Source organism: Pyrgilauda ruficollis, unplaced genomic scaffold, assembly GCF_017590135.1.
Source record: "Pyrgilauda ruficollis isolate IOZ18807 unplaced genomic scaffold, ASM1759013v1 scaffold18, whole genome shotgun sequence".
NCBI classification, from domain to species: Eukaryota; Metazoa; Chordata; class Aves; order Passeriformes; family Passeridae; genus Pyrgilauda; species Pyrgilauda ruficollis.
The window spans coordinates 265,908-337,342 of NW_024516984.1; the positions used below are offsets into that span (position 1 = coordinate 265,908).

General features: G+C 41.0%; 2 protein-coding genes across 5 annotated transcripts in view; one reads left to right on the plus strand and one right to left on the minus strand.

Moving 5' to 3' along the window:
- Positions 1–12,880: 12,880 nt before the first annotated feature.
- ESRP1 (epithelial splicing regulatory protein 1) lies at positions 12,881–43,274 on the minus strand. 2 transcript variants are annotated; one of them, XM_041464445.1, is made up of 14 exons: positions 43,143–43,274; positions 42,808–42,936; positions 41,861–41,974; positions 39,268–39,382; positions 32,015–32,113; positions 31,860–31,914; positions 29,917–30,027; positions 29,698–29,830; positions 29,567–29,609; positions 27,858–28,159; positions 26,103–26,321; positions 23,961–24,159; positions 21,926–22,094; positions 12,881–12,971 (listed from the first exon to the last, which is right to left on the minus strand). In XM_041464445.1, exons 1-14 carry the CDS (start codon positions 43,272–43,274, stop codon positions 12,881–12,883), a joined length of 1,911 nt encoding a protein of 636 aa, XP_041320379.1. The 2 variants fall into 2 exon arrangements, with proteins under 2 accessions (XP_041320379.1, XP_041320380.1); XM_041464446.1 differs by lacking the exon at positions 12,881–12,971 and having other exon boundaries at positions 21,922–22,094.
- Positions 43,275–49,748: 6,474 nt separating this feature from the next.
- Positions 49,749–71,435, plus strand: part of VIRMA (vir like m6A methyltransferase associated) — a 25,189-nt gene continuing 3,502 nt past the window's right edge. For all 3 annotated transcript variants that reach the window (XM_041464418.1, XM_041464420.1, XM_041464421.1), the window contains exons 1-20: positions 49,749–49,857; positions 52,485–52,600; positions 52,833–52,919; positions 53,315–53,363; positions 53,866–54,034; positions 55,023–55,145; positions 55,975–56,277; positions 56,940–58,092; positions 59,130–59,621; positions 60,365–60,519; positions 62,456–62,538; positions 62,993–63,086; positions 63,223–63,767; positions 64,343–64,578; positions 65,312–65,564; positions 67,103–67,320; positions 68,508–68,640; positions 69,213–69,365; positions 71,026–71,186; positions 71,431–71,435. The exon at positions 71,431–71,435 is cut by the window's right edge and continues 92 nt beyond it. In XM_041464418.1, the coding sequence (XP_041320352.1) occupies positions 49,795–49,857; positions 52,485–52,600; positions 52,833–52,919; positions 53,315–53,363; positions 53,866–54,034; positions 55,023–55,145; positions 55,975–56,277; positions 56,940–58,092; positions 59,130–59,621; positions 60,365–60,519; positions 62,456–62,538; positions 62,993–63,086; positions 63,223–63,767; positions 64,343–64,578; positions 65,312–65,564; positions 67,103–67,320; positions 68,508–68,640; positions 69,213–69,365; positions 71,026–71,186; positions 71,431–71,435 (4,591 nt within the window). In that variant the 5' untranslated portion in view covers positions 49,749–49,794. The remainder of the gene's footprint in view (positions 49,858–52,484; positions 52,601–52,832; positions 52,920–53,314; positions 53,364–53,865; positions 54,035–55,022; positions 55,146–55,974; positions 56,278–56,939; positions 58,093–59,129; positions 59,622–60,364; positions 60,520–62,455; positions 62,539–62,992; positions 63,087–63,222; positions 63,768–64,342; positions 64,579–65,311; positions 65,565–67,102; positions 67,321–68,507; positions 68,641–69,212; positions 69,366–71,025; positions 71,187–71,430) is intronic.

The window sequence follows — 71,435 nt, forward strand, 5'->3', positions numbered from 1 at the left end:
AAACCTCTTTCCTATAAAGACAACCCGATATTGGAGCAGGTTGCCCAGAGGTTGTAGTCTCTCTCCTTAGTGGGTTTGATTAGATTGGAGAAAACACAGAGTAACATGGTGTGACCTCAGGGCTGTCCCTGCTTCCGACAGGTTTCTGGACTTGAGACCTCTTGAGGGATGTTTCTGACCTGAATTATCCTATGATCCCACAAAGTTGGCACATTTGCTTGCAGTAAAATATTCCTTTCTAATGCAGTACATGGAGTTCACCCAGTGTTTCCCTAAATCTCAGCTAGGAATAAGGAATCCAGTCTATGTGAATGTATGTGTTTAGCAAGCATGCAATTACAAGGCTTTTTCCTGCCATATGTTCATTCACCCTGACTACTACTCTCATTTAGGGTTATATGATTGAAAAGACCATTCTTCTCAGTTTCTTCCATGTCTAGATTCTGATGTTTCTCACTGAAATCTGTGAGGTTTCAAAAGCAATAGCATCCTTTCCCCTGGCACTTAATACTCATCTACAGCAAGCAGGACATCCACTGTTCTGATACTGCTCAGGCAGACACATGCACTTTCTTCTCCAGCTGTAGAAAAGACAGACAAAAAGGACAGAAAGGATGGCAGATGTCATCTCTGTAGTTTGGGCATTCTTACTTTCCTCCAAGGCCCACACCTGGATCATTTGGATCATACCTTTGGACTCAAGAGGAAACAAACCACTGCAATGTTCATGTGTGCCCAAGGGCAAGGGTTATTCCTGAGAGGCCAAGAAAAAAGCCTTTTCCTAGATTTGTAGGACCCCAGTCCTCTGTGTTCTTAGGATTGTGTTCATAGTGGCAGCTCTTGTCTCAGTAAACCCAGTGCCTTGGGACTTGACAAGAGCTGACACCACCTTCTGTATCAGGAAGCAGTTTCCTGTGTACCAGTGATATCTCAGAAATTGTTCTAGGCTGGTGCCTGAGTGGGTGTTTCTGATCACTGTGCCTGGACAACAAAACCACTCCAATTTTGGTTGTTCAAGATGAAAATGAAATGTGAGGTCAAGTTTTTGTTTGGTACGTAATCAAATTCACATCCTTTGCTTCAGATAAGTCATGAGCCTGAGACCACCTTTCAGACATATCTGTGTGCCCTGTACACCTCTCCTACCCAGCATATACCCTCCTGTTCTTCTCTTGGCAAGGGCATTAGGAAATTCAGAAGAAAGCCCATATGTATGATCTTAACAGGGCATGGCCAGCCCAGGCAGTTCAGCTGTCCAGACCTCCTGAAGCTCTCACTGCAATCTCCAACAGCATAGGCAAGTTGTTCAGCTTTTCTGAATGACAGCATCTCTAAATCTCACCTGCAGTATTGGTTGGCTAGCTTCCACAGCAATGGCTTCTTCAAAGTCGAACCAAACTCCCCCAAGGTTTCAGTTAAATAAGGTCAAATATTAAGAAGAAAAAAAAAAGGGGTGTGTGTGTGTGTGTGTGTGTGTGTGTGTGTGTGTGTGTGGAGTTTTCTACAGTGGCAGAACACTTTTATTTCTTAGCAGAGTCAGACATTTGTAACAGATGCATGGATGTTCCCAGAGCAGAATGTATATGCCCAACACATCTCCAAGAGCCAGCTCTGAGGAACCAACCATTATTTCCCAATTAAATATCAGAAATGGGGAATGATGGATGGTTTAATCAGGCCTGCTGCATAATTTACTCTGGGGTAGACCATTCACATTTTTTTCCAAACGTGTCTTGGCACAAGGGCTTTTCTTGATGCTTAATTCTTTTCCTCTCTCTTACCTGAAATGCCATTATTCGCTGCTGTTCTCTGCGGGAGGCGTGACCAGAGGCTCACATGGCAGTGCAGGCAGAAGCACTGCTGCCTGCTCTGAACCACCGCAGTCCTCTCCCTTGTCTCCATCCCTGCCTTTTAGAAGCGAGAAGAGCTTGTTTGGTTTTTAACACCCCATTATCCTATCCGGCTGCAATGCACTGCTTTTTCTTTTTGCCTGGCTGGCTTGCTAGCAAGCCCCTTTTCTTTTGCATGTATCTGTACTGCACTGGCGTGCCGAGAGGCGAGCACAGATACTATGTCTATCCTGCTACGTGTTTGGCAAAAGCCAACCAATCCTTTTAGCACCAAACGAGATGTCATTACAGTCACTCTCTGGCCTCTCCCTCAGCAAAATGACGCTATAAAACCAAAAAGGCAGGTCCAGCCCGTCCTGTTGGAGTTACTGAGGAGCGCTCCTGGCAGTCCGTGGCGGGGCCGGGCCGGGCTGCGCGGTCAGCCCCGCACCGGCTGCGCCGTGCCGCGGCTCGGGATGCGGGATGCCGGGCTGGGGACTTCCTGCCGCTTATCCTCGCACCTCCCTCCAGTGCCGAGTAGAGGGAGAGCGCTTACAAACGCCGTCTTTGAGCGTGGGCGTTCAGGGTCTGCGCCAGCAGCCCGTGTCAGCTCTGAGCCTCCGTGCTCCTGTGCCGCGGGGCTCTGACGGGGCAGAGGAGTGCTTCCCGTTAGATACTCACAAACACCAAAAATAGATGCTCCATTACTGCAGCGTGCTAGCTGACAGTCATGATAGGGCTCTGCTTACCAGTTCAGTTACATACTGGCAATCTAGCCTCTTTGCATGCTTTATTTATCGGGCATTAATTGCAATTTCCACTTACCACCCCCAGCCGAAATCACTGCATTGTCTGTTGCAGCGGTCAGACATTTACTTATTTTTGCTTTTATTATTAGCATAAGAAAACTCAATTACAGCAGGCATGCATACACAAACACACAGTAGTAGGTCTGTGCTGATGTTCTTAAAGATACACATCTGCTGATACTAAAAATAGCTCCTTGTCAGCAGCTTGGTAATTTTAGGCTCAATGAGAATTCATCCCCATGGTAACTGTACAGTTGTTGAATCATTTATTATTTGAGCTTCAAAATCACAACAGTGCAAGCAATTTTCATCCTCCAAACATTTTTAAGGACCTTTTGCAGTGTTGCAATACTCCTTGCTCCACACCATCAATATTTATCAAGCAAACAGCTGTAGCTGACTGCCTGCTTCTCCTTGGACGTAGTGGGGCTGGGATACTCGATAGCAGGATGACAGTTGGAATAGGTTTCACTTTTGTGATAACAGCAGCCCCGTGATGTGGCTCTTTGGCCAGGGATGGTACACACAAAGCCCTGCAAACTCCCAACTGGCAAAATGAAACTTTAAAGTGTCAACCTAAGCCACGGTCTTTGTCTCGAGAGACAGAAAACAAGATATCTCAGGTCTCGGTGTTGCAAGAGGTTTTGTAGATAAGAGGCTGTTAGTTTTTAACTTCTCAGATAGGCGCTGTTGACCCCAAGCCGGTGGGGGACACACTGCCTGGCTTTGTGGAGATAAAAGTTGTTTGCACTTTCCCTTGCTTATAGATAATGCTCGTAGCCGTCTTGTGCTAAACCCAGAGAGGTCAGACCACTAGGCTAGCAAAGAGTAAGGTGAAACTCAGGTTCCCTGAGACCAGCCCTGGCTCAGAGTCTGCTGTCCCGGAGTCTCCAGAGAGCAGGACCAGGGCAAGCTCTGCAGGGTGGGGCAGGAGGTACAGAGTGAGCACTGCCAGGTTTGAAACAACAGAAATCGCTCAGCAGCAGAAACCCTTCCATAGCACCCAAATGGCAGTGAAATGGGGTGCCAGAGGCTGATTTCAGGATGGTCTAAATCACAGACACCAGTGCTCTCACCAGCGGCACACGTGACTTCTGTCGCACTGTTGCTGGCCATTAGATTTACTGGAGTGCACAGTACACAGGGAGCTGTTATGTTCCAGGTAGGAGAGGTTCAGTCCCTTTTAGTCTGACTAACTGGGTTCTGAAAGACTGACCCAGAAACACAGAGGCTATTCCCAGGTGCCAGCAGTTGTAACGTGATACACTTAAAGAGCTGCTTCTCCTGGGTTAAAACATTGTAGGTATTACACACTGTCAAGACTGATACCTTATTTTTAGATCAAATGCACTTTAATTGTGTGAGCTTTTAAGAAGCTCTTGGACAAGGTGTTTTGAAATTGCCTTTGGTCTTATTAGTTCAGTTGAGTTGAACACAACAAAATAAGAACGTGCAGATGGCTTTTACAGCTGCTGTGCAGCTGCCTTCTACCTTAAGCAGCATCCTGTAAATCTGTCGGTACCTGAAGTGTGTTGTGCATCACCCTGGTGGGATTTGTCAGGTGATCCTGGTGTGCACTGCAGGGAGAGCCAGCATCTGCCATCAAGGAAAGCTCAGTTTCCCCTCCAGTGCAAGTGTATGATCATCACTGATGTCAGGTCAAGCCACCTACATGCCAAGACAATACCGTGGTTTTCTCACAGACAGAAGAAGGAGAAAGTGGCCCATCCACAAACCAGCCCCCAGCTCTGAAGTTGTCTCCTGGAGAAGCAGCAGCTATTCTTTATTCTTTATTCTTTATTCTTTATTCTTTATTCTTTATTCTTTATTCATCATTGCACCTGGCTCCTCAGTCTGCTCATTTAATTAAACCAGAAATGGCCTTCCTTCCAGTTGGTTCAGCTGCTGTCAGTTCAGTCATTTATCCCAGAGCACATACAGAGATAGATGTGGAAGACACTGCCTTTCTGTATTTCCACCTCCCAGGCTCCATCTTCTTGGGCTGGGAAGTGCTCTCTGTGGCCACAGCCTCAGCTGGTGGAGGCGATGCCAGGTCTCACTGTGCCACAGACAGACGTGTCAATAGCAGAATTGCTTGTAGCAACAAAAAATCTGGTCACAGCTCATAGGTTTTATAATGAGTTGGGAGGTGAAGGAAATCACCGGCACAATAGACCAGAAGTGGAGTTTATTCTCAAACCCTTTGTGGCCAAGAGCTTGGCTTCAAGCAGCTTTTCCCACTTGCCACACAGTGCTGGGTGGGTGGTTTGATTCTGCCGAGCAGGGTGCTGCCCATGAAGATGGGGTGGCTGTGCCAGAGGCTCCCAGCTTTTCCCAAACATTGTTTTCCTATATTTTTCCTGACAAAGGATGAAGATCTGAGTAATGACCTCAAATATGCTGTTACTGCCCTGATGTGTACAGCTAAGCACAGCACCCAGTTTTACATTGCCACTGTTTATTTACTTTTATCTCATTATACTTTTTTGATCCTGCTTGGAGAGCAGTGGGGGGTGGGAAGAACATCCACATTGATGTTGTGTGATGCTCCAGCAGCATTGCAGACCAAGGGCCCCCAGAGCCCATGAGCTCCCCAGATGGTTGTAAGCCAAGGTTACAGAAGCCTTCACCAGGCACCAGCGAGGGTGTTACTGAACCTGCAGAGCAGCTGCAACTGGTGACCACACAGGGAAAGGAGACCCAGCCTGCCTGAGACTTCGAGATCAGGTTGGGTTTGAGGCTTTGGGTACAGTCTTCTTGAACATAGGCTGCTTTTTAACCTGAAGTCAGAAAGAAATAATGAACATATCATGCCATTCCATACTATTTTTGCAGTCACTATCAGAAAAAGAATCAAGTGTTAAAGCTCATGTCTCAACTCTACTTTACTAGTTTTTACCATCTGGTTGTAACTGTATTTCAGGGATGCCTCACAAGCAGTGGGGTGCTCTAGTAATGTCACTCAGTCACTTTGTGCTTACTTCGTGACAGCTTTTAAGTGACATTTTTTCCATGTAATATCCTTTCCCACTTCACCTGAAGGCAGGCTTGCATGGGCTGAAACTTTTTAATGCATGGGCTGCTTTGTTCTGTATTTGGCCTGAATCTTGCACTCCAAGTTACACATCAGTCTCTTTAAAAAATGCAGGTGAAGTGCTGCTGTGTGCCTTTTCATGTGGAGAGCACATGAGAGACCTCCTGCTGCCTGTGGAAAGCTGGGACTGCTGGGGAGCTTGCAGCAGACGCCTTCCTCTGTAACCTGATGCTGGCTTTGATGTAGGGGCTGAGACTGGAAGCTAAGCAAAGCCATGGGTGATCCTTTGTTTCCTGGAAGCCAGAAGGGCAGGTGGAGGGACAGTATGGACAGCATGGACAAAGCCAGCAGCCTCTGCATTGCAGCAGCCCATGCAACTGCTCCTGTGCATGGAAAGACACAAGACATGGGATTTGGTGTTGGAGATCTCAGAGCAAGCACTCACAAAATCCAATTCTGCTGCTGGTGCTTCTTTATACAATGATGGATAGATTCTCTCTGCAGGCACCAGTGTGTAGCAGCTCTCTGAAAAGCAAACCAGGCTTGCTGATTAATGTAGGCCATCTTTAATTTTCTCTGCACTCATTTCTGTACATTCTCATTTCATTCCTGTGCTGTTATGGTGGGCTCTCCCTGTTAAGTGCACTTAAATGTGTCTGCAGCCTTTGAGAGAGGACTCTCCTCTGTCCCTTTCTCCCTCTGTTCCTCCCCATCAGAGATCTTACTGCAGCTGAGTTCATACAGCCTCAGCTCCTACCCAAACCTCCCAAACACTAGCAGGATATTCACAGCACGGCCTCAGCACTCCCCATCCAGGCTCCCTGACTGTGGTGAGCCCAGGTCCATTCTTTTATCACCAGTCAGGCTCACAAATCAGCATGAAATTAGTCATTAATTGCTTGGGCAGACAAGGCTTGTAGCTTTTGAGGTCCAAACCACTCCTGCATTTGATTTCTCTTCTGTGGTGCAACAAAACTGGGTGGGATATGTTTCTTCCCCCCATTTGCCCATCACAGGAACTCTTGACTGAGTGTGGGATGACTTGTTGTGCTAGTGCTATCGTCAGGGTGAGAGCCTCCAGCTGGCCTGCCCAAATTCCCCTGGGCTCTTCTCAGGCTGTTTCATTGCCTGTGATGCTCTAGTGACAGACCTGTGCTGTTGATGGTGCTCCTTGGTTAGCACTGCTCATTCCTGGCTTGGCACTGGGGCTCCCTTGTGTGTGCAGCCACCATTGTTGATCCAGCTCCAAACTGTGGTCAGTAATAGCCAACTATAGAGTAGTTAAAGGTCTCTGTTGCTTCTCTATGCCCAAGAATACCCTTGGACCCTCAGAGCTAGGCCCAGGACCCAAGGTGGTGTGTGGTGGCTCAGGGCTGAGTGCAAGCATGGCTGGTAAGGGAGAAGGGATTTTCAAAGGGGGTTGCTTTCATACTATGAAGTCATGGCCCCAGGATATGATTAGGGACATATCTTGTAGGCAGAAGTGATGTCTTTCATTAACTGAAGAGATAAATTTGAAAAAACCCCAAAGTTCAGGTGTGAGATGATATGATATTCTGTGTTTCAGACAGTTTGTTGTAGGCAATGAGAGGCAGTCAGGGTAGGGCTTACTGGAGTTCTTGTGGGCTCCTTGCTCAGCTATGGCCACTCAATCAGCCATCTCCCTCGAGCCCAGCCAGGCTGATGTGTGCAGCCACATTTCTCATTTTTACAATGAAGAAATAAAATTGGTATTGAATAACTTTTGTCAGTGCAGTCACAGTCAGTTTCACAGCTGTTTTCCAGCTTGGTTCTGTAGGCAGTGTTTTGGCTGTATATCCTTTCAGTAGGGTTTGCTGCAATTTTGTTACTGGAGTGTCTCATTGCAAACTTGGACCACATTCCCTGGGGAGATGCAGGTAATACACCAAGGAACTGCCACAGGACATACCAGAGCCACAGGAGAATAGTTTTTATCACCACGTTCCGTTTACACCATGAAAACATTTGTTTTTCCTTTGTTTCCTTTAGTACGGTATGACCTGCCATCAGCTTCATAAACCAAGCGGGGCAGAGGTGGCAAAGGGGGTGAAAGCAAACTCCTCTTGCTTACACTCACTCTGACTGCCCAGGTGACCTACAGTGTGTAAAAGGATCGCTTGGCTCCTTTCTGGGTGAGGGCACAAGAGAGCACAGTTGTTTACATCTCCATTCAGGTGATTAACGATTAAACAACAACAAAGCAAGGAGTTGGTGCGGCTCCACGAGCTGACCCTGCCTGTCTGAGCCCGTGCTGAAATAACCAGCTGTGCTGAGGGGCTGGCAAGCCCAGCAAACACAGGCTCCTTCCCCGAGGACAGCACCACAAAGGGACACGGTCTGGAGCGTGGGAGATGCTGGGGAGTGGATAATGCCTGCCCTTGGTCATCCTCTCTCCTGGAGCAGCGCTTTGACATTTGCTCAGGATGGTTGCTTTGGGTGTCCTCTCATCCCCTTCCCTCCAGTGAGGGACACAGCCCAGCTCTATCCTATTCCCAGCTCCAGAGGGGAGCTCCAAGGAGGTGACTCTGGGAAAAGCGCAACAGGCCAGAGGTGGGAGCATAGAAAAAGAGAAGAAAGAAAAACTTACTCCATGTAACACAATAAATTTAAATATAGTCTTTATGAAAGTATAATATATTTTTACCTTTTTTTTTCAGATCAATTCCAGTTACCTTCACATTAGAAATTCTTTACACATTCAAACACATGAGTGATAGATTCCCATCTCAAGTTCAATCAATACTCTTAACCTCAAGAAAGTTACATTGTGGAATTGGACTTTCATTTTTACTGATGGCATCTCAGGCTTTCCTGCTTAAATAAATAAAATTGCCTCTAGCTGAGAACCTGCCTGAGATAATGGAGATATTAAGGGATAGCAGAGCTGTAAGATTCACCAACTAATTTTGCAAAAAGAAAACAGAACATACACATTTCTCCCTTCTCTGGGAAACATTTCTAATTTGTTTTCTAAACCATACACATGTTATAACAGGGAAATAATATTCTATTCAGATTTAGGTTAAATTATATTTAATGTTGTAATGAATTTAAACAGAGACATATTGAAAAGGAATATAAAGAATTCATTTCTGAAAATATAGAACACAAAAATTCCAAAACATAAGAGAGCTTGTGAAAAAGAGCAAAATACATATCATTTGAGTTGGGGGCTAAGATGTACATCTAACTTTATAATATCTGAGGTCAGGGTCCAAAGAAAAAAGCAGTATCATCACAAAGATGAACATCTGAAGGGGACATCTTGTCCACATCTGTGCCTGACAGCGGGACCAGTTATACCAGTGCCATTTTTGATAAGTGCTTGGCCAACCAGTCCCAAAAGATTACCAGGGCAGAGACTGTGCAACCTGCCCAGGCAGTTCAGATCAGTATTTAACTACTGCTGGTAGGAGAAGGTTTGTTCTGAACCCTTAATCCCTGCCTGTAACTCCATCCCTTGCTTCCGGTCCCATGCACAATGGGAAGAATTTATTTCTTCTTTGTTCATAGCCACATTTTTTAATATACAGTTCTCATACCTTTCCCCAACCTCCTTTCACCAAACTAAGCAATGCTAATGCCTTCAGCAGGCCTGGGGGAGCTGTTTTCATGTTGCTTCTCTTCACTGTGTAGTTTTTGAGCAAATTGTTGGTTATAAGTTTTTGCTGAAGTTTGACAGTTACACTGCAGAGAATATTGGAAAAATACAAAGGCATCCCAAACCAGAAGCCCATTTGTGCAACCCAACATGAAATTTGTTTTTGCAAAAGCATTTAACTATTTTTGCATTCAGTTTGTGATTTATATTTCCAAACATTTTCTGGCCTACTGCTTCCCATCCCCTCATTGTCTGTCTATTTGCACACTTGAGATATTCCTGCACAGATAATAGGCAAAAATTATATTCCCCCATCACTTCCCTAGTGGTTTATATAGGCTAATTTTCCTTTTGCATAACTACTAATTTGTAGTTGTGCTACATAATTAAAGGCAGAACATTTTCTCAGAAGGAAAAGTTGGAAATAGCATTTTAAAATATCTTGCATCAATTAATTCATGTTCAATATAGTCATGTTTACAGAACAGGGATTTTTAAAAAAGGCCCTGTCAAATACTTTAGACTGTAACAGTATGAATTTTTCCAGGATAAAATGTAAATCTATATTACTATGGCTGGAGTAATCAGGGGAAGGTTGGACCAAGGAAAGAGAAGGGCAAAAACCAAGGAAGAATTAAAGGGAGGGAAAATTGAGTTTTTTTGATTAAACACTAGAAATGAGATTATCACTTGCCTTGTCTGGAAGACTTTTTTTACTTTGTCACCCCACCACCCTCTTTTGTTCTTTCTTCCCTTTTACTTATTTTCAGGGATACCAAGGCACTGTTGTGGATTTGGGGTCATGGTAACTCCTACAGCACCACCTACCTAAAGTGCCTGTATTCCTCAGTTCTGCAGTATTTATTTTGAACGTGCCAAAGAACCTACCCAATTTGCCAATTTTAGCCTCATACATCTCTGCTCCAGGGTTTCCTTCCCCCTTTCTTCAGCACAAAAGAGGATTTTAATTGCCATGAGAAGGTGCAGTGATCTACTCCTGTGCTTGAAGCCCAGTCCCAGGGCAGGCAGGGGGAGCCAGGGCTGCTAAAAGACAGCAGTTATTTAGGAGCATGAATAGCATCTGATTTTCTGATTTCTCTGGTAAGAGTGACAGTTGTGGTGCTGGGTTACTGGCTCTAGTCCAGAGAGACCAAGCTCAAACTAACCAGCTCTGACTGACCCTCTCTTAGAGCAGGCAAGGCACTGGGTGGTAACTACAGGTCACATTACCTTTCTTGCATAGAAGACAGTCAAACACCAAGAAAGGTGGAGAGAGCATGAAGTGGAAATATGAAAGTAGGACCACAGGAGAGAGGTGAACTGCATTTCTCATTTTCTGAGTACACAGTGTAATCCAAGTTTGAAAATGCCTACTCCTGTAAGCCTTTTAAAATTTAAATACTTGAGTGCATAGGAAAAGCCTACAAGATAAGAATCAGAGACAAAGCATTTAACATCCCACACATATTTTTACAAAGTTACAGCATTTTTTCCCTTAGATAATCCATTTTACATTCCTAATTATTTCTTCACTGTGTAAAATATGCCTGCATACAAAGTTTACAGTGGCTTCTTTCACAGAGATTAGACAAATATATACAAGACAAAAGATTTTTTTTATTAAAATGTCAAATGCAAAATTAGAGGTTGTAAAACACTTTAATTAAAAAGAACTATTTTAAACTGTGTGCAAAATTATGTAAAATAGACTTTTTTGCTATTTCAAAGAACCAAAGAGAACAGACTTTGTAGGTTCAGGCTGAACAATTTTTGTGTTAAGAGCAGCTTAATACTTCATCAAGCAGAAACCCTCAAGGATTTTCACAATTTCAGTGCCTGTGCTCTCAGTGAAGGGCTTAGTGGTCAGTGTGTGCATATCTGAAAATTGTGCATGAACTTCAAAACAGTAACAGATCCATCTGGTCACTTCCAGAGTTCTGGTGGTTTTTCTCTTGAGCACAACTGGCTTGAGAAGCAGTAAAGCTGGAAACAACCAAAATCTCCATCTAGGCTTGCTGTGATTGTTCAAAACATCAGAAAGGGTAGAGGAATCTGCATGAAAGAGTTGTGCAGGTCACTGAACACCATGATAAAAGCAAATATTAATTTCTTGATTTCCTAAATTAAAAATCTTTACAGATGAACCAAAAGCTTTAGTTTTCACCTTACACACACACAGTTTTAATGACATTTTCTACTAAAGTTAAGAGTGCTGCACTAAGAATATATCTGAATTTATTCACTATTACATGACCTTTTACCTTTGGAGGTAAAGCTTTAAAATTAAGTCCAACATGGCAATGCCATTCCTATGTCTCAGTGCCTGCTTCTGCCACTTCTTCTTTCCTGTCTCTGGGCCAACACAGGCAACTAGCACTGCTAAGCTGTAAACTGGCTAAAAACAAAGACAAACCCCATGAGTTTTCCCAGCTGGATGAGGAAGCTTTCTGGTCTAGTCACTGGATGGCAACACAATAAATGGATGGGAAGTGATGTAGCATAGCTTAGGCCAGGAGTCCACTAAGCAGCTAATTATGGCTCTGACCGCCACTGCAGGGACAGGATTTAGCTTCATCAATCCAGCCAAAGGTCAGCTTGTTAGACAACAAGCTGATATGGTCACTTATACACATGCAAAAGTATGCACTTGGAGCAGATGGCAGTGAGGTGATGCTGCAGGGAAAGGTTTTGACCGGAAGTAGATTAGACCCTGAGCTAAGTTGTCTGTGTCAAAAGCAGAAGAATTAGAAAAAACAGACAGTTTTGTTGCTATTTTTCAGAGGGAAAGCAGAAAAAAGGAATAGAGGAAAGAAAGGGGCATTAAAAAAAACCTAAAAACAAATCACTTCTTTGACTGTGTATTTTTTTCAAAGATTAGAGATGACAAAAGCGTTTTTTGCAAATACATTTCTATATCTTCCTCTGAGACTTCAACATAAGTTTCATGGTCCATGAATACACTGCTTTGCAGTTCAACTTGCATTTTTCTGCACAAATGCTTTCTGGGTGACTTCACCCTTTGACTGCTCCTATACAGAAGACCAAGTAAACCAAACTTGAAAGGCTGAAGTGGCCTGATCAGAAAGCTAACAAAAGCAAGAGAGTAGCTGCTATTATACAAACTACTTCATTGCTACAATTTTACATCAGTGTGAAGCTTAGACATTGGATTCTGTAGTTACCTAAGAAAGTGGCTTATTCTGTCTAACCAACACCCCATTTTAGTGCATTGCTAGGAGAGTAACATCATCTCCACACTTTGCTCCACAGAGAAAACTGGCTCCGGGAAGCTTTCTGCAGGCTCTCAGTACTGCTATTAAAGCTTGAAGTAGCATGCATTCGAAGCCCTGGGAAACATGCAAAGCAGCAGCCCTTAAGATGACTGGAGTAGTTAAAATCCTCTAAATTATGGCTTTCATAGGGTTTTACATATTGCAGTGTGACATTCAGGACACAGCAAAGCATAGCCACCTTCTCAGGGCAGCAAATGACAAATTATGTTGAGTATGGTGGTTATCTGAATAAAACACTAGGATACCTACAAACTCTGTCTCCTGGGGTTTATCCTTACCTTCACTAAGGAAGCCTAACTGCTGGGGCTTTTAAATGCAAATCCATTCTTTGGACACTGTCCTGGCCGCATCATTTGTGTGTACAAGTCCATCCTCTGCTGCATACTACAAACACAAGTTAAGATAGAAGCAATCAGAAGCCAAACTAATGCAGCAAAGAGCCAACAGCTGGCTATGCAACCTTAACCTTTCTTAAAGTGCTGGGCAGATGTCAAAGTTCAGGCTCAGAATCAGACACTCATAATGCTCCCACCACCATGGCATTAAGAGCAATTCAACAACAGAAACAACACTGGGGTAATCAGCTTTCCCTAACAGCACAACACATGGGTACACACAGGATCGTGTTGGAGACCACTGTCCCCAGACTCTGGCAGCCCCAACTGACTGACCTCAAGAGACTGTCCCTGGAGACAAACACCTCCTGCACAGCCACACATGCCCAAAGTCTCTGAAGGAAAAGTTAACATGCTCACTACTAAACAGATTTGCACAGACCACTACTTACCCATGAAGTTGTGCTAATACTGAAGGATGTCACTGGCTTCTCTTATTTACTCTATAATTTTATGAAAGTAAAAAATAAATTAATAACTCACTTCTCCAAGAGCTCATACTTGCTCAAAGCTACCTCAATAACTTTGCTTTATCTCCTGAGCATGGCATCAAGAACCTAACCATTTGCATTGCCATTTCAATGCTATTCCTTAGACCTGGGATAACCTTTCCAAACCACTAGAGAGGTAGCTCTCAGATGACCTCCACTTCTGCTCTCCCAGCCCAAGGCTATGACAGTATCATAAAAAAATTTCTGCTGGGCTCTATCAGTCTTCCCTTTGTGTCCTTACTTTGGTGTTTCAATCCTTAGCTAAGCTGGTATTCATGAAGACTAGATTTAGCCCAAAGGCTACTGTCCTAAGATGCCTTGTGGAGGAGTCCTCCCTCCACACAAGTCCTACAGTGTTAGCCTATATTCCACCTCCCTAAATTCAAGCTCATCTTCTTGGAAGCTACAGAGGCACTCAAGTCCAGTAGGCACATTTGCCCCCAAGCATATGTCCTCAGCAGTTTTCAGTCTTGACCTCACCAAGTTCCCATTATTTGCAAAGCCCTGAGTCATCTTTATGCAGCAGAGTATGGAAGGGAATAGTTTCATCACAGCAGGTAACAAGTAAATCAGCAGACAAGACATTCCAGGACACAATATATAGATGTTTATAGCCTCCCTTCAGAGAAACCTCTTCAAGGTGTTTCAGGAAGTGAATGAAATTGACTGTGGTTTAACACTGCAGCTTCTACAGGGAACAGCTGTCCATGTCTAGAAAGAAAGCTGCTTTTCCTTTTTCCACAGGAACTGCTTATAATGCTTGTTTATCCCCACAACTGTGTTCCTAGGTACCTTTCTGACATCATCTTCACTGGTGGTTCCACTAGATAGCAGAGATAGTCAGGTACCAAGGACAACACTTGTAATAATTTTCACCAATTTTGAGCCTATTGTCAGAAAAGACAGCTTTTCTTAGGAAGGTAAGACTTTATGCTGTAGAGAAGCATCTTGATACAAACTTATCACAACACTTCCCACTAATAACTTCCTGCATGCCTTTTCTGTTACATTAATAGTCATACTAATTCCTAAAAAACTACAGTCAATACACCTTTGTACTACTCAGATTCTCAAACATAATACCCAGGGGTCAACTTATGACACTAATGAAGCCAAAAATAAGTCTTCCCCACCAGTGCACCATTCAGCTTTAGAACTTATAGTAATCACATGCTGTCTCCAATCTTTTTATTTTAAATGTAGCTATAGAGTAAGGATATGAATCCATGGCAGATATGCCCATCCCACAGTTTGGATGCAAGCTCCAGGCCAGTATCTGCCAAATACACCCGGGGATGGAGATCCCCACAGCTGCCAGCAAGGCAGTATTTGCTTCCATTTACTTATGTTTCATGGGCTGTTTAGACGCAGCATCTTTTGTGGTCAATGGCAACTGCCAGATTTTAAAGGTTAGTGCCACAAAGGGACAGGCTTGTCTTGTTTTAAAGCAATATTAATGCCACAATAACATAATTTGTTCAGGAGTAATAAAGAAAAGTCTTTTCTTATGCCCAAAATATTTAATCTGTAGATGTTAGAAACTGTGATATTCTTTTTCAGGTCTTCATAGCCTTTCTCAAAGGCTAAGGGTGTTACCTGCTCTGACTCCCTAAGAGAAGATAAAATATGGACTGTTACCACCCAATTCTATGTTCGCCCAGTCTGAGGGGTGACATCCTCTAGGGGAACAACAGCAAGTGACTTAGAGTGGTCATGTCTCCAGATGGAAAAGAAGTCAATAGAAGACACATGAAAATGTAGTGGAAAGTGTCCAGGCAGGCATACAAGGCAAGTATTCCAGGCAACATTGTCTAATCAAACAAGCCTCAGGAACTAATACTTGCATGTTTTACATCAGGCCAGACAGAATTTCTACAGTGGCTCTTAGTAGGTGTGTACCACTATATAATGATGCAGTGCAAGAGCTTGAACTCTTTTTATATTTGTCTAGTACTTGAAATCAAATATGATATGCAGCATTTCCCAATGCAAACCTTTTTTCCTTATGAACTGATCCTTCAACAGGCAGGATTGGAATTTTTCCAATCAGTATTTCTGAGATTGTTGTATTCTCCAAAGAATCTCAAAATAAAACAATTAAGTTTCAGAAATCAGTTTTGGATGCATGAACAAGTTTTTACATGTTCTAAAGGTTGATGTTGGCATTCAAGCAGCATTTCTACACCTCAAGGGATCCCAAATATTCAACACTAAAATATTATGTGAAAATATCGAGGTTCACTGTCTCTTCTGATTTTCTAACAAGTTTTTCCATTATACATTTGCTTAACAGATACCAATATCCAGAAGGAAGCTGTGGTTTATATTACAAGTGGGTGTGAGTTGGGAGCAGTCAGCATACATAACCAAGCAGCTTTTCAGATCTCTGCCAAGTATCTTGCAGGTCCTTCAAGAGAAGCACAAACATACCCAGCACTATTTGCACATAGGAACAAATATGTGCATAGACACCATCTAGAGGTTTCAATTCTCTCCCTGCACATTTTCTATCCCTATTTTTCCTTTGGATTTTTTATCTGTAGTCCTGAAAGTTTTTTTTGTTTGTGAAGTATATTAACTATTGTCTGCTTTGTGACAGATATTGGTACAATATCCTTTCATCAAGGTACTGATTAACAGCTTCTATTAATTTCAGGACTGTAAGACAGGTCCTGATTGCAAGTTAGGGATACAAAGTAAGACTTATTCTAATACTCAGAGGAGCACTAGCAGTGAAAGAGAACCTGTCAGACTCATCCATTAGAGTTTCAAGATTAAGTTATTTCCCCTCTTTTCTAGGCCTAGGAAGACCAGCAGAGCCAGAGCATCTCTGCAGCACCTCAAAGTGAGGTCCTCTGACTGAAGCCAGCAGGAGGAACAGAAAAAATAAAGGACACACATTACCAAGTAGCCTTCAGAAAAACTCAAAAATTGACAGATGGTCCCAGACTTCAGTGAAGAGCAGATCTTTTCAGAAACTGGTAGGGATTTTCAAATACTCCTTGGGCTGGTATGGGACACGATTACAATGTGCACGTATACACAAGCTTACAGCATAATGTCTATAGTGTTCACTACTGGAAAGCTGCCCATGAGGAAATGCAGCTTGAGTATAAAGCTTTTTTAGAAGTGGTTCATACAAAAGTTAATACTAAATTTTGTGGTATAATCACCAAAGTTGAAAGCTTTAACATGGTACTTTGTTCACAAAAACCAACAAGACATGTTACTAGCAAAAGTATTTACACAGCTAGAATAATTTTCCTGTTCAAAGATTGGAATGTTTATCCACATTTAAAGAAAGAAAGGCTATATAATTTGACAAATAGCAGAAGTAGGAGCACTAAACCATCAGGTCAGCTGTTAATCAAACAGAAACATTTAGATCCCTATGACTGTATAATCATGGAGGAATATTACAAATGTATACTCCACAAGGCAGAATTTTAATTAAAGAAAAAAAAAAAAAAAAAGCAAGCTTTCAGATCCAAGAAGTCTTATTCCAAGATCAACCCAGCTCTATCTCTGGAAACATCCTCCTTCAAAAAACCCTCCTTCCACCTATCCCTGGAAATAAAACTCCTTCAATACAGATACCTTCCCCACATTTAACCAGATAACCTGCTGCCCACTCTGCCTACTGAAATCAACTTCCCAGCTGGATAAGGCCATGGTAGCATGACAACAATAAGCAGGGGGAATGGATCCAGAAGCTCTGCCACAGAAGACTGCAATAGCCTGCCCTGGGTAGTGCTGGGACTTCCAAAACACCCCTGTAGAAGGCTGCTTCTGCATAAAGTGAAGCATCCAGCAATGTACCTTGGTGCCATGAATAATTTGAGATCATTGCAAGTATTTTAAAAAGCCACCTGCATGGATGACACACATGCCTTCAGGCACAACAGGCAGATCTTCTCTCCCACCACTGAACTGTGTTGTAAATAGACAAAAGGAAAAACTATAGTCATACTGATCTCTGCAGCAAGCTTACACAATGCTGCTGTAACAATTAATCCCTCATACAAATCCAATTGTTTTACCAGTTAACAGGGGAACAGTCAGAAGATGACAGTAAGAGCTGCTACCTGAAAATCAAGTCATTGAGTATATTAAGGAAACAAAAGGAAGAAGTCCCCACCAATCTCCATGGCAGCATTTTGTATGGTGGGCTGAGTACAAACTTGGACACTGCTACCAGCAACAACATTTTAACAGATGTACCAGCTTTGAAGAATGGTCTGGTTTGTTTGTTTGGTTTTTTAATTTAAATAATTTTGCTGTTCTGATATCCAGATAGCTGTTGATCAGAGCATTACTGTTCTGCTGCTTTCACACATCATGGCAGTTTTACTAATTAAAACCTACAAATGAAGGGATAATGACAGCCTATGGAGGCATGCAACAATTAGTCTTCCCTGCTAATGCACTCCTCCTCCAATGAAATATGGTAGTAGTTAAAGGCATCCCTGCTGTTCTAATCCTTGGCAAGCTACATTTATTTTGAAAGTGAAAAATTAAGTGTCCCCCCAAACAATCATTCTAGTGACAAATTTGTGACATTAACTAAAGAGTTAAGGTTATTTTGACAAATTCGTAATGGAGAGCAGCTCAACAGAACAAGGACAGGTAATGGAGTCCCAAATTCAGACACTTTATTTAAAACATTTGAACTCCATTTACTGGACAGCAACTAAAAGCCACCAATAAGATTTTATATCCAGTGAGCCCATCACTGCAGATGTGATTTCAGCAATCCAAGCTGACATACTTAACATAAAAATAATAATAAAAACAAAATCACAAGAGTTCAAGAGATGTGGTCCAGAGTGTTGATGTGATGCTGTGAGTACAACTAAAAGAGGTTTTGTTTCAGGCTGCTGCTGTTCTCCATCTGTGACAGAGCTCCCAGGCTAAATACACATATGGTTGTTTCCTAACCCAGTTCTGTCAAGTGATGCTGGTTAGCCAGACACTGAGATGTGTAAACAAAGCTGCTGGCAGCAGCTCTGAACAGTATCGCCCACTTGTTCCTAGGTTTGCCAGTTTTAAATTCCCTGTGACTTAATTGTGCTTCAATAAGAAACTGAGCAATAACCAAGGTTAGCAAAGACTCACTTGTTTCCCATGATGATCATTATGGAGAATCTGATTCATCACAGAGCACAAGTAAGACTTTTTTCTAACCTTGATTAGTGCTCTGATTGGTCATTTTACTTTTACACATACATCTGCATGTATGCATACATAAATATTACTGCTATATGTATGTTGCACATGTATATACTTCTACAAGGTTACGATGTATATACTTCTACTAGGTATGATGAGAAAACCCATACCTTATCCAGAGCAGGAAGGGACATAAGCAGACATGAAAACACTAAGACATTACCCTATATTTCCCTGTGCAGCAAGTGCCAGAATTACACCTTTATCACATAAAAAGACCTTTTAACTCAAACCACTCCAATGGAGAGAACTGTACACACTGACCCAACAGAGAGATAACCCCAGATTAGCCACTATTGGACAAACACACTGGAACAGACCCACACTCTCAAGCAGCACCCATCTCTCAAGACAAGTCCCACAAAGGTGTGAACAAACAAGTTTATACCTACCCACCTTGGTTCAACAGCACAAGAATTTACCATAGGGGACAGAACACAAGAATGCTCTTCCACTAATTTTGAGTTCAAGGACTTCCTGAGCCAGGTGTGGTTTCTGTGTATTCACTAACTCACAATGAATTTCCTGTCGTGGAATTTATCCAGTTTGTTTGAACCTACACCAAGTTTCAGTTTCCATATCATGTTTTGGCTACAAGTCCTACAATTAAGAATCTCTTCTTTTCACTATGCTATTTTAAATACTTTTTAAAAAAGCAAAAATGTATTACTACATGTATGGATTTTGACAGATACTTTTGAGGCTTTAAAGGCACTGCTTAAAAGTGATAAAAACAGCATCAGAACTTAATAAACACAGTAAGATTCAACTTTGCTTTAAAACTGTTTACCCTGTAGCAATAGCTTTCAAGTTTGTATACAGTTAAAGTTTCTATTGGATGTGCTAGCAACTGCCAAGTAGAGCAGTTATTTCCAGTGTACACACAGCACCTAGTACACCTAGGATTAGATAAAGGAAACTCCTCCTTCCTATGAATCCTATTGTTCTTTCTTAAAAGCTTGGGACTAGGCAGAGAGCAAGACCACTGATTTGCTGTCAGAACATGTTGCCAGATATAATTACAAGCTGAACAGTGATATCAAAGACTGACAGATCCTGAATAACTTGCTCTCCCTCCTTTTCATTAGGAATTCACTAAAGCTATTTTAATAGCTTAGAAGGCATCCATTTCTTTACACCACTGGTTTCATCACCAAAGCTGTAAGAGCATTAATACAAGTCTGAGAGTTCCAGGATATCTGATAGGTACTGAAAACCAAAACAATATCTCCCTGCTTTTCACCATTTAAGTTGATTTCTGTGTGGAAAATGGAGTTGGACTATTATAAAGCAACTTGACCTTGCAAAACACAAGCTGTAGAAGCTTTTGGCAGCAGCTCAAAGAAGTTTTCCTTATTTCCATAAATATTCACCAGTTAGATTTATGAACCATTGTCTGATCATTACCAACCAGCTCTATATTACTTTTCCTGGATGTGCTTTTAAATGGAACACTTAGTACAGAGGATACCCTATTCTTCCTGCTGCACATAGCTAATTTTTGACTTAAACTTCAGAAAGCTACATTTAGGAGAGTTCTGATTGCTGCTTCAAATGGACTATTTTTTGCATCCTGGATAAAGCACAGGAATTTGCCTGAAAAGCAGTAAGTGTTAAAAAAAAAAAAAAAGAGAAACAAACAAACAAACAAGAGAAACAAACAAATGTGAACCTAAACCAAAACCAAACCAAACCCCAAAAACATCCTCTACAAAGAATCACTACCTCTATTGGAGTACATACAAATTGTCTGCAGATCAAACATTCTGGATGGAAAAGCAATACCTAAACACCAAATCTCACAACAAAGAAGCCAGCTTGGGTCCAGAAATTTTTTCCTTATTTTCTTTAAAAGAGCAGTATTTGTAATTGGCAGAGAAACTATAATGTAATAATGGTTTCCTAAAAACAGTGAACATTGCCAGTTAGACAAGAATATAAAAAGGGTATTTTGGGGCTTGGGATTGATCAGTCTGTGACCAACATATATGCCCACAGCGCAAGCAGCCAGTGATGAAACTCCCATGGGAACTCATTCAGTGGGAAATCACCAGGACATGACATTTAGCCTGCAGTGGCCAGTCTATTCTTAAGAAGTAAAATATATCAGTAACCACAGACTATTACTGCTACTATGTTTTCATGAAATACAGAACTGTTACTGAGAACCTTGTTTTATATTGCCAGTGCAAGTTTGGAATTTTATTTTTCTTAATCTTACATTAACAAGGCTGAGTTTGGTAATATCATAACCATAAAACAGATATTGAAGGCATTATAGAAAGTAACTCATGAGTGAAGGAAACATTTTAATAAAAATCCACAACAGTCATTTCACAGACATATAGATAAAGTAATAAGAAAACCTTTGTTATCTTACAGGTATTGAAGTGCTCATATTGCTTAACAGCTTCCTAAGTAGCTATTTGATCCCTGCTGCAGAGATAAAAAACTTGAATTGTTCAGCAGATTTCCTACCAGAGAAATGGTTTATGGCTTAAAGGGAACATGGCTCCTTCCAAGGCCTCATGACTGCAGAGGGCAACAGGTATCCAGAGATTTTGTTCTGTAGCAGATAGCTAATACATCCAGAAGAACCAAAAGCCCTTTGTGAGAGGTGTTGAGGACAGGAAGAACACATGCCTCTATATGTTTTACATATGCATTCAACACAACATGTAGTCATACAAGTAAACAGTTTTCATCATAAAGGTCAAAAGTTACTTTGTTACAAACACAAAGAGGCAGTATTTCAGAAGTTGCTAAGGCAGAGCCCAGCCCATCCATTCTAAAGAGGGACCAAGGGCTTCTTTATGGACATGGGAAAGAGTACTGCACATGTCAATTCCCACTGAGGGCTTAACAAAGAAAACTAGTAGGTTTGAGAGGAATGATAGGTGAAACAAAAATAATAAAAAATATCCCTAGGACTTAAATGTGTGTCCTAGGTTAAAAAAAAAATAACAACCAAACAAACACACTAACCAGCCTCCCTGTCCCCCAGACATTGCTACCTGCAATACCCTAAAACTTGGAAAATTCCTAGTTATCCTGAAATTGTTTCCCTGAACAAGATACCAAACAAGCTGTTCTTGGTATCACAAGTCCTTAGCAGAGCAGACAATGTTCTTTTGTGAATTTTGTGCATTTGCTGGGGACAAGGAAAAAAAAAAAAAAACCAAAACGACTTCTTCGTTGCTGCTTGGGTTCTCCTCTGCTTTACCTGGGGTAATATGCTGTGTAGTTCATGAAGAGCTGAGCCCCAGCAGGGTAGTAGGCTGTGGAGGGCTGGAGTGCTCGTGGGTTCAGAAGCATGGATGGCTGGTACAGAGCAGCTTCTGTTGGCACGACTGCAGCAGGAGCCGGAAAGGAGTAGGCAGGGGGTGAAAGGCCTACAGGGAGCAAATGGAAAATAGATTAGGACCTCTGAAATTCCAGAGCTAATACATACATACACACAACTCCACAGTACATCAGGAACCTTCTCATCCTCGTTCACCACAGAAAAGAAATGTGAGCCACCAATGTGAGTGTGACTACAAAGTGTTACACCCAGCCTCCAGTCTACAGAAAAGTCAAAAATACACACACACCAAAAAAAAAAAACAAAAAACAAAAAACAAAAAAAACCAAACAAACAAACAAACAAACAAAAAAAAACACTTGCTCTGGGAATAGGGTCCCTTTCTGATACATAGGTCAGTTTTGCTTGTCTAGGCCCAAATTTTAATGAAGTCTGCATTCAAGAACTACAAGACTTCTGCACAGTAAGAAGAAAGTTTCCATGACAAAGATCTGTTTAACATTCAACAAAAGAGAGAAGACTTTCATCCTGTTACTGCTTATCCCTTAATTAATCAACAGCAGAGTGAGAAAAGTCATGGCTTTGCAGCTTGAAGTGTTAGCACTAAATTAAAAAAAACCCAAAAAACAAAAGTGTACTTTGTGCTGTTTCAACAAGATGTTAGGCCCTAAATGAATTCCTACCGATGAGAGTTCACCCTCCTCCTTTGCTTAACTCTTCTCCTCCTCATTGCCATAGGAGTGAACATACAGCTTTAGATAAAGTAAGCCTTTAATTTTACTATTCAGAGTTGCAGCCAGCATCTCACTGTATTGTAAAATGTGGAATGACAGGGCCAAAAGGCCTTATCTGAGGAATACATCACAGGTATTTATAGTTGGAAATGGGAATGTTGACCTGTGTGTTTCCAAAAGTTTGTGACTCTGCCCAAGAATCTGTCCTAGGAGCTCTCAGGTTCCAACCCATCTGGAACAGCCATCACACATAGGACTGTCTACTGCTGACCCCTGCTCAAGATACTTTTGTTGAAAGAAAAAAAAAACTCCCCCAAGGATTAGCTGAAGGCCTTTGCACTCAAAAGGAATCACTCCAAAGGAAGCTTGCTGCTGTATTGGCAGCTCTGACTAGCAGGTAGAGGCCATTTCTTAAGCAATCTACAACCAAAAAAAATACACTTGCATAGAGAGACACAGAGAAAGCTACTACTTGACTACCTTGCCATTTATGATTTTAGAAGCAAAGTATTACTTTTCCCATAGGCTCAGATTTATGTGGCACAGATGCTTAGCAAGTTAGTCCTTAAACTCCTGAACTATTTCCCCCCAAAAGTTTGCCTAGAAGTGTGTTCATCCTAGTAGCTCTGAGAATCAAAACTTAAAAGGAAATACAGATTCTGCAATTCTCTGAGGCAGAAGCCTCACTCCCACAAAGCCAACCTCCATTTCATATGAATAACAAAAAGTAAAGGAAGAGTTCAGTCAGTTGCAGTTCAAAAGGCAGAACACATGAAAAAGTCTCAAAGGGGAGCATTACCTATAGTTTCTCAAATTAAGTTTTGGAAGTGAAAAGGGTAGGTCTTTTACTTGACATGTTCACCATGACAAAAAAAAAAGTACTAATAGATCAGTTAAAATACAAAACAGTTCTTTAAGGTCTAGGCAGGGCTTAGAAATTACTTTTCAGAATCATCACTCACCCCAACCAATTAAAGTTTCAGGGAGGGGAGGGAAAATTTGCCACTGGAAAAGCAAAAGTAGTTCTTCAGTCATAATAATTTACAACCAAAGGGAAAAATAATGATTGCAAGCTAGTGATGATTTAAGACACAAGACCTTATTTTAACACCCCCATCTCACAATGCTATCCAAGAATCAGGACAAGAGTTAGGAAAGCAGCTCCAATACCTACCCGCACACAGTGTAGAGCATAGTGGCAAGACCCAAGCAAAACTTACATGGTAACTTACATGGTGGCGGGGACAAGCCATTTCGATTTAAAGTGCCCCCCATTAATACAAAGTTCATCTCTTCAGCAGAACATTGAAAGACTTCAACATATCTGTCCTTCATAGTCTTCTTATGACACTTCTGTGCAGCCAGGAAAGCTCGATCTGCAGATTTCATCTGAATGAAAGCATCTCCCGATGGACGTCCCTACAAACAAGGCAAACAAAAAGGAAATGTTTCTGTAGGTTCCATGAAGGAGCAGCAATAATTTGAGCTGTTATAAGAAGTCTCTTCAGTCATAAATACATTAAACTCCAAAGTCAAGTACAGTCAGTCATCCTGAGCAGTCATCAGCATGTTTAAGCTCTCCTCTCTAAAGTTATTCCCACTTGTGATAATTTGATTGTATTTATTCACCTGTTTTGATTAAGCTACAATTGTAACTTCTTACCTTTATATCTTAAAAAAAAAAACAAAAAAACCTATGGGAGAGACTCTAATTCAGGGGTGCTTTGGTGCTTTGAGACTTGCTCTTACAAATTTACTATGAATGCAGAATTGGAAGATCTAGTCCCCATTTATTACCCGTGATTTTTAAAATTCAATGATAAATACAGTCAAGTGCTCATTGCTAAACAATATGTTTTAAATTTTATTTCCTGAAGACCAACATGGGCTGGGATGTTTTAGTAGAGTACTAACTAGCCGAACATTTGGTATGAGCTTGCAGAGAAGAAAAAAAAACCTCTTTATATGTGTAAATGAGTGGGATACACCACTGGGAGGAGTTATTTCAGCTACATGCAGTTGCTGATTTGAAGTAGCCAAAAGTAGAGAGATCTGAAGCCGGCTCTAACTCAAGTTCTGGGGCCAGTCCTTCTTGTTTTGGAAGGAACAACAACATTACCAGCATCCTTTACACAGTCTTTTATGATTAGAGGGTTGAAACCTGGGAACTTTGAGAAAGATAAAAATCTAGTAATCAGGCAAAAGCAGTATTTGGGGAGAAAAAAAAGTCTGATAGCTTTGGGCAGGGCAAGGGTAGCAGACAGCCCTTAGGGTTATCTGCACACACCAATTTCTTCATCCAGGTGCTTTCATTAGTGCTGTCAAGGGCTGATACTACTGTAAATCATTACTTGTGCTTTAATATCTGCACTTTTCTCAGTCTCTCCCAGCACTACACATTCATTACAGTTTTTTAGCCTTGTCTAGGTCAAGTTCCCACAGACACAGGAATGTCTTCAGATAGACAGGTACTGAAATAACTACTTTCCCTTCTCCATCCCCATATTCCTGAAACACAGAAATCCTACTTGGGACCAGGAAGTATTTTTTAGTTTTGGTTGACATTCAGCTTAAGCTAAAACAATTTTAGAACCATAATTTTTATACAGTTTTTTAATCAGCTTGTTCCACTGAACCACTCAGAGCATCTCCATGGAGTTGAAGGACTCCTCCCCCTGAAGTCACAAGAATAGAAAGAAATCACACAAGAATGCACAATTCTTTGTCTAAAAGGTTTTGGTAGAAACTGCTTCCAGAAAACAATGGCAAAGATGTGACACTTTACACATCAATGAGCTGTTAATCTTAGTGCTTAGCTGTGACTGTTTAAAGAAAGCAAGAACACAGGAAACCCAAAGCTTCAGTTTCTGACTTTTGACATAGGAATTCCTGTCTCTAGAAGGCTGCAGTCACATTTGTCTTCAAATATACTTGTGGCACATTGTTAAGCAAGGCAGGGACAAACCACTCCTTTGAGAGCTAACATTGCCCACACTTGTGTTTTGATGGCACTTCTCACTAGGTACAAGAGGAATCATGCACACTGTTGAGCAAGACTCTTCACTTCAAGCCTCCTACAGCTCAGGCTGCTGTTTTGGGAGTACCAATGACTCCAAGACTGGCTTAGCCTTCAGTAAAGCTAAGACACAGGTGTCAGTGAAAGAAACCACTCTACAGCAAATGCAGCAGCTGGCACAGCAGGGTTCAAGTAATCTATTGCCAGTACACTTTTAGAGGAGAGCTGGAGGCACATTAATAAAATTACTGCTAGTCCCAAAGGTACTTCCCTATGGATGTCATCAGGACTGTATTCATATACACAAGCACTTGGCAGAGTGGCTAGGAACATGTTTCCTACCTACCTGGTGATTTAGTACCATGTGAACTCCATGGGTCCGAATATCTGTAGAGAACTCTCCCAGGAACTCCAAAATATCCTCTATAGTAGCAGCATAGGGAAGACCACGCAAACGTATGCAGTCTCTGATGTTAGTGGGAGGCACAAATTGTTGAGGTAATACTGGAAGAATTGGAGGTGTTGGGAGAGGAATGAGAGGTGTGGAAGAGTACCTGTTCAGCACCTGTGCAAAACAAAAACAGATTACAGAAGCCTCCTTACTCATTCTTCAACTTAGAAGGAGTAAACATAATCCCAATGCCACCTGTTTTCACTCTGGTCAGTATTTTAAGATACAAATGAGCTAGATACAAATATTAACTGTAAAATACCTGATTTCTAAGCACTGTGTTGTGTTTTAAGCTCAGAATCTAGCAGACTTCTATAGTCACTCTACAATAAATAGTCATGCTATTGTTTTAAAAAAATTTTGGGTTTTTTTTCTTGAAAAACAGTTTGGCTTTGGGAAATTTACTTGAACAGATAATGCAAGTCTCAATAGAGATCTTAGAACATGGAACCTGTATATCTACAGTATTTTTATTGTGAAACTATCCTAAAACAATCCTAAAACATTCTACCACCTACAGAGTCATGATAACACTTTTATCCAAAAATATCTCCTCTACAAAACTTTAGGAGAGTTTGGGAACTAGAAGCACATTTCACTACCACACAACCCTAACTGTGCCTGCCATAGTCCATTCAAGAAACATTAGGAGCATTACCGAGTCACGGTACCTGTGACACTTAACACTCTGAGATTTCTCGTTAATAATTTTAACAGCAAAAACACTGTCTGGTGAAAAGTTGCCTGAATATTCAATCACTACTCTTGAACTCTTTCTGAGAAAGCTGTATAAATGCAAATAAATATTAATCTATCTGAAGGTTTTGCTAAACAAAGAACATATGAGAGTACTTAAGTAAAAATGCAATGACAGTGAGCACTGTGGCTCTGCCTTCTAATCAGTAATGTCACCTTTTAAACAAAGAACTGAAATCTCTACATATTAGGGAGAACAGAGCTGCATAATTTCTTGGATACAATGACATGGCTAGACGTGATTCTAAAAGGTATTTACCTCAATTGAAGCTCTGCAAATATTTTTGGAGACTTAAACAGTCCGCTCAACTCTCCTTCCTTTCCCTGACAGCTTAGCTGCAATTAATGGTCCACCAAGCCCTATTAAGCCAGACTCATCAGTTTCAAACTCCTGCCACCCCTGCTAGGTAGCCTATGCTTGCAGAAGATGGCAGAGATCTGCCCTTAAAAACAATTTGTAGAATTCTTCAGATATGTTACACTGGAGAGGAGAACTACATCAAAAGGCTTTGCTTTTTTGTGTCACTGACTAAAGATAAATCTTTTAGCTCAAGATTTGTGGCTAAACACTCCTGAGTAGATCATCATTGGACTTAGTCAAATTCAGAATATATAGTGTTAAGCACAAGACCCACATCCACATTTTACAAAGCTATTGGAAGCCAAAACCCCAAAGGTTTGTATATGACTGAGAACATCCCTATACCATAAGATCTTACATTTCAAGGGAGCAACGCCTCACAGAAATTCAGACGATACTCATTGCATCAAGAGACAAGAGTGAGAAAAGGTAAAAGAAGCTTTCAAGTCAAGGCCCACCATTATTTGCTTCCTCTACTGCCAGCACAGAAGTTTGGACTGCAAAAAGCCAGTGTTTGAAAGGTTTGCACCTACCTGCTGAACTTCTGCTGCAGTGCTCCGGAAGAGTTCAATGTACCTTTTCCCCAGCAAATCCTTGTGCTTTTTCAGTGCATTTTGTGCATATTCCTCACAAGCAAACAAGACAAAGGCATCCCCTGTTGGCCTGCTATCAGGATAAGTGACAAACAGGACTCCCTCCTTTCCTCCCGTTACAGGGCAGTGCTGGCCAAAGAAAGTCAGCACTTCTTCTGTTGTTACATTGAAAGGAAGACCTCGCATCCTGACAATCACTTGGTTTTCTTTTGACAAGAACTGTGCAACCTCATTGGAAGTACCTTTAACAAGAAAACATACAGAAGCACTTCAGTCTAGTATATAAAAATCATGAGCATAGCTACATCCTCTCCACAGATTTTTTTTTTGAGCAGGTAGAACAATATTTGCCTGTAAAGTCAGTAAAGATAACCCTCTGATAAACTAGATATATTGTATAGGACACCTCCCAGTAAAGTATAATAATGTTACCCATCATTTAGAGGAGATTGATCTTCATTCAAAGGAAAAACAGAAAGTACTTGCAACATTCAAAACTCAAGGAAATCACAATCTCAATCTCTTGTGTGAGCAGGACCTGTGCTATTGTGCCCCTTGTCTAACTGGCATACTCTGGAGCCATAATATATGGCAACCAAGTGCCCAGATCATTGTGCTGGGAAAGAAAGCTGGAAGAGCAGGTTGAGAACAGCTCAGGGATTTCATCCTATCCCAACAGAATTGTCAAAGTCGGATAATTCTACTTTCAGTACCTTCAGAAGACCAGTGATGCTAGTAACACTACCTTATTCAAAGGTAGCTGCTAACCAAATTCATATCTTAATACAGTCCTTTCACTTACAGCTCTCTTATTCTGCAAAGTTTGGTTGTACCAGATGCACCATTCTTCACGCATGCTCACTGTGCAATGTCTTTCCTTTGAATGGCATAACTACTTCCAAACCTATCAGTTTGCTATGCAGTTGATAGCTTAAGAGCATCTGAAGCCTCAGATCTCCAGTTAGTCAATTACAAGCCTCAGCCCAAATCTCAGTCAGGAAGCAATGAGAAACTTAAAGTAGTATTGCAGATAAAACAGCTTATTGGCTCTTAATTCAAATGTTGTATGCTTGCAGACAAAGGGGAAAGAAAAGAGATCAAGAGAGAGTTTGAAGAGCAAATTTTGCAGCCTCTCAATTATCAGCAAATATTTCAAGATTCCCCTTAAATAAGTATTTCCTCTAAATCCTCCCCATTAAGTCTGAGGCAAATATTTGATTTGAAGAAAATCAGTTCAATAAATCCATTGTATTTACACTGTGATATCTGTTTATGTGCAAGCCTCCACAGCAACAGCAGTTACATTGTTTTTAAAACTACTCTGGTTTCATTTTTTCAGCAATCAATAGCATTTAGATTCCCACTATCACGAAGATGACCTAAAAATTAAGTTCATATACAAGATCACTTTGCCCAATCAAATCCTGATTGACAGATTGCTTGAAAATGGCAGGAATGTGGAAGAGAGGCAGACAGATAAATCATGGAACACCTTGGACTGTTGCTAGCAGAATACATAATAATCAATACACCAGCCAACTTCTTGTTCAAAGACAGAAAAAAGGGCCACATTCAACAGGAGCAGTTTGCAGCCAAAAGTTAAAGATGCTGATGGAACAAACCATCCCTTTTCATCCCCTAAAAATTACCTCCTGCAATTTTAAGGAAGTCTTCACCTGTTGCCTTGTATACCTAAAGGAAAAAAAAAAGGATCATGTGATTGGCATGTAATTTGCATTCATTTTGAGAAGAGGATTTCAAAGCCCAGCATGTCACCCACCTCTATGTATCGGTTCCCCATGTGATGCTTGTGCCTTTGTAGTGCTAGATCTCTATGCTCTTCGCTTACGAATCTCACAAGAGCCTCCCCATTCCTCCTGCCCTGGGCATTGAGACAGAGTGCAGCACCTCCTCTGCAAGAGTTAAATGAAGAGATGAAACTCCATGACCTACGCAGCTGAAGAGCTACAAATGTACAAGTGCATTCTTCACTACTAACTTGGCAATATTTAGACCTTTGAAGAATCTCGCTATGTCCTGGTCAGATGACTGCCACGGCAATCCTCTTGCTCGGATAACAGCATTGTCATCCACAAGTTCCATCTTGCTGCTGCAGGCACAGAAAGAAGTAGCAATGCAGAGACATCTGCCACATACCAACCTGTCTGCTTATCATTTATACTCCAGAAACAGGCTTCTGTCCCTGCTCTATGTCTGCTGGATAGCAATGCCAAGGCAGTGAGGCCCAAGTGCCACCAACAATTGAAAGCTACTGTACAAGTCTCTCCAAGAGAGTGTTTGCTTTGTTAAGTTGCCCCTTTCCAAGTTCCCCTTTCCTGCTTTATCACATTTACTCGTTGAGCTGTCATCTCTTGAATCATATTCCCAATTAAGTTCCTTTTCCTGACATCATTCATGCTTCTCCATTATCTGAAGAGGGTGACTGGTATAAAAATCAAGTACCTGCAGTTCTAATCTAGCTACGTAGAAATTTAAGCAGAACAATTAGATGTAACAGAGATTAGTGCTTATTATTTCTACAGTGACAGTGTATAAGAACCAGTCACAAGCCAAGACCAAATCTGTTCAGGGCTGTAGTCAGCACACACAGGACTCTGGCCTGAAGAGTCAAGCCTTAACATTGCTGGTTGAGGCCATCACTGTGCTACTAGAGACTAACATAGCTAAAGGTTACATTGGCTGCTTAGCATGGGAATAGCTTAGCCACAGAAAGCCAGGTTTAATTGGTCATTACTCCAGTTCCTTATGTTCTCTTATTTTTTGAAAGTGTCAAGTTCAACAAAACCTCACAGCTACCCAAGCCTGCCTTTCTGGTTATCGAAGGAACAACTTTTTTTGCACGAAAGAGCTTAAATGATTAAGTAGATGAAGTGTTGCTCAGTAGTAGAGGACTCCCTTGTACAAAAGGGCTGTGGTATGCCTGGTGGGTCATGTTTCTCACTCACATTTTAATTTCTCAGGTGGCCTTTCTGTAGCTGTCTGTCTCAAACTGTTCTCCCTTGCCTCCTAGTTCTGTACTTCTCATTATCTGAAATACAATGTGAATCTTCCACTTCATCCCAGAATTTTGTTAGTGAAAAGAAAAAAGCTTAGAACAAGGCTGAACATAGCCTCTGAGCTAATGTCTCTGGATACTTTCTGCCAATGTTGCATTTTTTCTTACTTTTTTGACTCAAAAGTATAAGCATCATCTACCATTATGACAGATCCTTAATCTGAAAGAGGGAAGTATTTGTGTAAGATGGGAATATAAATAAGGTCAGTTTAACACTAGTATCTTGTGATATTGCAGAGAAATCATTGATAAAACCACTGAGAAAAATCTGTATTTACACATAGAAAAAATGCAGTTACACTAAAAAAACCAAAACCAACTACCCAAGCAACAAAGCAGGCATCAAAGCTTTATGTTTAAAACATATTTGGGAATAAGAATCACCATAGATTAAACAACTGAGTGGTAGCATAGTATTCCTGGCACAATATCTTCATGAAAGTGTTCCTTCCCTATTAAAAAAAAAATTATGTATATGCAGTACCTATGTAGTAAATTGCAGGAAGAGTGCAAGAGTTAGTAACTAATAGGGTTATTTCTGAAACACTGCTTACATTCTTTGTTAATAGCACAACACACTTACTACCCATTATAAGCACTTATTAGCAGAACTCAGAACTCTCAACAGCGAACAGGCAGCACTGAAGTCTAACAAGAAAACAGGCTTGCATCTGATCATAGATTGCCTGCTCCCTTTCCCACTTGAAGGATCTAATCAATTCCCATAGCAGTGGGAAGGTAAATAAATATAATGGTAACAGCTATTGGCAAATTAGGAAGAGAGATGTACAGCTGATCTAAACAGTAATCTTAAACAAAAAGTGGTGGGGTTTGAAACATGTGCAACAAGAAGAGGAAGTACTTACCAAGGCCCACTTTCAAATTTGTAGTTCACCCTTTCTGGATCTGAAAATCGGTGATCTATGAAATACAGCACAAGTTATTTGCTATTTTGTCAACGTACAGGACAGGCAGTAAAACCAAAGGAACAAAAAAAACCTCATTCATCATAATCACTTACTGTATGGTTCAGATATTAATTTTAAAATTATATTCCCCATATCTTCAACTTGAGAGGCTCCATAGGGAAATGCTGGACTGTTCTTGTCAAGATTTAAATCTTTATGCTGGAGTTAAGTCAATCATCACCAAACAGATTTCTAATTGGTTTCCTGCTAGAGCAACACACTTTCATATTGTCCTTGTATGTTGCTTCTCAGGGGAAGATTCAATCCATCTTCCTGCTGGGATACATTAGCTGTTCTGCCTTGGCCTCTAGTTACTGCCACCTGCGGGAGTGTAAGGTCACTGGAGAGTGTCTGGGGACATGAGACCCCATAACAAGGACATGTCTTCAATATGTACAGTTGACAGCTACACTGCTGCATGTTGAAGAGACTGAGCCATGTTCTCTTTAATTAACATCCTCTTTAATCTTCAGGGGAAGATTTAGGGCAGGAGAAGAAGCAAACTATCCACTAAAAGCTCCAGAAATGGAGGGATGTTCCACATGCTTTTTGACCAGCTAAATCCCAAAGCAGACAAGAATCTTACCACTTCAACAAAATTCATAAGTGACACCTTGTCTAAACCTTGCCTATTAGAAGTTACAACTCAAGTTTTGTGTTGTTGCACAGAAGCATTTTGAGACTCTGATGAGAGTCCACCAGTCATGTGTTTTGTCAAGAGGCAAAACAGAGCCCCACAACCCATAGATTCAGACCAAAGGATTTTGGAAATGACTGCAATAGAGAGCAGGAAGCATCCTGTCCCTGGAAGGCCTTAGAAAGACCAATTTTTCAGACAACTGTAAACAGTTCACTATGGTATCTCCTGCTTTTCATCATATTTGCCCCTCTCCAACATCAGGCTACAGGACTGAAAGATTATTTGCAATTCTACTCCATTACTTATGAAGCAAATTTTTTAAAAAGTCTCCCACTCATTTTCTTTGAGGACTGAAGGGTAAAAAAATGTAATCAAGAACAGAACAAAAAATAAGGAAATCTGGGAATAAGTGTTGCACTTTTTACTCACTTTCAGTTAGCATCAAGACTTCAGAGCAAAAGTGAGAGTTTCTTAAACAACATCCATCCTGGCATGGAGGTACAATAATGCAACACATTGAAAACAGCCAAGGGCACCAATTATTTGTCCACATGCCTCCCAGACTACATTAAACACATTTCAAATGCTCCAGAGCCTGCATTATGCTGTTCAAAGGTTGCTTCATAGTCCAAGATAGCAGGTTTCCTCTTAAAAGAGGAATGCTTTCTCCACCTAGAGCTGAGCAACATTTGAGTTGTCAGATGCCTACATGAAGTGCAGGGAACAGAACAGTTTCTGTTAGAAACAAACACCTCATACCAGCTTTGTTGTATCATCTCATCAACAGGTGAGCCACCACAAATTTCTTTGTGAGATAAGGTCTTCCCTATTATTTGTAGGATGACAGCAAGACATCCTACAGAAACAGATTTTTAGAAAGCTGTGTAACAGTTGTCTTGTTACAAGATGAAAAATAACTTGAACTGAATTAATGTATTCCTCTTCCACAGCAAGGAAAGGAAAGCTGCTGTGCCAACAAAATACACTTCAGGCTAATTTGATTTTGAAGCTTTGTTGGTTTTAAGTGTGCATTGGAGTATGGAATGTGAGAGGATGATGCTTAGTCTTAGAAGAAGATTTGAAGCTTAAGTGAATTTTCTTATTTAAAAATCAGAATACTTAAACCAGTGATTCCTACCCTCCAACTGCTTCACTATAAATAGTTTCCTAGTCATTGCCTTTACCCTCCTCCTAGTACCTTCTTTGGGGTAAAGTACTGTGAACAGCAAATAGTTTTCTTAAAAACCAAGGCAAAAAGCCTGAGCAACTCAAAAGCATGGTTTAAGAGATTACAACTATTTATGACAACAAAAAATTTCTTAATCAGTCTTTCTTCCTTAGCTTTAAACAAGCTCAAGCTCACTACCTCCTCTGCCCCCAGAAAGAGGGGGCTGGAAAGAAAAATAACCCACAAACAGACTCTGACAGAGGGTGTGTAAGCAGCACCACACAGATGTTTCTGGGCACCCTGTGTATCAGGGCAGAGTAGTGCTCCTCCTCCCTTTCCTGACACTGTTCCCCCTGTAGCACCTAACAGGTCCACACTGGGCTTGTGCAGAGCCTCTGAGGGAACCAGAGGCTGCTGATGGTGCAGGTGTTGGAACCCTGGTCTTTCCTGACCAAGTTTTATGAAGATTTTGGAAATGTGTTTCCTCTGTCAAAAATCAAGAGAAATGGGGAAGGAGTTTCAATAGCTATTCCATCAGGGGACATGCATACACATGTGCTTGGCTGTTAGACTGTGCTGTCAGAACTGAAAAGATATTTCAATATTTCCTTTTTGCTGAGCCAAAGATCCTTACAAGTGATCAGCATTCAGAGAGGGGAATGCAGAAATGTGAAAAGGGAAGGAATTTGAAGAGAAACCATCAGACAAGGAAAACAAACAAGGACCCCACACCATAATAATTTTCTTTGGTGAAACTGTTTTCTGAAAACACTGGTCCACAGCAGAAGCAGTTCCTGAAAATGCTCTAGTGCCAACAGAAGCTGGTACCAGTTGTCAGACACAGGGAGTCAGTTGTGCCAAACTCTAGAGAAACAAACACAGTGGAGGGAAGGAAGTAAGTCATCAACATTATTGCAGGCATAACCTCACACCTTCCCCTCTGATTAGTCAGAAGCACAGCTTTTAGGCAAGATTGGAGAAGAAAACTGATCATTTTCTGCATGTTTAAAGAACATGCTAAGTAAAAATCTGTATTCTAATGAACAAGATTGACTACACAGAGGTAGACACCTATGGACAGCAGCATTAGAAATTATGGTAGTTAGGAAAAAAATATAAGTGAAATAGTCTATATTCCTTGTTCTGTGAAGGGATAGGAGGCCAGACACGTTTGTGTACATTTATATTTAAGGGATCCTTCTTCTGAGCAATTGGAGGAAGACAATTACAGGGGATAATGCAAGTTCACATTTAAAGAAGTGTTAGAAACCAGACATGGCTGTCCAGAGCTAATATATGCAGTAGCATCCACATGCATATTCTTAATGAAGCAACAAGCAAAAGACAGTCCCAAATAAGGCAGGATAGCAAACAAGGAATTACTTCATCCTGGTGTGCAGCTGTGGTACCACCTCCTGCAACACTCAGCAAGCTAAAGGGAGCAGGAAGGAAAGGTATATTCTACATTAGAGTGGCCTCTCTAACATTGAAGAAATTTCTAAATTATTTCCTCAGATGTATCACCACAGCTTCACTCACTGCCAGTGTCCTCCAAGACTTATTCCTTCCCACTGTCTCTTAACTCCTTTCTCACTGAATAACTAACTTAACCTGAGATGACATGAAACAGCACTGCAGTTGTGCTCTGATCATTTCCCCTTTGTTCTGTTTCTTATTTAAGTCCCTTTAGACAGAAGATTACATCTTTCCACATAATGCTTTGCATAAAGGTAATATAATATTACCCAGTTTCTGAGTACTATCACAGGAAATACAAATAGCAATATCCAAGATTCTCATCTAATACCCAATTATGGGCATTTTATTGTCAGAGTTAAGCACTATTGTTTATAATTGTGCTCCACATTGTTTCCAAGACACCCAGGTAAAAATACAAAAACAAACAAAAAAAATCAAGTTTCAGTACTACAATATCCAGTGCATTAAACAAGCTGTTCTGTAGTGCCCCCGAGTTTCTACTGACAACACTGGAAAATACTCCTAGGAAGAAGTTCTCCTCACACATCCAGTTCAGAAGTGAATGGAGCAAACCGAGCACTGAAGGAAGCAAGAGCTATTTGCCATTTAATAGCTTCTGCACACCCAATCTCGAGGCAAAGGATGAGTCTTCTGCAAACCTAATAGGAATAGTCATGCAAGCTTTATTCACTCCACCCTGAAGGCACTCACAGGGTAAAAACTGGCTCAGCAAGCTTTGCAAATCAAGAAGTGTAGCAAGTATGGGAGGTACAGAGGGTGCAAGAACAACCCTGCTCCTTTTGTATGCTTACACATTAAAAAAAAATGTTGACAAACCCAAGTCCTTTTCTCTGCTGGAACATGATCACTTCCCTCAAGTTTTGTTACTCAAAATTTCTCATAATTGTCCTGCTGTCATTACACTTACACAATTCTGAAAAAGTCTGCCAGAAAACTGTCGCATACACAAGAACTGTTTTGACACCATGAGTTAGGCAGCAGTAGTACTCAGAGATAATTACAACTAGTCTTAGTTCTGCCTTGGTCCCTTGAATTTCACAGCATTTTAAACATTGCTTTACCTTTATCTAAAATAAATGAGTGGCTGTTTGTTGTGAAATGCAGAACTTCTTGCAGGGGTTGGGAGTAAAGATTTGTAAAGCTTACACCTGAGTTCTTCAGTTTGTCACGGTTTCATTGCTATACACAAATTCCAAGTAGCCTCCTGAGAGAGTAAGTACACAAAGCACTTTCTAAAGGAAGAAAAACCCAGCCAGTTATTCAGTCTATTATCTCTATACTCTTTTACAAGATTGTGCTTGCCTTGTCTGCAATAAATACATAGCCAAGCCCCTACAATCCAGTATGCAGTATACCAAAATGTCTATCTGGAAATGACTGTGCAGTAGGAATTTACCTCCCCTGACAGCCAGGAACAGTAGTGTACATTCCCCATTTGCCTGTAATTTGTTGTTTGATCAAAAGTGACCCATCAAAACAAAAGTTTTTGAAGACTTTAATAACTTCAATGACTGTAGATCAATACCCAGCTTTCTCCTAACTATTTCATATCATAAAAGTTTCCTCTTACTGATCACAACCAGGCTATACACATATAAATAGAGATGTAAGTACATGAAGGGTTGTGCCCAAAAATTATTCTACTCCTGCTTCTACCAGTCTCTAAATGCAGGTCTCTTGAATATCTAGTCATTACCTTAGCTCCATACTAAAACCTTCCATCCTCACCAAATGCTGATGTATTTGGCACACTATAGTTTCTGTGGCAGAAATCATGGAAGATTCATACGCCCTTCTTTAGCTGTGAGGCCAAGAAGCTGCACTTTCTACAAGAATAAAAAGAGCTTGATCAGATTCCATGTGCTAATCTGCAGCTTCATTTCAACCTACTGTACTTATTTCTGATTTGTTCTTGTGTCCACACCCCAGCATAACCTTATATGAAGGAAGAAGAACTAAACAACTCTGCACACAATTTATGGAACTAGTCTTTAGGCTGCTTAAACAATCTTTTTATCCTAAACATCACATACACGGTCTACAAGGGCAGTTAACTTCTGCAGCTTCTGACACTGAGGACGTTAAGGTAATACATTTCAGCAAGGTGAGGAGAAAGAAAATTATCATATTTGTCAATAAAAGAAAACAAAAATGGTTTTACACTTTTTGGTCTCTGCATCCTCTGCTGCCACACTCTCACACAATGATAGGGGAGAGACAATTGATTTTAACCATGTTGCATAAACATACCAAGTTGACAAATAAGAGCCTCATCAGTTACAAAACAAAATAAGCCACAAAAATAAATGCAAGACCAGAATGAAGTTAGGTTTATATACCTTAAGAACCATATCTTATCCTGAACTTGGACTCAAGCTGAATACATTTGGATAGACCGACTAAACTTCTAGGAACTTGGAGAATATATTATTGGCAATTGCCAAAACTACTCTCAGGCAGCACTAACTCTAACTCCTGACAGTTACCTGACTACCAGCAGACTTCGTGACAGTCAGGTAACACAGGGTGGTTTGCCTCCCTCTCCCAGCAGGCAGGGAATACTCAGTCCTCCACCATGCCCTAGCTGACCAGTGACACTCCAGCTAGCTACAGTCATACAACTCCTTCCACAGTGGAAAGGCATACCCCAGACATTCACATAAGGAGAAAATAAGGGCAACTCTCTGAAACAGCTGAAGTAGCTCACTGTCTTTAATTTCTCCAGATCATGTCAAAGCATTCCTTAAACAATGTATTAAGTTTTTGACCATAACTTTAAGAATTCTCCATCATCCAGTTTCAATGCAACACAGCATTTATTTCACTTTTCTTCATAAAGATTCAGAATCCTACTCTAAGTGTACTGCTTTCCTTCAGAATATAGGGAGAAATAACTTTTTGTCCCTTCATTAACAGAGATTAATCTTAATTTGCAGCTAAAGCAGAGCAGAAAGGTTAAACACAGAAATCCACCCCCATATTTTATGCCCCCAACAGGTACAAAGGCCAGGCAATACTAGTTCTGCAATGAAAGCCCAAAAATTTCAGAAGCCACAGACATCACCTCTTAATGGCAGCCACTCCATGGACACAATAAGCAAGTCAGAAGAAAAGTTAATAAAAACAATAGCAGGAACATCAACCACCAATACCAAAGACAAACATCTTTATTCCTTTCCAAAGACAAATTCCTTTATTCCTCCTTGATACCTGACTTTTGGGACCACTACTTCAATAGCTCTGTGTCCAAGAATATATCTGGGATAAGGACTGAAGCTTGCCCCAAGAAGAGAGACTGCCAGGGAAGAAGGCATGGCCAAATCACAGCTTCAGCTCTCAAGTTCAGACTAGGAAAGAGCCAGACAGGATGGGGTTACAGACCCCTTCAGACTATTCAGAATGCAGTTTTAGACATCCCTATCACTGAAAATGGAAACATACTACTGACTGCATCTTGGTGCCATCCAAGCCTCACCCTGTGAGGTGTAGCATGTGCACCTTCTATGAGACTGAATACCACGTGTTGCAACAGTATCCCTGTGTTAGATATTTACCACTAGGTCACACCAATAATAACCATCTCCTCCTGAAAATTAAGGCGGTCTCCCAACATTCACTCTTGCCTAAAATAAAATAAAAATCTAACTGATGCTATAAAACTCAACACCTAAACTTTAATATTACAATTCACAATAGCAATTTGAAAAAAAAAAAAAGTGCCGCTTTCTTTAAACTTCACAGTTTAGTGTGAGATGAATATAAAGATGGCAAAGAAAACACAGAAATCAAGAAGAAATACAGGATTTTCTCCATAGAAGCATTAATCCTCATATGCTTTTATCTTTATCTTTGTGAGAAAACTAAGTACAGCTCCAAGTCACTCATTAAAGTTATACCACCCCTAAACATGTGTTGCAAGCATTACTCATACACCTCTGCCCTAAAATTCAGCCAAGACTCTAACAGCAGCAGAGACACCATCACTGTTAAAAGGATACATTCTGCCATGGCTGCAACATCGAGTTTGCTCACTTCTGGTGAGCCAGGGCAACACTTCTTGAACTCTTTCCGCAAGTCAAAAAAGGAGTAGAAGCATTCAGGTAGTAAAATATTCTGTAAAAGGAACAAAGTAACCACTGTCAGTTAGGGTGAGTTTAATCTACTTTGTGTATAGATACTAAACTTTCTAACAATATCTTTAGAATAGATAGGAAATGCAAACAATCCTTGCTACAGATTGCTCTTCATAACTCTTCTTAGCCAGGTAAGTATGTTCCTAAACTTTTTTTTTTTTAATCAAACAGCTTTCTCTTTACACTGTTTAATAAGAGAAATGTGCTTTTGTACTTCCAGAGAAACATTTGCCATTATACTAGAGCTTCAAATCCAATATATATGTAGCAGAACAAATGCCTCCTATTGCAACATTTATCATCAATTCTTGACTGAAATTTTAACTGTTTAAAGCCAGAGGGTAGTCAGTTCAGTTTGTAGAATTAAGCAAATTTTGCAAGACCAGCAGATAGTTTATAGAAAAGGCTGTTTTCAGAGAATAGTCACACTTCAAATATTTATTTCTAACAAATAAAAAAATCTACTGTGCAGAAGAGGGTTTGACATGGTGCAGAGGTTGTCAGCCTATGCATGGTAACTGCTTTAACTGCAGCATACAAAGCCAGAAGCAAGTTATGCAGCCCACTAGAAGTCAATGAATCTCTTCTTGCCCCACCACTACATCTACCACATGCTTCTAATTTTTTTGGGAGTGGAAAGGAGAAGACATGGAGAAGTCTTGGGGGCAGCTGTTAAAGCCAATGTAAACCCTTACTCCTTCAGCTAGCTCTTCACCCCAGACAGAATACTACATATTCCTTCTGGCTGTTTGTTGCCTGCAAGGCCTTTCCAGGCTACAGATAAAGGCTTTCTGGGATTTAACAATGAATTAGCATGTTGGCATTATAACAGATAGCAGCCTATGTGAAAGCACATTTTGGGAGCCCAAAGAACACAGTTTAGGCTCTAAAACAAATTCTGCTTTGAGAACATCAGAGTTTATCTTAGCATATGGACAGGTGTATTAGGCAAACGATACTCTTTAAAGACTTATGAAAATGCAGATGGGCTTGCCAACATTTCCTGCTCTAGATTTAGCATGATTTTCTCCCTTGATGTGAAATGAAGTTCTGTACTTCATTTATGTTCTTTTGGAATGGCTGATGCAAATTTACTCTCTGAATACCAGGAGCTGCTAGATGGCTTCAGAATAGATATCTTAGAAATAAATAACTTCAAGAGCCTAGAGATTTCTGCCTATCTGGACCTTAGTGATCCCACACTGCAATCCCTGCATTAGGATATTCAAAAAACTATTACAAGTCTCATAAGCATCTAGTTTACTTAATCTACAGGCAGTACAAAGCAAATTTCAAATGAAACATTCTTAACAAAACAGCAATAGAAGATTTTGATAAAGATTTGATGCCTGTCTGTGACCCTGTTATGATACAGAAAAAGGATCCCTGACATCAAACCAACTAAAATAATTGTAGGATGTGTCCCTTCTTTTACTCACATAATTTAAATGGATAACAAGTTTTACTTTATTAGCAAGAAGAAAGCCTTTTAAAAACCTGTTTCCACATTTTCTCATGTTTTACGTCATAGAAGGCAAGTTACACATATAAGAACTGTCCCTTCACTGTGAATAGTGCTCACTGTTCCTCTTCTAAGCCTTCAAAGTTATCAATATTTAAAGCACAAACAAGTACTACAACCTTGTACTTGTACTACAAGCTCATTCAGTATCACTCTTGTAACAGCACAGACCTGCAGCAGTGTCCCTTGAAAGACGGGGCAGCAAATTGATGGGCACAGAAGTCAGGTACAATGAGAGGAGCAGAACAGCTCAGTTACAGAGCAGTGCATGCTCATACCAAACCACAAAATGAGGTGTTATTAATATTGAGGCAGTTATTTCAGAACCAGAGAGACTCACATATTGCTGCAACCCTATCACTAACGAAAAGTAGGCAGGACTTCATAACACTGTTAGTGATTTGGCAACTCTGAAGCTATGGAAAACTCCAGACTACAGAACTAATCATCACTCATAGCCTGCATCACACTACTGTTCAGCTCCTTACAAATACGAGCACCGCCCTTGGAGCGTCAACTCAATACCCAAAGATTGAAAGTTGCTATAACTAGGCATGAATATAAAATTTCTAAAAACAGTTTATGGTTAAGATTGTTAATTATTTAGCAACAATCCCACATCCCACCTGTTAACTCTGTAGAAGCTACAAGTACTGTCAATACATTGCTCCTTTCTCAAACATTTAAAAGCTTCTTCCTTCTGATTTAACTTAAAAAGGCATCTCAAGACCACATAGGGACAGGGCACTGTATATGCCCTGTCTATGTGTACATTCCACACAGACAGGCTCTTTAGCCTCGTAAGCACACTACATACGAGCAATGTTTGTGCTACAGTTATGTGGAGGTACCCTCATACTAGAGAGAAGTTGATTTGCTTTGCAAAAAATCGTAAAAAAGCACATTAAGAGTAAGACTTAAGCTACAACTACATACCTTTTTGGAAGCTTCAGGGTGTAGAACCTGCCTAATGTGCAACTGTCCATCAGTACAGAAACAGAAAGAAGTACCTACACCAATGTTCAACTCATTGCTCACGGACTGATTAAACTGTTGGCAGGAACAAGAAAAAACATATATGTTACAGAGATCAGAGTGGCACCACTAGGCAGTGTCATCATTTGGTAACATGTTATTCCTGGGCAGCAGGAACACAAAGCTGGAATTCTTTTTCATATAAACTTACTTCTTCACTTCTGTAGGTTAGTTTCTTACTAGCTAAGCACAGGCTAACTTCCATGATAAATCTCTTCAGATGGAAACCACCCCTTTCCCCCTTCTAATGAGATATGGCTACACAGACAGCCCACACCACAGAAGAAAATCCTTTTCAAGATTTGCAAGAGCATTGCAATGAGACAAAGCTGATTGCAAAGACCTGAGGCAGTACTGGGGCAGAAGAGCTTTTTAGATGGGGCACTCAAACATATCAGAAAGACAGGCTTTCAGCCCATTGATTTCCTCAATAGGAATCACACACACTTCCTTGTTAACCTAGAGGCTTCAGTACCATCACCTTCCCAGGACTGATGAGCACAAACCTTAACAGGGGACACCTAAATCTGGCTTCTTCCAACACTGATTAGGGCTCACCCTCAGCTGAAACTCACTCAGGAGCCAGCATGGCAGGAGAGTGGGGTAGGGAAATAGCTAACCCTAACCTTCCTCCCTTGAGGTTCAGTTCTTCCCAAGGCCAATAAAGAAAAGGAAAAGGAGAAAGGCCCACAAAGCCCTAGGCTTCCTGGCCCACACTTGTTTGTGGTGCTCCTGTACCAGGCTCCACTGCTCTCATGGTGGGGATAAGCAGACGATGATACCACCTCTACCCCACGGGGGAGCTCCCAAAGGAGACCGGCACTTAGCGGCCAGTTATGGGGTGTCACCTGTCTCAGTGCCTGCTCCAGCGGTGGAGCCAGTGCCAGGCTCTCCACATCCACTTGGGTGATCTCCTGGCACTCGGCCGTCAGTTCTGTGTGGTCAGGCCGGACCAGCACGTCATGCAGGTGCCCCAGCTCCAGAGAAAGCAGAGGAGGGGGTGAGTCAGCTCTCCGGGCTGAAAGTCCCCACCTGCAGCACCAGCCCCTACCCTCCACCAGAGCTTGCTCCAGCCTGGGACACCCACTACCAGCCCAGCGCCGAGACCGCCCTGCCCGCATCCAGCATGGCAGGCGCCAAGGGGAGCAGCAGGTCGGGGTGCTCCCCCGTCGGGTGAAAATACCTCCTTACTCCTCAGGTCGACCACTTTCCACAGGAGCTGGAGCAGCTCTCGCTCGTCTGAGCCCAACCTTGCCCCATTGGTGCCCGCCGTGGTCACGAAGAGAATCACCAGGTAGTCGGGAGACGCCGTCATCGTGCCACCGGGCCAGCAGAGAAGGTAAAAAGAAGGAAAGGAAGAAGCGGGGAAAGAGAAGAAGCCGAAAACTTTCCTTGCCCCAGGCGCTTCCAAGCGAGACCCAAGCGGCAGAACCCCCGGCTGTAGCCTCACTCCCCAAGGACCTGGCGTGGGGGAGGCGCACGGCTCCCCCTGCTTCCCACCCCCTTTTCCCCGAGGTGGGTGTTAGCCGCTCCCACACTAACTGCACTCCTGGGAAAGGCGCAATGGCTGCGAGCTTTTCTGCGCGGGGCCGCGGCAGCACCTGCCCACCCCCGGCCCACGTGGTGCAGGTAACACACACCTGGCGCCGCCGCCCATTGGCCCCGCCGGCCGGGGACGTGGCAGCGCGGCGGGGGCGGCAGCCGGAGTGCGGGGCCGGGATTGCGGGCGGGACGCCCAGCGCGGGCCGGGATTGCGGAGATGTTGCGGGGACGCGACGGTGGAGGAGCAGCCCTGAGGCCCAGAGGAGCCTCAGCGTGCCCCGACAGGGAGCCTCAGCGTGCCCCGACGGTGGCCCGGACCCTGCCGAGCCGCGCCTTCCGCCGGCGAGGTGCGCTGCCCCGGGATGGTGCAACTCCTCAGCGACGGGGCGGGATCGCCCGGTCCTGCCGGGACATGTCGCAGAGGACAGCTCTGCTCCTGCCCTGCTCGGGCAGCTCCGTCCCGCGGACGGAAGGGCGGGGGAGATGGCCACGCCGCTGGTAACAGCCCCGGCGGGTCCCCCGCTTTGGTCGGGGGCCGGAGGGGCCAGTGTGGTGCCAGGGAGCGCTGTGTTGGCGTGCGGGCTGGCTGTCCCCGGGAGCAGCTCCGAGGGAGACCAGGGGCTCAGGGCGGTAAAGCCTTTTCCTCTGTCGTCCTTAAAGCAGCGGCATCGCAGCTTCTCTATGGTCCTGGCACGGCGGATCAAGTCGTGCGTTTAAAGCTGGCTGGTTTGGCTGTCGCAGCTTTCCCTCGATGAGCTGGTGATTTTGGACCTTTTGACAATCTCTCTTGTTTTATGGTGAAATCTCTATTTTAAAATCTCCTTTTTAAAATCTCCTTTTTAATTATTCTCCAACACTATTTTTTTTTTTTCATGACAAATCACAGAATGCAGAGTAAACAACACTTTCTGTCTGCAGGGAAATCCTGTAATATACTTAATTCTTTAAGACGTCAGTTGTTAATTTCCAACTTCATTGAGATGGTGCTTCTTGAAATTTTTACTGAGAGCGCAGACTCATGGAATATACTGAGTTAGAGGGTGATGCCATTTGGGTTTTGCTCTTTTTTCCTATGTTCTCCTTGTTCTTCACACGTATATTTGTAACTCTGTCACCTATTGAATTAGTAGATAGTTTTCCCAGTGCTTTTCCATGGTCTTTCTCTAAGCAGAAAGACAAAACAAATTCCAGAGCTCTAAGCCCCGGGGGGTACAAGGCCCCAGTGGTTCTGGTTCTTGGTTCTTCCTGGGAACCAAGGCTGAGAACAACTCTTCGAGATACGTTCTCATGGACAAAGTACAACTAGTGCTGAAGGAGGCGCTCCAGAGAAAGGGCTTGACCTGGGGGAGAATTGCATCACCGCTTGTCCTTCTAATTAGTGCTTTTTATCAATTTTGCTAATTTCCTAAAACCTATAGAAATGTACTCATCCCTGGAGGCGGTGAATTTTTGTGGACATTTTCCATAACTGCCCCTGAAGGCCTTCATTAAAGATCCTCTTTTATATTACCTCCTTACTAAAATTATCTTGAGTTTCATTTCCAGGTTGGGAAATAGGTAACAAGGTGACCCATGAGGATCATTGAGTACAACTCCTGGCCCTGTGCAGGACACGTCAAGAATCACACCATGTGCCTGAGAGCACTGTCCAAATGCTTTTTGAACTAATGAAGGCTTGGTGATGTGACCAATTCCCTGGGGATCCTGTTCCAGTGCCCAGCAACCCTCTGGGTGAAAAACCTTGTCTTGATATCTAACAGACCTCTCCTGACTCAGCTTCATGCTGTTTCCTCAAGTTCTTCATGCTGTTTCCTCAAGTTCTTGTCACTGGTCACAAGAATGAAGAGATATGTACTTGCTCCTTGTGAGGATGTTGAGGACAGTCATGAGGTCTCACCTCAATCTCCTCCTTTGTTCTCAGCTGCTCCTAATAAAGTTTCCCCTCAAGGCCTTTCACTATTCTGATGGCCCTCCTTTGGACACTCTCTAAGAGGTTTATATCTTTCTTATACTGCAATGATCAAAATGTTACACAATACTCGAGGTGAGGCTGCTCCAGTGCAGAGCAGAGCAGGACAATCCCCTCCCGTGCCTGGCTGGCCTTGCTGTGCCTGATGCTGCCAGGGCACTGCTGACTCACATTCAACTTTCCACTGACCAGGATCCCCTGGTCCCTTTCTGTGGAGCTGCTCTCCAGTCTCTCGTTCCCCAGGCTGTCCGTACATCCAGGATTGCCCCATCCCACATGCAGAATCCTGCACTTGCCTTTGTTGAACTTCATATGATTGGTGATTGCCCATTTCTCTTAATTTGTCAACGTCCCTCTGCAGGGCCTCTTTGCCCTCAAAGGAATTGACAGCTCCTCTCAATTTTGTGTTGTCAGCAAATTTACTTAGTATGTCTTTGAGTCTCATGTCCAAGTCTTTAATGAAAACTTTGAAAATAACTGCTCCAAGGATGGAGCCTTGTGGAACCCCACTAGTGACAGGTTGCCAGCCTGATGTCACCCCATTCACTATAACTCTGCACCTGACTTGTGAGCCAGCTGCTCACCCATCATGTCAGCTGGTTGTTCAGCTGTGTGCTGGACATTTCGATGAAGGTGTTTCTTCATCGCTATTTCTTATACTGCTGCAGGTTCACAGCTTGCACCACCTTTTATTAGCACAAACACATTTGTTTGTCAGGAAGGGAGCAGGTGTGTTTCACCACTGCTGGGGATCCTCTCAGCCACTGACTTGTCTCCATAGTGCCTGGCATCCTCTTCCTGCCCTACTGTGGTTTGGTGCAGCCTGGTTCTCCTTGTCGGGGCTGCTACCAAATTCCAACATGACACACGATGGCTCGAGTAATTTTCACTCTCTCTGGTCCAAGATTTCAAAATTTACATTCACTGGTAGCAGAGACTGCAATTTAAGGGCTTCAAATATCAAATTAATCCCTCCAGTTTTTAAAAGCAGTAGCTGAAATTTTTCATGTGAATCCAGTATCAGTAAACAGATAATTGTACCCTGTTTGTCCGAGGTTTAGAGCACCTGCTTTTCTTTGTGCATTTGTCTTCCAGCTTTTGATGCACGGAGTAAAACATTTGTGAAGTGAAGGTCTGGGGTGTTTGTCCTCAGTAGTGGCTGCAGGTGATGGGTACTCAGCATCTGAGGAGTGAGTTGGTCCTCACACAGGGAGTTTGCTTAGTGATCTCTGCTTAGCCTGGAGCAGAAAGATTCAATAGGATTTCTTTGTGCAGTTTCCCTTTCAGGTCTTAGTTTACTGCAACTTCTTAGAAAAAACATTTATACTTTAGTACAAAAGTCCAGAATGTTTCTGAAATTACTTCACAGTGGAGCATGCCAGACAGAGAGTTCTGGCTTGGCTGGCTGCTTGTCTTTCAGTGAAACTTAATCATCTTTCTTAGGCAGTTTCTTTCTCAGTGCCAGCTTTTGAGATGCAGCCCTTGTCTTTGTGAGAATGATTTTTGGATGGACACCTGTTCCTTTACTAGGAATATGTTGTATTCTGGCTTATGCACTTTTTTCTTCTCTCTTCTGCCTCATTGTTTCATCCTATGTCTCTGTCCATCTAGGAGCATGAGAGTCCCCAAATTATTGCTACAGCAGGCTGCATTATGTACAGTAATCCCTTTCAAAAGTGAAACTGTACCCTGAAAGTATTCTGAATTCCCATTATGTCTTTTGGGTTACTGGCTAACCCTTGTTGCATTTATTCATTTGTTTATGAAGCTGCTTGTCACTAATTGCCACTGTAGAACCATTACCTTTTATTTTTCTCTTTCTTGGCTAATACATTCCCTAAAACACCTGTTTTCCAGTCACAGTTCCCATTCTACCCTCTTTCTTGCATGCTTGCAGCATCTGGTCTAACAACATGCACCAGTTGGTCAGGTTCCTCTGCTGTGTTGCCCAGGCTCTTGGCATTTGTGCACTCCCATTCCAGTTGCTTGTCCCAGGCCATTCTGTTGTCCTGGGACTGGTTAAGCATAGTCTTTGCATGAAGTGTCACCTTCCAGATGACATGGGTGTTGTTATCTGCACGAAGGTACTGGGGTGCTTTGAAGCAAATCGATCTCTCAGGGCTCCTCCCAGCACACTGTTGCTGTACTCATCTCCTCTCTGGCAATCCTTTTGTTTCCTGCCTGCTGTCTGTCTGCCCAGCCCGTTTGCCAATCTCAATGTAACCGTTTTTCTGTCATTTTTGTATTAGTTCAGGTGATTTCCCACTACGTGTCCTTTTGTTCCACTTACTGTAACAGGACAGTTCTGAAACAACTCACACCCTTCTTCTTGCCAAGGAGCTCATACCCCCCCATCCCCAATACTGCAAGAGAATCATCTGTCCTCTTATTTGTTTCCTCCATTTTTCTGAAGCTTCCTTCTTTCACCCATTAATCCCCTTCCTAACAAACAAACAACCTGTGACTTTGCACTTCTCAATATGTCCAGATTTTTTCTGCCAGTTCTGCATCTCCTGCCCTGATCTATTCCTCTACAGAAGGGTTTTCATCCCAATACCACCTGTAACTGTTATCCTTTCCTACACAGACCTTTGGCCTCTGACAAGTATCCCACCTGTATCACTTTTCCCTGGTTTCCTTCCAGAATATCAACTTCTTACAACTGAAATTGGTGAATCATCTCTATTATTCTTTTTGGAATGTGTTAGTGTTTGCCACCTTTTTTTTTTTTAAATGTCTCTAAGATAACTGCTGTTCCTAACCAAATTCTGTTGAATCCACTTTCATCAGTGGAGAAAATACCCCCCAAAATACACAAATTGCTCCATGATATCATGCAACTGTGTGTGACATTCAAGCACTGCTGTTCTTGCAGCAAGGAAATGCCTGACCTGTAAGCCCAGCCATGTGCTGAAGTCAATGACACTGCATTCAGAGCCATCTAAATGGAATCCTGCAAAGCAGATTCTGTTCACATCCAGAGCTGCAGCTGTTCCCAGCAGCGAGGGAGTCACTGCAGATAAACGCGCAGGGCTGGAATTCCCCTGCCAGTTACCAAAGCCTCTCACTGGCTGAGCTGTTTGCAGTGCTGTTGCAGGCTATCCCAGCAGGGAATCATCTGACAGGGACTGCGCTCCTCTGGCACAACGGCACACACAGTGATGCCCACATTTGGAGTAGCTGCAAAGCCACTGCCACACAGAAATCTCTAAAGAGCCCCAAATGTAATCAAAACAAGCTATGTCAGGTGTCAAAAGGCATTGTGCTACTTTAATAAAATACATACAAAGGGGTTTTTCTTCTTTTCTACATATTGTATTTTACTTCAGGAGTTTAGATCTGGTAATTCATCAGGATGAGACAGGATACACGTTGAGGCAAGAATGACAGCAGGCAAATCTGCCAGCATGGCCAAGGATGCCCCTTGGTTTTAAGATTGTAAAATATTTCTTTCAAGGGATTTGTACTTTAACTACATGTGTTCAAATAGCATGAGGAAGACCCATGTTTTCAGTGAACTGAGAAGAAATTCTAGTTAATGAGTATCCCTGCACTGCCACAAAACACCTCTTCAGGTGTGCCAGTAGAACTCATTGGGGAATTGCATGCTGTGGCCGGCTCCCCAACACGTGCTGCAGGGACGGGAACTTCCTGAACTAGTTTCACCACTGCAAATGGATACATTGAACCACAGCCTTGTTTAAAGTGATGCAACATTTTCATGTGGAGTACAGCTAGAGGACTGCTGCTCCTGGTGTTAGGTGGAAGTTTGGAGTGCTGAGAGAATAGCAAGCTCAGCTACTGGAACAAAAAAGGGGCTTGTGAAGTCCTGGTATACACACAAACCAGTGTATTTCATAAGCAGTTGTTTCAGACACAAGAGGCAGATAGCAAGGGATAATTAATTATCACCGTTAAGGAAAGTGCAGGTATTTAGCTGAGGTATTTCCATCTAGAGATGTAACCCATCTTTTTACAGCTTTCTCCAAAGGCACAAGGTGCAGCTTTGCTGTCAGGCATAGAGCTCGTACAGAAAACTTGTGTAACCAGCACCGCTTGCGTAAGATTAATTCCACATCATTCTCCTGGCCACGGGCTGGCTTTGGCTTCGTGGTGTTCCCAGTGCTTGTCCAACTTGATTGCTGTTGCAGAATGGCAATGGATGCTAAACAGGTACGTCTGGCGCTGCGGAAAATTTGAAAGGAATTGCGCCTCACGAACTTGAGAGAAGCGACCTCAGCCCCTCCCGCCGTCGTCCCCGCCCCGCGCGGCCCGGAAGCGCTCGCGCGCGCGCCGGAAGCGCGTCCCCCGCGGCCCGGCCAAGATGGCGGCGGATGCCGCCACCGAGCTGCTGTTCCTGGACACGTTCAAGCACCAGAGCGCGGAGGTAAAACGGGGTTCGGGTCCGCCTCTCCTCTCACCTCCTCTCCCTTCTCCTGTGCTGCTGCCGGCGCCCCCTTGCTCGCGCCGGGGCCTCCCGGGAGTGCGGAACCCCCGCTGGGGCGGGCCCCGGCGGCGGTCGGGCAGGAGCAGCCCCGGGGCCGGTGCCTTCAAAGGGGGCTGCCGCCTCCTTCCCGCCTCGCCTGACGCGAAGCCTTGCTCCAGCCGCTGTCCTGGCAGCCCGAGGTGCTGCTGGCAGGGGGCGGAGGGTGGTGGGAAAGCAGCGGGGATTTAGAGGTGGCCGGGAGTAGAGGCGAGCGGAGAACAAAGAAGATAAGCGTGATTCGAGAAGGCGATGTAATGGAAGAAGTCGACTAGAGTGCCATGCCCTGCCGCTTGTGAGATTCCTGATGCTCTTGTGTAGCTGATGATGATGTGGAGGGATATTTTTGTGTTTGTGAGGTGTTCCCTTAGATTTATTCGCTTTACAAAAAATGCATATGTCAAGCTTTTTTGGCAGTGGTAGATCGTGCAGATATTGCACTTTGAGGATGTTGGGATCCTGAGCATCTTTGAAACTGCTGGTCTTGCAGCAGATTTGTCTGGGGCTGAGCTCGATGTGCTGTTCAGGGAGGAGGAATGGGGCTGTTCGGGGAAAAGTGATTGTGTACTGTAACATGACAAAGACATTTCAAATTCATAGAATAACGGGACTGTGTTCATGGATAGGCATTAGGGAAAGAAAATGGAGTATTTTGAGCTCATGCTGCAATGAAATGCAATTGAAACGTTATTCAGGAGTCTTCTAGCTGTCCGGAGCAGCTAGGCCCAAACATGGTTTTAATTCCACTATTTAAAACAATGTTAGGCAGGAGTGCTACCCAGCACTGTTCCCCTGGGTAGAAACAGTAGGCATTCTTATTCCTCTCCAGGACCCTACGTTCTCTTGTTGAACATTTTTAATCTTCTAAAATCGTTTACTGTCACTTTCATTTACTGTCACTGCCATTCCAGTGGCATTGTCCAAACCTGAAGCTTAGGTATTTTATGTGTTTCTTGAAAGCCTTAGAACAAAGCTAATTCTTCCACTTCGTGGATTGTGAGTGTTGCACTGGAACTTACAGTTCTTGAAAAGTACTGCTGTGTTTTTGAATAAAATTATTTATTTGGCTTAGCTATGCAGTTTGACTGCTGTTGAGTAGTTCTGATGTAGGGTATTTTTAAATGTTTTGTAGAAGTGGGTTGAATTCACTTGCTGTTTTGGTGATGTTGATGCATGGCTGTCAGGGCATAATCCAGTATTGTTTAAAGAGGAATTTGTCTTTTTTTGGGTGGTGCTCCTGGCGATGAAGCTCCCCAGAGCAGCCCTTCCTCCAGAAATCTGTCTCCTGCATGACTCAGATGTTTCTTAGAGGCACAGATGAGCTCCCACAGCCCTCACTCCATGCAGGCTGCACTCACCCTGTTCCTGTTCCTGTGTCTGCGCTCCCTGTCCTAGCAGGATTCCTTTGGTTCCACAATCCAGCTTCTAACACATCAGCCCACAGGCCAGGCTGTTGTACTGTGTGCTAAAAAATGTCTGCATCGATTTTTTAGAAGACAGTAACACATGCCTAAAAGCATCTCTTAAAAGCTGTTTTCAAAACTCCACTTGTTCTGTTTCATTGCTTACTAGCTTTCTAAAAATTTTAGTACTTGCTTTCTGCTGGTTTCATTTGCTTTCTGATTGTAGTGAAGGAGACAAATTTTGACTGCAGATCAACTTGTTTTTTAATTTTCAATTTTTTAGTTGTGTTAATAGACAGATCAGTGGCTTGGGTGTTTTTTTCCTATCAGTCTGCTAATTCAGCTTGTTAATTGGAAATGTGATTCTGATCTCCTTCTAGGAAAATCTTTATATGTTTACAGTTGAACATGAAGTTATATATGTGTACTGCTCATATGTTTTATGAGCATATATATGATAAAAATGATGGATAAATGTAATGTGATCTAATGCAGTGAATTTAGTGAGAGAAGACATCCACCATTAATTATCTAGTAGCTGCTACATGGAAAGTCACTGAGTTTGATAACTTCCTAGTTTTCTCAAACATCTTTTTGGAGAGTGGAAGAATTCTTTATACTTGCTGTTTCTGTGTGGTAAACAGAAATGATATTTGCTAAAGGTTTTCAGGTGTTACAAAATTGGAAAAATAAAGATCATATGGAAATTTTGTACAGATTTTTGTACTTAGTTTTGTAAGTCAGATGTACTGAATTGCAGTATCATTATAATTTTTAATATTATATTTGAAATATGAAATTTGCTAATGTTTAGAATTACATCACGCATACTTTCTGTCTGGAAAAAACAACATGTTACTATTTAAAATCCTTGCAGATAAAGGTAATAAATTAAGTAAATAAACTAGTAACACTTTCTATGAAAAAATAGTGTTAAATATATCAAAAGTGCTGAGATTATATTAAAAACTCTATTTTTCTGTGTAACAGTATTTATCAGTGTTTAGCATTTTACAGAATTGAATTTTATTATTAAGATTGCAACATGTTCTGTTAGTAGAGAATACAAGTGTGTTATGTTGTTTGTGTTTTACGTTTCCTAGACCTTGCTTCTTCTTTGTTTTGTAGCAAAGTACCAACATTGATGTGGTTCGTTTTCCATGCGTGGTTTACATAAATGAAGTCCGAGTCATTCCTCCAGGAGTGAGAGCTCACACAAGTTTGCCTGACAACAGGGCTTATGGGTAAGTGACAGATACCAGGTCTCAGATTCAGGAAAAGCTTCCTCTTATCTTTTTGTTGAACTTTTGTCTCTCAATAGACCTTCCTACATACAAATGTAAAATGTATTTATGTGTTTGCTTAACTTGTAATTATTTTGGGGTGTTTCTTAAACAGGTAGTCTTCTCCTTGGTAGTCCTGCTTACTCTGATAAAGAAATCATCTAATTTGATTTTACTTTCATTCTGTTCCTAGAGAGACTTCCCCCCATTCATTTCAACTGGACTTGTTTTTCAACAATGTCAGCAAACCAAGTGCCCCTGTTTTTGATCGGCTGGGAAGGTAAGTTCCTTCAAGATTAGTGTGTGACTTCATTATCTACCTTTTCTTCCTGAAAATTTTTATAGTGCAGAGAATGTGCCATAGAAAATCCTGTATCTCCCATGACTTTCATATTTGGTTTGGATTTTGCTAGTTAGTGTTCTTATCCTTTTCCTTTGATCTGTGTGGAAGGACAGAGGTTTATGCTTACTTTTCTTAAAGTAAGAAAAATTTCTGTTATTTTTAGATTTACAGAGCCCATATATATTAATGCAAAGAATTCTGTAGAAAGAAGTGATTTTTCTTTCTTGTATCTATTTGTTCAGTGTTTTATTGTTGGCTTGTGTGATTAGTATTGCTGTGTTTACTTCTGCTTTATATTAATGAGAAATTACTTTGTATTTTTCATTTAACAGCCTTGAATATGATGAAAACACTTCAATTATTTTCAGGCCCAATGCAAAGGTAATGCAGTGAGATTTAAACCTCTTCTTTCCCTGCATATCTGTCATTTAGGTGTAAATATGGTTTCATGTGCTGTGTTAGCACTGTAAATATGGTTTCATGTGGTGTGTAAAGTGTTCTTTGTTTCAAACCTTATCCTAAAACCTGCTTGTAGTTTAGATACTCTTTAGAGTTTTCTTGTGGTTTTCGTATTGGGTTTTTTTTTTTTGTTTGTTTGTTTGTTTTTGTTTGGTTTTTTGGTTTTTTTTTTTTTTTTGTTAATCTGCTGTAGTAGATTAGGGATCTATCTAGTCAATGTATATACTGCAAGGAATTTAATGCTTTTAGAGAAAGATCATTTGTTGCAATGATTGATGTGTTTAATGTGTGCTCCGTTTTCAAAATGTTGGATTTTTCTTTTGGCTTTTATGCAGATACTGATACAGTGATGCTAGAGTAACTGTTTTGGAGTTGTTTTAAGTGCTTTTATTTTTCATTTTTTTTTTTTTTGAAAAACCAACAGGTCAACACAGATGGATTGGTTCTTAGAGGGTGGTACAACTGTCTGACCTTGGCAATATATGGCTCAGTTGACAGGGTAATAACTCATGAGAGAGAGTCACCTCCTCCACCGCCCCCACCACCTCCACCTCCCCAGCAACAGCCTGGATTGAAAAGGAATCCAAAACATGGTGAGTCTTGGGAGAAGACAGTTATTTTTCTTTTACAAATCAGTGTTACAGTATCCCATCTGAAAAACAAATCCCCAGTTCTTCCACATTTTAGATTACAGTGGCTTTAATTTTTCTTTATTGTCTTTAGTTTCATATTTTCTTCTAGATTTATATTGAATGATTTCAAGTAGGGTCTCATCCTGTGCTTTTATGAGAGTGATTTATTTGATGTGTTGCTAGTTATTTTGGATGGTAACAATGCAGTTTAACTTGTGTGAAGTCATTACAATGTATATGATTGGAATATAAAAAAAGTAATTAGAATAGTATTGAAATCATAAGAAAATTCCACATAGTTAACTTTGCTTATCTGACTTGCGTAAAATACGTTACAGAAGAGTGTTCTGCACTGGTTTTAGAACAGCCATGAATAGAATCCATGGTCAAGTTTCTGCTTCAATTTTGATTTTAGATTTAAAATTAGAACTGTTGTTCAGTATGGCTGGAAGACTGCAAAATTTGAATACTATGTGCAGTAAAAGAGAGTTGTAAACTGTAAAAACCAATAGAGTAAAATGTGAACTTTTTTTTAAAGCAATTCAGATATTATTGATAGAGTATGAGTAGTGTCAAAACCAAAATTGGCAATTACTCATGTAAGTTTTAAACAAGTATTGCATAAAAGATCAATGGTGTTAATAAGCTTGTTTATTGATGTAGTTCTTGTTTCGTAGTGTCAAAACCAAAATTGGCAATTACTCATGTAAGTTTTAAACAAGTATTACATAAAAGATCAATAGTTTATTGATGTAGTTCTTGTTTACATCAAAAATTACTTCATCAAAAGTGACTTTAGAAAGTTGCCTCATGTAACGCAGAGTATTGATAAAATAAAGGTTGGGCAATGGTGTTCCCCGGTCAAAAGTAGCCCTGAAACCCAAAAAAATTCTGCTTTTATTCCTGTGGTTTCATTAAATGCAAGTTTTTGTTTTCCCAATAAATATAGCTGATGGAGAGAAAGAAGACCAATTCAACGGCAGTCCTCCAAGACCACAGCCCCGGGGACCAAGGACACCTCCAGGCCCTCCTCCTCCTGATGATGATGAGGATGAACCTATGCCAGTGTCAGGTAGAATGAGAAGAGACTGTGTTTTATTTGCTGCACATCACTGCTTAGAGGAGGCAGAATTCTGTGTTCCTGCCCAGTGTGAAGTTTCTTACATGCTGTTGCTTCTTCTGGACAGATTCAGTTTCAGGAAAGCGATTTGGAGAAAAATAGGCTTTGGGTTTGTTAATTTGCATAATTTTTTAAGATAGTAGATTGAGAATGTTGGCTGTTAACCAATACACTGTTGAGCATGCTGCTCATGTTTTATATAAGTGTTCTGCTGACTCTGGCATCCATTGTCCTTCTGCATTATTCTGCAGCATCTGCCAAGTTACCCAGTCTTTGTATTGGTTAGAAGTGCCAAGAACTCTCCATATTCATAGTCTTGCTGAACTAAGTGATTGTGTTTAGTCAAATCACTACAAGATTTTAAAGATGCTTTTTTTGCATCTCTAGTGTATGTGATGCAGAAACCTAAAACGTATCTACTGCCATTAAAGACAATAAAATATTTATATAAATACATTAGCAAAAAAAAAAAAAAAAGAGGGCTGAGGAGAATCTCTTTTATTGGATGCAGGGAGATACATGGTGACAAAGGATGTGTAAAAGGCTGAGGTAGTTAGTGACTTCTTTGCCTCAGTCTTTAGCAGGAAAAGGAGTTACTCTGCAGGTATCCTGGGCTGGAGGACAGATACAGGGAGCTGAATGAACCCTCAGTAATCAAGGAGGGAATGGTCAGGTCAAGTGTATGGGGCCATATGGGATCTACTCATAGGGCCAGTCCTGTTTAATATCTTTGGATTTCGGAAAAGTGCTCTTATTTCTGAAACTTTGTATCTGTTTTTAGTGGTTGGGGAAAAAGAAGATGATGTGGACCATAGGGAGGATTACTTTGAGCCGATTTCTCCTGACCGAACGTCCATTCATCAAGAAAGCCAGTATTCGGATGATGGAGAGGTAGAGGAAGATCAACCAGAAGAAGGGGAAGATGATGATGATGTGGATGTGGAGGAAGAGGAGGATGAGGATGACGATGACGATGATGATGATGATGGTCATACAGTAGAGAGTATTGCTGATGAGGAAGAAGAGGAGGAGGAGGAAGATGATGAAGATGAAGAAGAGGGTGAAGAGGAGGAAGAAGGTGATGGTAAGTTGTAGAGTTCAGAAAAAAACCAGGTTTATGAAATTTTGATGGCAGTACCTTCATGATGAGTATGTGCAAGGGAACTGAATATTTTTCCCTTGGTTATTGCCTTATTTGTGGTCCTGACATATCTCAAGAGCAGTATCTTGCTGTGGAATATTTATTCCTCTATAGTAAAACTTCCTGTAAATGGAGGAAAATAGATACAGTTGTATAGGCGAGAATGAACATTCAATCTTGTTTTGTTTAAAAATGTAGGAAAGTGGTGAAAAATTATTTCTTAAGTAAAAACCAAGTGAAGTTGTTTATATAATATATTTGGTTATCATCTTCTTGTATTATTTAAAGATCCCACCCATATCTATGCAAAAATTGCAGGCTAGAAGTTTTTTTATAGGTGCAATCACAGGAAGAAAATTGGACAATATAGTTGTACTAATGTGTATTCTAGTTAAACTTATTTTAAATGACTCCATTAGTACATAAAAAGCCCCTATCAACTCGTATCTTGACAGAGAAGGCTTTTTGTATGTTAGTGTGTGGTTGTTCTCTAGCCAGTAATATTTGTGTAAATGAATCACTACTTTGTATTTGGAAGATATTCTCTGCAGTTATGAACTAGTTTTTTCATAACTGATTTGGTAACTTAATCTTTCTCATTGTAGGAGATGATGGCTATGAGCAGATTTCAAGTGATGAAGATGTAATTGCTGATCTAGAACGTGAAACATTTAAGTATCCAAGCTTTGATATTGAATATACTCCTGAGGATCTGGCATCCGTGCCTCCTGTGACATATGAACCTTTTGAAAAGGAGCTTGGACCGCTTTTATACTTCAGCTGCCCTTACAAGACTGTATTTGAAAATGAAGTTGCTAAAATAAAGGACCAAGACCCAGAAAAGGAAAATTCAGGGGCAGTGGAAGGCTCAGTTAAATTAACTGAACTGTTGGAATTATATCAAGAGGAAAGGGGTGCAAAGTGGGTCACGGCATTAGAAGAAATTCCAAGTTTAATAGTTAAAGAATTGAGCTACCTGCTGGTGAGAGACACAAAGCAAGACTATATTACCCAGCTAGTAGACTGGACCCTGCAAGCTTTAAACCTTCAGGTGGCTCTCAAACAGCCCATTGCTTTGAATGTTCGACAACTCAAAGCTGGGACAAAATTGGTATCTTCGTTAGCAGAATGTGGGACTCAAGGAATAATGGCACTCTTGCAGGCAGGAGTTATTAATGTGTTGTTTGAACTGTTGTTTGCAGATCATGTATCATCATCCCTTAAACTTAATGCTTTTAAAGCTTTGGATAGTGTCATTAGTATGACTGAGGGAATGGAAATGTTTCTAAGAGGTGGCGCAGATGTACATGAAAAAAGTGGTTATCAGAAACTCCTGGAACTCATACTGTTGGATCAGACTGTGCGAGTTGTTACAGCTGGTTCTGCAATCCTACAGAAATGTCACTTCTACGAGATTCTGTCAGACATTAAAAAGGTGGTGGATCAATTAGCAGAGAACACTCCTCCTCTTCCTAATCACACAGAGCCAGAACAGGACCAGGATTTGGCAGGACTTGAAAGAACCAACCAAGAATATGAAAATGATGTGGAAGCTCCTATGGATATGGATCATCTTTTGGAATCTTCTAATATAAGCGAAGGAGAGATGGAAAAACTTGTTAGTCTTCTTGAAGAGATCTTCCATTTGATGGAAACTGCTCCTCATACAATGATTCAGCCCCCTGTGAAATCTTTCCCAACCATGGCACGCATTACGGGCCCTCCAGAAAGGGATGATCCTTACCCTGTCCTGTTTAGGTACAGCAGTTGCAAATTCAATTTCTAGAGTGTGTTTCCTCCAGCTTGATAGAAATATATTTCAGGAATGACTTTGTTGAATAACACTTTGCTAGATATTTCACTTAATTCTTTTTTGGAAGATTCTAGATTGTGGATATAAAGTCTGAGAGAGTTTGATAAGTTAACGTGCCTGTTATTTTGTTGGCTTTCAATCAGCCTAGAATGCACCTAGCCGGAAGTTAACATCTCCTTATTACTGGTAATGTACTTGCCCTTCAGTTGCATTCATAGGTGCTTACCAGTTATGCTAAGTGCTGTCCAGTTTGAAAATGGTTGTAAATCTAGAGTGTTTAATTTGTCATCTTGGAACACAACTATGTGTATGGATAAAATAGGTCTGGAATTCCTCAGTGTGGATGTCAAGGTGGCACGATGCAAACTGGCCTCGGATTCATGAAAAGGTCATGCAGTTGTGTCACTGTGCTCACTGTCACAGCACAGGCAGAGGATCTGAGGCCTGCCTGCCTTCAGCCAGTTAAAACATCTCATGGGTTTTTACTCTGTTAACAAGTTTCTGTCTAGAAGGTATTTCTCTAAATGCTGACAGATTTCTTTGGTAGCAGTGGTGTAGGTCATGACTGAATATAAGCATCTATGTGCAAAGAGTTCAAAAATTACCTGCTAGATATGCTGTAACAGATTTTCTAGCACATTTAAAACATTGAATCTGCACTGATGAGGTTTCAGATACAGCAAATTTAATAAAATAGAGTGTCCTGTTTTGTGTGTCAATATAGTTGAGGTTTTTTATTGTTTGGGTTTTTTAATGGAGATCAGAATTTTAGTACTTATTTCTTGTAAATATTATAGCAATTACATTTTGTAAGATTTAAATTTTGTACTACTTCATAATTAGTTATTATTTCTCATAGTCCACAGAGCAATAAGTACTGAAGTTAGGAGGTGCATAGTTTTATGTGCTGACAAATATTTGTAGCATTGTTGATTATTTCCCTGATTTTGGTTTGGTTTTTTTTTTTATTTTTTTTTTTCAGATATCTTCATAGTCACCATTTCTTGGAATGCATTACTTTGCTGCTGTCTCTTCCAGTGACAGGTGCACATCCAGGTGTGCTTCAGGCTATCCGAGATATATTGCGTTTCCTGGCACAGTCACAGAAGGGTCTTCTTTTCTTTATTTCTGAGCACGAAGCAACAAACTTGTTGGTTAGAGCACTTTGTCAGTTTTCTGATCCAGACCAAGAGGAAGGTCTGCAGTCAGATGGTGCCAACGAGGATACTTTTGCCCTGTGGCTCCTGCATTCAACACAGACATTACAGTGCATTTCGGAATTGTTCTGCCACTTCCAGCGGTGCACAGCCAGCGAGGAGACTGACCACTCAGATCTGCTGGGAACACTTCACAACCTTTACTTGATCACTTTTAACCCTGTAGGAAGATCTGCTGTGGCTCATGTATTCAGTCTGGAAAAAAATCTCCAAAGTCTTATTACTTTAATGGAGTACTATTCCAAAGAAGCTTTAGGGTAATGTATGCATTTATTTATTTCCTTTAGTTTTTTAATTTTAAAAGTATCTTTATTTTATAAATAATTCAGTAAATCTAAAATTATTTTCTTTTAGATCCTGATGTTTTTATTTAAAGCCAAAACATCTTTTAAGTAGAAGCATATAATGCAAAATCAGGCCTGTTATTTGTAATCAAGTACTTAACCCAAATCTGTGTAGGTCATCAACAAAGGTCTTGTAATATATGTAGGGCAAACTTTTGATTATGTGAAAAAATTATTAAGTAGGCAGTTTTTATTCAAGCATAAAATGTTGCCTGTGAAACAAGCAAAAGGTTTGACTGGGTTTGGAGAGTACTGCACACTACTCTGGGATGGGAATCTCTCAATTCTACAAGTTCTTGGAGATGTTAAATTCAGTAACTGTTTTCTGTGGACAGGCAGTTGTACTATAGATAGCAGTGATGTTAAAATTATTTGTGAAACAGATAAAGTTACGTAAAAATATTTGCATGCCACTTGACTGGATCTCATGGTTTGTTGATGCTGAAATGAAGACGTATAATGCAGCAAAAAATGTTCACTTGCCAAAAAACATAGGAGGAAATTGTTTGGGTTTCTTTCATTGGTAATTATGTGAGGAAATCCTTGTTGAAGGTATAAGTTCTGTAGGTGTATTTTTAGGGGTCAAATAATTAAAATCTAACAAATATCCAATTGTGTTAGCTGAGATCTAAAGAAAAGCCTTGTTGTTGTTTCAGAGACTCAAAGTCTAAGAAGTCAGTTGCTTATAATTATGCCTGCATCCTTGTTTTGCTGGTGGTACAATCTTCCAGTGATGTTCAAATGCTGGAACAGCACTCAGCACCTCTGCTGAAGCTTTGTAAAGCAGATGAAAATAACACCAAGTTGCAAGGTACAGTATGTGTAATTATCAACTGAATTGTTTGAATGTATAGAAGAAATCTTTTAGATGTGAATAATTGGTGCTTCACAGTTGTCTGGCTTAGATAATGAAATTACTTTTCCAGTTGCATCTGATTAGTTGAGTCACTGAGATAATGCACAATTTTTTTTTTCTGTTAATGAGAGTTAAATAGGAAATATTTATAGTTGATTTTTTTTTTCAAGTAAAATAGCTACCATGAATTTTGGATAATTACAGGAAGTTTGAAGTTATTCAAACTGTGTTGATAATAGGAGAGCAAATTTCAGTAGAAGTGGACTAACTAGTCAGTGAGCTGAGTCTTATTTTTGTTTACTCTGGCTATTGCTGTGGTTTAACCCCCACTGGACACTGAGTACCACACCACTGTTGCTCACCCTACCACCCACCCCCAGTGGGATGAGGAGGAGAATCAGGGAAAAACAAGTAAAACTTCTGGATTGAGATAAGAAGTTAAATATTTGAAAAAAAGCAACATGTAATAATACTAATAGTAGTAATGATAACAGTAATAATTATAATAAAAAGGAGAGAAGAGATAAAACCCAAGTAAACAAGTGATGCACAGTGCAATTGCCCACCTGGTGATCAATGCCCAGCCCCTCCCCAAGCAGTGATCATCCCCTTCCAGGCAACTCTCCCAGTTTTCATACTGAACATGACATCCTATGGTGTGGAATATCCCTTTGGATAGTTTGGGACTGTTCTCCTGGCTGTGCTCCCTCCCAGCTTATTGTGCAGCTCCTCATTCACAGAGCATGAGACACTGGAAAGTCCTTGACTTAGGGTAAGCAACAACCAAAACATCAGTGCGTTATCAATGTTGTCCTCATGGTGAATCCAAAACACAGCACTGAACAGCAACTAGGAGGAAAACAAGCTCTATCCCATCTGTAGCCAGGACAGTGGTGTAGTCTGACAGAATCTTTACTACTAAATAACCCTGGGACTGTTCTAGGGCACCTAGGCCAGCTGACATGGAATAGTCCATGTTACCCTGTTGCGACATCTTTTGATGTCCAAGATGTGTCTTGGTGTCTTCCCAGCTTGTGTTGATTTACAGATCAGGCCTGGGACATGCAGAAGAATCCTGCTGGAGACTATTCTGACACCTGAACATTGAGACTGATGCCCAAAGTTGTGCTCTGCACTGGTTTACCGGCTCATGTAGACATACCAATAATTTATTCCAAAACTTAAATACATGGAAGAAATCAGAATTCTTCAAAGTTTTAGTTTAAATCTCTGTCATGCTCTTATTTTTGTTCCTCACCTGATCATCAGACCGCTTTATGAGAAGCAGGGCTAGTTTATTAAACCAAATCATGAAATCAATCTGAGTCATCAATTCAAATACACTTGATCTTCACGTTTCTATAAATATTTTCAGGAGCAATGGTTTTTAAATCTTTAATTGTCTTATCCCAGGAACCTGGGACTTTCAGGTTATTCTAGACTAAGAGAGAGACTGATAATCTGTAAGGACTTCTAACATGAGTGAGTGCAGGGCGGAGATTGGCTCTATTTGGGCACTTAATAGAACTTTTGTACTTAGTTTGTAATAACCTATTCTGTACATTAAGGGGAATGTGATTTGATTCTTTTCTTTAACTGACAGTGTCCCTTAGTGTCTTTTGTAAAAAATTATTTAATTACAGGTAATGCAGATAATGAAATGAAAATTGCCTTCAGGTTGACTTGAGCCAAATTTTGTCACTGTGCATAGTATATATTGCCTGTCCTGAAGTTCTGTTTTTGTTGATGCTTTTCACCTGGCTACAGCTGCACTATGTGCCTCACAAATTTTGCACTTGGTTTTAGTGCCTGTTGTGTAAATTAAGTAAATTTTGATTGAAAAAGGTTTTATGATCATAAATTCATTGACTTAAGTATTTTTTTTTCCCAGAGCTCAGCAAGTGGCTTGAACCCTTGAAAAATCTTAGATTTGAAATAAATTGTATTCCAAATCTTATTGAATATATCAAACAGGTCAGTAAAATATAGGTAGATGCTTTTGTTTATGTTCTATAAGCTTAGACCTTTTGTAGTCTGATATTTTGTCTTAGATATGTACTAACATATTTAAAAATACATACTGTTATCCAAAAGAGATGTTTCTGTTAAAACTTATGATCTAGGCTGGGTCTTGCATTGTTATATTTATTGAAACAAAATCTAAGGTAAATATATATGATGCAAAGATCTAATTGTTTAAATCTTTTAGCTTCCTGTAAATCACAATGTAAATGTTGATGCTTTTTTTTTTTTGTTTCTTCCTTATTTATGACTGCTTGCCAAAAAGTGAAATAATTAAACTTAAATTTTGTGACATACTTATAGTAACTAAATACAGAATTTGAATACTAAGCAAGCAGTATACTCATAAAGTCCTTCCTTGTAATAGAGGCTCATTCCTTTTTTTCTTTTTCTTTTCCCCTAAAAGAATATTGACAGTTTGATGACTCCAGATGGAGTTGGTCTTCCCACTGCACTTCGTGTTCTCTGTCATATTGCATGTCCACCGCCTATGGTAGAAGGTATGGCTGATGTACTTGTATAGGCTAAAGTACAAATCTTAGTTTTCTGAGTCTTCTACTTAAACCTGGCTGAAGTGTAACTGTGATTGTCCAGGAGAAATTAGAAATACAGAAATGTTATTTCTTTTCTGTACAGGTCAACAGAAAGACCTTAAATGGAATCTTGCAGTTATTCAGCTCTTCTCTTCCGAGGGAATGGACACCTTCATCCGGGTGTTGCAGAAGCTGAACAGCATCCTTATTCAGCCTTGGCGACTCCATGTCAACATGGGCACCACGCTGCACAGAGTCACCACTATTTCTATGGCCCGCTGTACACTGACTCTCCTTAAAACAATGCTGACAGAACTCCTGAGGGGTGGATCCTTTGAATTCAAGGACATGCGTGTTCCTGCAGCACTTGTTTCTTTACACATGCTCCTCTGCTCTATTCCGCTCTCAGGCCGCTTAGATAGTGATGAACAAAAAATCCAGAATGACATTGTTGATGTCTTACTGACTTTTACACAAGGTGTTAATGAAAAACTTACCATTTCTGAGGAAACTTTAGCGAACAATACTTGGTCTTTAATGCTAAAGGAAGTTCTCTCATCAATTTTGAGAATTCCTGAAGGCTTTTTCTCTGGACTTATACTGCTTTCAGAGTTGTTGCCTCTTCCACTGCCCATGCAGACTACTCAGGTATAACTTAGATGTATTTGGTTTTTAAAGAATTTTTATTATTTATGTATAATGCTTTGGCCATTTTTGTAGTGGTGGAAAAAACAGATACATGAAAGGATGAATTAAAGTTGTAGTAAAGCATTTGGGCTCATACAGATTCTTTGTAGATAAGTCTTTTTCAACAGAAACAAAATTGGTATTATTTGGAGTATTTATCTTAAGCTACCAGTCATATGTTGTTCTTTTGTCCCTTGTGAGATTATCTAGACTCCTGTTCTGTTACTTGACTGTCTCTGAAGCTTTAAATTTAACTCTGAATGCTGAACTTGGTATATTAAGGCTTTTCTTTCTTTTGTCATGGATCTTGAATTTGTGATCTTTAATAAGTAAGCATAAAAGATGTGTGACAATCCATGCTCCCGAAGGAGTACCTAATTTGCTGGCTCATGCCCTGTCATTTGCTGACAATGAAAATGGCATTCCATATTTTTAATGAGGACAGTAGTCGTATTTTGTTTATACATTGTGATAGAATTCAGGTTTTTATCATAAAAATTGACAGGAAGAACCCTCCTGTCCTTCTGTTCCTGCAGGTAATTGAAGCCCATGATATTGCAGTGGCACTCAACACCAGGAAGCTGTGGAGTATGCACCTCCACGTGCAGGCCAAGCTGATCCAGGAGATCGTTCGATCTTTCTCCGGCTCGTCCTGCCAGCCCATTCAGCACATGTTGAGGCGGATTTGTGTTCAGCTGTGTGACTTGGCTTCACCTACTGCTCTTCTCATCATGAGGACAGTACTGGATCTAATTGTAGAAGACCTGCAAAGGTATTTTTGTTTTCTCTTGCAAAGATTTTGCTGATGAACTGTTAAATTCACCTTGCTTTTGCACAGTAGATTTAGCAGGAGGAAAATACTTTTGGAAATGTTATTCATTATGGGCTGAACAAATTCTCATTCCAGTGCTATATGCTGTGTTCTGATAACGCTTAAGGTTGCCAGAGAACCAGCTCATACCTCTAGGTTTTGATGTAGACATTTCATGTTGCATGTTTATGGGTAACTATTTTAGGAAGATTTTCTTCAGATTGGCTTTGCAAAGCCTCATCTCGCCTATAAAGTGCTTTTAAGGACCTGTGTGACACAAATAAGAAGAGTGGGCCAGTAAAGTTTGCTGTACTGGGATTATGTACGTGTAAAGATGTTTGTAAACTAGTAGAAGTTGAATGATACAGGTTCAGAGGGTTTTGAAACTGAGTGCTCTTTCTTGAAAACATAATTATCCACTTAGATACTGTTTACATAACAGCATATATATCTTATACAATTAGATGACCTACAGTATATTAAATGCACAGTAGATTAATTAATGATGTGACCAGAAGTCCTTTAGTGAAAATTGAGCAGTTTTTAAATAGTAAATGGAACTGTAAGTTTAAGTGTGCAAACTAGGTGGATTTTTTTCTAAAATGCAGAATTATATGATTCCTGTGATGATTTTTTTATAGTTTCATAGATCACTTTAAACCAGCTTTTTCACAGTGCACTGATACCCTTTCAGCAACACTGAAGACAAAGAGAAACAGTACACTGGACAGACCACTCGACTGCTTGCTTTATTGGATGCCCTGGCTTCACATAAAGCTTGTAAATTGGCTATTTTGCATCTTATCAATGGAACTGCTAAAGGAGATGAAAAGTATGGAGAGGTTTTCCAGGAGCTCTTGGCTTTGATGCGATCAGCTGGGGACAATGTCACTCATCAACAGTGCTCTGAATATGTAACTTCCCTTTTGCAGTCCCTCTGTGATCAGGTATTTGCTATATTTCCTGCATAATGTGTGTTGATTATTGTAGGAGACAAATTAAATGAGGTTATTTTTTAAGTATCCCTCTTTTTCCAAAATTAAAAAAAAAAAAATAGCATTGTTAAAACACAAAAAAGTGTGCATGGTTGGCTACTTTGGCAATGTGCTGCTTTCTTGTTCTTGAATGTAAATACTTTCCATTTTATTGACATGTCTTCTGCATTATGTGCTCTCTTCTGGTAGCTCATTGGAGACCAGAAACTGAGTAGCACAAAGATTTCCTGTCCCATCAGCTGAGAGAGGGATACCATTTGTCCATGTGGGCCACTGACAAAACTTGAGTTGTCACTGTTCACTTCTTACCTAGTTAAATAAATGTGTATCTCTTAGTGATCTAAGTGAAACCTCTTGAAAATGTATTCCAAATATAAAGATATGTATGATGTGCTGGTACTGTAAAACTCCTTCATTAAAAAAAAAAGCAGAAGTTACTAGAGCAAGGTAAGAAATGCTAGCTGAAAGTTGGTTTGTAGACTGGCCCTGTAGTTTCTCATTAATGTGTGCACAGATTTGCATGCCATTATTTGTCTCACTAGAGCATATATTTATTTGATCTAGTGCTTACTCAGTTACACAAAAGACATTTGGATGTTGTTGGTCAGTAGAGATAATCAGCCATTTGCATATTAACAAGATTTCTCTGTCCATACAAACTCAATGGGAAAATCAATCTTGTTTTATTTTATGTAAAATATGGAAGTGACAGAAGGTCCTAAACTTCATAGGTGGTGTCTGCAGCCTCTTAGTTTTCACAGAACCTTAGACTCAAAGCATATCTCAAATTGGAGGGGATCCATAAGGATCATCAAGTCTAATTCCTTGCCCTTCACAGGAGTATCTAAAACTAAACCATGACTAAGAGTGTCATCCAGATGCTCTCTGAACTCTGAGAGGCTTGGTGTCTAATCACTTCCCTGAGGAGCCTTTTCTAGTGACTGACCAGCCTCTCAGTGAAGAACCTTTTCCTGATGTCCAACCTGAATGTCCCTTGGGTGCAGCTTTATTCCCTTTCTGTGTCCTGTCGCTGGTCGCCAGTGGGAGGGGAGCACCTGCCCCTCTGCTGCTCCCCTTAAGGCTCTTGTAGATTGCTGAGAAGGTCAGGCTTCTCTTCTCCAGGCTGAACCAGCCAAGGAACTTCAGCCTCTTTGACCAGTGTTTTGAGATTGAGGGACACATTGACTACCCAGGCAGGAACCTGTGTATGTTATCCAATGACTGTTTGGCTTTAATTTTAGCTCTGCTATGATATTTCAGAATTTGAAGCTTTTATGTTTTAGAAATAAATAATGGTTTATAACCCTTAACAGAACTGAACAAAAAGGGTACTCTAGATTAGTATTTTACTGGTCAATAATAACTGAAATACTGGAATAAGATGATAAAGGGATAGTGAAAGAACCCAGTGCTTCTGACTTCATGTATGGTTTATATTTACTGCAGGCATACAGAATGCATTTTTACTATATGTATAATAATTCTTTCAGGATATTGCACTTATTTTACCAAGTTCATCAGAAGGCTCTGTGTCTGAATTAGAGCAGCTTTCCAACTCCTTACCAAGCAAAGAGCTGATGCCCTTAATTTGTGACTGTCTGATGGAAACATTAACAAATTCTGAGAGCAGTTACAGTTGTCTGCTGACATGCATCCGAACAATGATGTTCCTTACAGAGCATGACTACGGCTTCTACCACTTGAAGAGGTATGGTATTTTATGATATCACTAACAGCTTAAAATTGTTTAAAAACTGTAGTGCGAAATAATTTTTTACACATTTAGTAGAAAATGTTGAGGATAAGGCATCTAAGCTTTTGTTTCTCTTTGGGGCTTCAGTGTTTTACTCAGTATTTTGGTGTTCCTTCATACTCTGAATAATTTCTGCAGTATGCATACAGAAGCACTTAGTTTCAAGAAGGAGACAAAGCATTGGAAACATGTTTGTACACTCTGTTTCCCCACTCCAAGGCTGGAGGATTAGAATGAGATGTAGTGCTCTTGTTCTTTCCCTTTTGAGACACTCAAAGAGCTCTCATATGAAACACTGGAGAACTGTCTGTAATTCCTCTATTTTTAGGGGATTCAGTTTGCACTTCCCCAAGTGTTCTGACCTCCAGACAATTAAGGCTTTAGAAATGAGTTGTTTTTTTCCAAGCTATTTTTGTTCACTCACTTTGAACAGAATATATACACTTATTGGACAACATGTTGTTTTGACACTCGCTTCTTTGTCCTATATTTGGACCTGTTTCTGTTTGCTCAAGTTGAAGTGCAGAGGCAAAAAGGTGAGGTTTGCAGAGAGAAAAAAGAGCCTTGTCAATATAAGGTTGTTCAAAACACTTTGTAAGTCATGGATGCAAGAAGCCATATAGCCACCAATAAAAAATTAGCAAGTTACAGATGCTGTTTTTGCGTCTTAGAGATGCTGGGTACCATGTGTCCAGCTGTCAGTTCAGTGCACAGCCTTGATATTTCTCTTGGTGTTCCCTTTACAGTTCGTTTTCTGTAGTTAGGCATCAGGGGATGGTGTGAAATTGTAGCTACAAGCATGATCCTGATTCATACATAAGGTCCTTGTGCAAGCACATATTTCTGTACTTCAGTCCCTTTTCTGCCAAAGATTAAATTGTAATTTTTTGAATGTTGTGGAAATGGTTTATATAGCTGTGTATGTGTACTCTGAAATATCGGCAGACAGTACTGGTGAAAACAGGAGTCTAGTACAGAGAAAATAATGAAGCTCCAGCTTTGTAATCAAGGCTGAACTTGGTAATTGTAAAATTTGCCAGGTTTATTTTGCATATATGCCATTTTCTTCTACCCAGTTATGGTGGAATGGTCACAATGTATGTGCTAATAAAGTATTTTCTCTCTTTTTGTTTTGAAAACAGCTCTCTAAGAAAACACAGCAATGCTCTCTATACTGTATTAAAGCGAGTAATAACTAGTTTCAGCAAAGACACAGGTGAACTGGCCTCTTCATTTTTGGATTTTATGCGACAGATTCTAAACTCTGATACGCTGGTAAGTGAATATGTACTGAATGCTTAAACTCAGCTGCATTTTGCAGAAATCTGCGGTGTTCCTAATGCTCAGGAACAATTATTTCAGAAAGCAGTTGATTCTGCAGATTGCTGGGTGAGGCTTTTCCATTAGTAATGTTAGTGCCATCTTTAGTTTTTAATAAATCTGTGAAAGCTGGGCAAGGATGTATGTTTAGTAAGTAAGAGGGGTTTTTAGTAGGAAGAAAGGCATGTGGGTTCATACTGATTTCCTAAGTGAATAGTATGCTGTGGTGTCCCAGTTTTAGATTCACAGCATCCTGTTAGATGTGTAGTATAGAAAGAACTATAAAATCTGTGATACAGACCTCATCTAGTACAGGAAAGGGTTGCATTCATCTTGATGCAGTATATAAACTTGCTTGTTGAAGTGTGCTTTGTTAAAATAATTTACATCTTATGTCTTATGTTTTTAAATCAAGAGAACTCATTTTGCTATGTTTGCTCTAATGTGTGTTTGAATTCAAAGGGGTTTGCAATCCAGAAGTACTGAACATTTATGAGAACTTACTCTCCAACTGTCACATCTTTCAGGGGTGTTGTGGAGATGATGGAAGCCTTATGGAAACAGATGGTTCCCATTCAGGCAGAACGCTGGGTCTTACCACTGCAGAGTTAAAACATCTACTGCAGAACAAAGACGAAACCCCAGAAAGCCTGCTTCTTGATCTGGAGAAACATGTTATGGTAAAAGAATTCAAATAATCAAGTTGATGTTGCGCTTTTCTGTTAGCCCAGGCAGTTAACAGTGCCATGGAAGGCAGCACATGCCTAGAAGCAAAGGGTGCAGGGTAGTGGTGAAGCAGATTGTTAATGTAATAAACAGCAGGAGCCTCAGCTTAGCGGTGGCTTGATGTTGCTGGTAAGTGGAATTAATACTGGGAGCTGGATATTGTTGGATGTTTTCATCAGAGGCCTGAACAATGGATACCTTTTGAGTGAATCTGTGGATGCCAGTAGGATGGGGGGTGTGACTAATCTAACATACAGCAAAGCATTAATCCAGAGAGACGTCAACAAATGCTTTAGGATTGATTTAGCAGAAAGTTTGTGTGGTTCATGAGGAAAAATGCAAAGGTCTGCAGTGAAAGCAGGATAATCCCATGCCTTGTTGCAGACTGGGCTGACAAGGGCCAGGTGGTTGTGTTGGTTGATGGGTTAAATGTGGGCCAACAGTGAAGGGTCACTAGAAGCAGGTGAGTGTGTGTGTTCTCAGCCATCCTGAAAGGAGTGTGATCAGCACATCCAGGAGCCTTGTTGTCTCCCACCATGGGAGGCTGCTGAGCTCTCATGTGAGTGTTGTGTTCACTGTGACCAGCTTTGCCCCCTCACCAGGTCTAGACAGACCTGGGGAAACTGGAGAGGATTCTGCCGAGGTGGTCAGGGACCTACAGCACACGTGCTAGAGAGAGGAGGAAGAAGCTGGGCTTGTTTAGCCTGGTGAAGAGGGCTCAGGAACTATTTCAGAGTTTGCCGCAGCTGTTTGGGAAGATAATAACTAAGATTGTGGAATCAAACTTCTTTTGGTAATTCCAGATGATAAATCAAGGGGCAATGCCCCCCCCGCCCGATTGTGGCTTCAGAGGTTCAGGTTGACATTAGGAAAAAAAAAAAATTGCTGAGAGAGAAGTGAAGCACTGAGCAGGTCAGTGGGGCTCTGGGGCTGTGGGCTCTGTGCCACTGGAGCTATTTCTAGACATGACTGGATAAAGTTATGGCTGATGTGACCTGGCTTTGATGATAGTCCTGCTTCCAGCAGTGATGGTGGAGAATGGACTAGAGGACATGCAGAATTCAATGCATCCAACTTTTCTGTGATTATAATTGCAAACTGAACTCTGATATTCAAATCTGATTCTGTGTAACTGATGGCCATGCAGTAGGCTAATTTAAGAGTCCATGAAACAGCTGCTCCACAGCCTGTTGATCACAAATGCCTTTCAAGTGCTATATTCCCTCTTGTCCCTTCCCTGGCTGCCTACATCTTTTAGCTAAGAGATTAAAAGCCACAATTGTTCTGTATGAGGAACAGCAGACACAGGACATTGGAATGTTTTAGCGGAGAGTTTCTTAAATAAAACCTGGGGCAGTGTCTTTCTTGGGACTGTTATAAAGGATATTGAATCAGTTGGGAATGGAACCTAGAATGTGCATGTGGTGACATGGTATGTTTAACACCACACCTAGGAGCTTTCTGCTGTTGTTTGTGTACTCAGGTGTCTCAGTTTCACTATTTGTGGCTGGGTGGACTGTTGCATAGTACCTCCCCCTTTTTTAATAAATCAGCAAAATATTATTCCTTCTTTACAGAGGGGAAAAAATTCTGACTTGTTCTGTGTTGACTTAGGATCGTTCTAAGGAAGACGATGGCCTTGAATCCTTACTGGACAACATTGTTGGAGTAAGGCAGATGTTGGAATCAGCGGGTGATTCTTGTCCACTGAGTGACCAAGATGTTGAGCCTACTCTTTCTGCACCAGACTCTCTTCAGAACTTGTTTAACAACAGGTAAAATGGTTGAGTGTGTCAGCAGTCTACCTGTGATTTATTTGAGAAAATGGAGTAATTTATACATATGTTTTAAGTATATTAAAAACAGGATCTAGCACTGTTGTCACTACTATCCATGAGTCCCAATGTATTTGATGTCATGTAAGTATCAAGGGTAGGGCAGCAATGTTCACCCCAAGTCCTGTGGTGCTGTTGGTTGTGGTTCATAACCAAACAGGCCTTTGGCCTTGTTTTGTTGTAGGACTA

Bases quoted from the DNA above. Each gene is read 5' to 3' on its own strand.
- ESRP1 (XM_041464445.1), bottom strand. From the start codon at position 43,274: ATGACGGCGTCTCCCGACTACCTGGTGATTCTCTTCGTGACCACGGCG. The intron at 30,028-31,859 runs GTAAGTACTTCC...CTGTGCCTGCAG, and splicing joins AAATTTGAAAGTGGGCCTTG to CAGCAAGATGGAACTTGTGG. The intron at 26,322-27,857 runs GTAGGTGCAAAC...TGTTTTGCACAG, and splicing joins CTGCAGCAGAAGTTCAGCAG to GTGCTGAACAGGTACTCTTC.